Source organism: Ambystoma mexicanum, chromosome 3p, assembly GCF_040938575.1.
Source record: "Ambystoma mexicanum isolate Mex_15411 chromosome 3p, UKY_AmexF1_1, whole genome shotgun sequence".
Classification (NCBI taxonomy): domain Eukaryota; kingdom Metazoa; phylum Chordata; class Amphibia; order Caudata; family Ambystomatidae; genus Ambystoma; species Ambystoma mexicanum.
The window spans coordinates 180,555,829-180,627,917 of NC_090925.1; positions in this window are offsets into that span (position 1 = coordinate 180,555,829).

The following is a 72,089-nucleotide window of genomic DNA, read 5'->3' on the forward strand; positions in this document are numbered from 1 at the left end:
ACTCATGTCCCCCAGCACCCCCACCCCCCAGCAGTGCAGGGCACCTGCCTGCAGGCCCCCACTCATGTCCCCCAGCACCCCCACCCCCAGCAGTCAGGGGCACCTGCCAGCAGGCCCCCACTCATGTCCCACTCATGTCCCCTTGCACCCCCACCCCCCAGCACTGAGGGGCACCTGCCAGCAGGCCCCACTCTTGTCTCCTTGCACCCCCACCCCCCAGCAGTGCAGGGCACCTGCCAGCAGGCCCCCACTCATGTCCCACTCATGTCCCCTTGCACCCCCACCCCCTAGCAGTGCAGGGCACCTGCCAGCAGGCCCCCACTCATGTCCCCTTGCACACCCACCCCCCAAGCAGTGCAGGGCACCTGCCAGCAGGCCCCCACTCATGTCCCCCAGCACCCCCAGCACCCCCACCCCCCAGCAGTGCAGGGCACCTGCCAGCAGGCCCCCACTCATGTCCCCTTGCACACCCACACCCCAAGCAGTGCAGGGCACCTGCCAGAATGGCCCCCACTCATGTCCCCCAGCACCCCCACCCCCCCAGCAGTGCAGGGCACCTGCCTGCAGGCCCCCACTCATGTCCCCCAGCACCCCCACCCCCCAGCAGTGCAGGGCACCTGCCTGCAGGCCCCCACTCATGTCCCCCAGCACCCCCACCCCCAGCAGTCAGGGGCACCTGCCAGCAGGCCCCCACTCATGTCCCACTCATGTCCCCTTGCACCCCCACCCCCCAGCACTGAGGGGCACCTGCCAGCAGGCCCCACTCTTGTCCCCTTGCACCCCCACCCCCCAGCAGTGCAGGGCACCTGCCAGCAGGCCCCCACTCATGTCCCACTCATGTCCCCTTGCACCCCCACCCCCTAGCAGTGCAGGGCACCTGCCAGCAGGCCCCCACTCATGTCCCCTTGCACACCCACCCCCCAAGCAGTGCAGGGCACCTGCCAGCAGGCCCCCACTCATGTCCCCCAGCACCCCCAGCACCCCCACCCCCCAGCAGTGCAGGGCACCTGCCAGCAGGCCCCCACTCATGTCCCCTTGCACACCCACACCCCAAGCAGTGCAGGGCACCTGCCAGAATGGCCCCCACTCATGTCCCCCAGCACCCCCACCCCCCCAGCAGTGCAGGGCACCTGCCTGCAGGCCCCCACTCATGTCCCACTCATGTCCCCTTGCACACCCACCCCCCAGCAGTGCGGGGCACCTGGCAGCAGGCCCACACTCATGTCCCTCTCATGTCCCCTTGCACCCCCACCCCCCAGCAGTGCAGGGCACCTGCCAGCAGCCCCCACTCATGTCCCACTCATGTTCCCTTGCACACCCAACCCCCAGCAGTGTAGGGCACCTGCCAGCAGGCCCCCACTCATGTCCCCTTGCACACCCACCCCCTAGCAGTGCGGGGCACCTGCCAGCAGGCCCCACTCATGTCCCCTTGCACACCCACCCCCCAGCAGTGTGGGGCACCTGCCAGCAGGCCCACACTCATGTCCCACTCATGTCCCCTTGCACCCCCACCCCCAGCAGTGCGGGGCACCTGCCAGCAGGCCCCCACTCATGTCCCCCTGAACCCCCAGCAGTGCAGGGCACCTACCAGCAGGCCCCCACTCATGTCCCCCAGCCAACACGTCATCACAATCTAGATCCCTGGCCCTTATGGCCAGCCTCCACATGCCAAAGACCCATCCAAGTATTGCATCCACCCACATAGAAATGCCAATTACATGATACAACCCCAATGGCAAGAATGTAAAAGAACACATGTCCGTCACACACACACAATGGGTGCAAGTGAATGTCAAAACCCATATCATGACATACATGAAACTAATGAGATGATACCACAAATAGAGGTATAAAAAAATATATATTAAAGATAACATGAACGTAAATCAAATTAAACACACAACAATGGGAATAACAAAAAAAATGGTCCATGTCCGATAAATTATGAAAATCAAGAAAACATAAGCAAAAGAAATCCAAAAAGAAATGTTGTCCAAAGTCACAGTTCAAAAAATCAAATCCAAGGGAAAATAAAAAGTAAAAACCATTGCTCCATGGTGAACACAAAAAAAATATTGAAAAAGATGAATCCAATGTAGAACTATGTACAATTGAAGAATCCAGGGTCCATGAGCCCAACTTAAGAAATGAAACCTACCAAAAACTACTAACTTATAAAAAAACTATATACAAAAATGTGGTCCATTGTCCAAGCGGTCCAAAATAAAGAGAAAACAAAAGAAAACCTAATACTAACTAACTAACTATTTACAAGGGCAGCGGGCAAGTCCAACGGCTCACTTGTTGATGTCCCGGGCCAGGGCATCATCGAACTCCTGCTCAATGTCCCAGAGGCGGTCCTCTTCCATGGCCCCGAGGGTTCGCAGGGACGATGACATCTGGAACTCCAGGTCCCTGCAAATGGCCCCAAGGCACTCGGCCCGCCTTAGGGCTCTACGCATGGAATTCTCCACCCTGACCATCGTGAGCCGTGCCTCTTCCACCCGCTGCCGCTCCGCATCTATCGCATGGCCCAACCGCTGCCACACAGAAGACACTTCCCGTCCAGGGTCCTCCTGCCCTCCGGCCGATGCCTGCCCCTCCGATGATGAAGGCCCCGAGCCATCATGGCTCCCACCTTGTTGCTGCTGCTGCTGTGCCGCTGCCTGTGCCCTGGCTCCTGCTGCCTGCACATCCTCCTCCAGCTGGGGTGCAGTTGTTGAGGTGGCCACCCCTGCTGGACGTCCGACTCCCGACTGTGGCAGGGATGTGTGCTCCACCAGCCTGGCCGCAGGGTCAGAGGCAGCTCCACAGGGCACCCAGGTGACACATGGGTGGGAAGATGGCATGGAGGACGACTGGCGCATAGGGGGTTCAGTTGAGGAGGGGGTCGGAACAAGGTCCAGAAAACGGAGGAATTCGGCCCTGGTGAGCTGTCTCAGTGGGTCAACGCGGTCAACGAGCCATGCGAGAAGACGTGCAGTCTCCTCATGAAAAGACTGCAGGTCAGCTCGCATGGCACGTTGACGCAACGCCACCCCACCCAGGACAGGCTCAACCCGGTGCCGGATAGCCACATCCGCAGGGAGAGGAAGGCCAGTTGGTGTAAGCCAATCCCCTCTCTGAGAACGGGTCTGGACGTAGGTATCCCTGCTGGTGCAAGATGATGCAGTCACAGGATCGGGGACAGGATTACACAGAGGCATCTCCGCGGTGGCCTGTGCTGCCTCCTGTCCCTGCCCCTGCACTGCACCACTAGCACCAGTGGAATCCCCACCTCCAGACCCCGTCTTGGTCCCTTGCATGGCCTCCTCCTCCACCAAACCCCCCACCAACCTAGATGACTCCATGCCATCTTCCTCCGTCGGGCCCTGTGGGGTCTCAGCTGCCCCTTCGGCTGCCGAGGAGTCCAACTCCAACCTCCGCCTCTTGGACCTCCTCTCGGCAGCTGCGACCTGAGACGCGGCACCGGACTGCTCACTCCCCGACGAGATAACAACCTGGGAGGGGAGCCGGGCCGTGCGTCTCCGGCTGGCGGTGCGATCCCTGCCGCTGTGCTCCACAGCACCTTCTCCGCCCTCTTCATCAGTTGACGCTGCAGACAGGGAGAGATAGGAGACAGGCATCAGGGCACTGTACAATGGACTCATACACACATGACAGTTGTACATGAGTGGCATTGTCAAACTTCAGACATGGCATCACAATCCCCAACACACATGTCATTGCAACTCACACACATGAGCTATTCCACAGCCATATTGCAACAGCCAGCACCATCCATACACATACAACAGCGTGAGCAGCCAAAGGTGAGCCAGACATCACATGAAACACAGGGAGTGCACTAGACATGCACACACGCCACCACACTTACATGCATGTGTACACCTTCGCCAACTGTCGCAGTGATGAGATTGGCATCCATGTCACATCTGGCAATCAGTCTTCTACATATCAGTCTCACATGCATCCATGTTGCATCACTGTTGCACCCTTGTCAAATACACACACATGCACATGTACACGGTGCAGATACATGCAGCTGGAACCAATATCCATGTGTGACACCACAACCATGCCAACTTACATACACAGTAATCCAAACATGTGTGCTCACACATCTGCATTTAGCCTGCATGCTTACCCACACATACACCATCCATGTGTCTCACACATGAAAGGACTTGCATGTGTCAGCCTCACAGCCCTGTACATACACATCCATACATGGCCCTACAAAACCACATGTACAACCTGCACACTACTGGCACACCACCACACGCACAGCTTCCAATCAGTATGCATGTACACTTACCGCTCGACTCCAGACGGGTCTGCCTTTCAAGGACCTGGACGTGGAGCGTTGGGCATATGCGTTCCAGGACCCTCATCTGATGTTCCGACAGGTGGCCCCGGCGCCCCTTAGAATCCACTGCCTTCATGAGGCACCGGGTCTTGTTGAGGGTCCTGGACCTGAAGTCCTCCCAGCGCTTCTTGACATGTTGGAAGTCGCGGACTGCCACCCCCTCCGCGTTGATGGCAGTTACGATGTCTGTCCAGATCCGAGTCCGTCCTTCCTTGTCGGCGTGCGAACTTCCGAAGAGGGCATCATACTGCCCCAGGGCTTGCTCCACCAGGACACCAACTTCGGTGGCAGTGAAGCTGGTGCCCCTCTGCCTCTCTGGCTGGGGGTTGCCAGTGGTGCCAGATGGTGTTGTGCCCGACATGGCAACCCTAGAGGCAGGTGTGGGTGGGCAACTGGGTCCTGGGGCTGGGCTGTGGAGCAGTGGAATAGCAGTCGGGAGTCATCGGTTCCAGCAGGGGTGGTCACAGTAACAGCACCCCTGGCTGACGTGCAGGCAGCAAATGGCAGGACGCATGGGCAGCAGGCAATCAGGCAGCAGCAGATGGCAGGTGGGAGCATGCTCGGGGATCTGGGGGGCAGTAATTCAGCCTTCTGGGCAGGAGCGTGGTCTTCCGTGTGTGAACGCGTGGCCAGCTTGATACGGAGTGATTTGGCATGTGAAAATCTTGCACGTCAGCGTGTAATTCGAGGAAAGGCCCTTAGCGCGTAAGCATGGCAGCGCACATACGCGATTTCATTGGACCAAGGGCCCTTAGCGCGTAAGCGTGTCTGTGACGTGACACGCGCGGGTGTTTCCCTCATAGCACGTGATGACAGAGCACACGTGGAAAAGCTGCACGTCTGAGTGTCAGCGCGTGTAATTGGAGGAAAGGACACATACACGCGTAAGTGATGTGTACGTGTGGGCCAGTTTAAAAGGTACGTGTAGAACGCCATTTTCATGTGCGTGCTTTTCGTGGAGAGCGAGTGGGTGAATTCTGTATCTGTACTTCTTGTCGGTTCACATGCAATTACTTCACAGCGTTTCAAGTTCGTACTCCCTGTTACCTCTGACAGCTTTCATTTTTCTACTTTTATTGGGCCTGTTTCCTCAAACAGTGTTCACTTCTCCTTTTGTCCTGTCTCCTCAGACAGCGTACAATTCTTCTTTTGGCGGGGGTGTTGCCAACGCGCACACGCTCATATTTTTCACGTTCTTATTCCAGGCAGACGGTGAGTTCCGCACGTACTTAGCAATTGTGCTTGCCCCGTGTGTCGCACTCCCCTTCAGTGGTCATTGTAGGCTGCGTGTATTACGCGTACACTTATTTTTGTGCTTATGGGTGCCACAGCCTAATGCAGGTTCTTTTTTCCACGCACGTGGCCAACGAGGGGTTGCGTGCACTTTTACTTTTGTTTTTGGGCTGCCTGTGCATTGCCTGACCCATCATCTTCCCCCAGGGGTCACAAACAGCCTTGTTAGAGCACTAGGGTACGAATTCCATCTAGTACCCTACCCCTTTGACCCCCAATTGCCCAGGACAATAGTTTACTGCTCCTCCCATACGCACAACAACATCAGTGCCATGGTTGGGAGGCGACCAAGCGGTAAGGGAGGCAAAGGTGGCCGACCTTCAAAAGGTGGATGTGGTGGGCGCAGTAGGGGACGTGGCCAGGATTTGCAGGGTGCCCCTAGACCCCCATGTGTGGAGGACCAATCAGGGACACCCATGCTTCCCCCCCCCCATGGTTGAGGGAAACGTGGCTGAGACCATCCCAGCTCAGCCCCTGTTGGACCAGCCCATTGTGGCACCTGACCTGGCCCAGGATGACTCCCTGGCTGACTTCCAGGTCAGCAATTCTAGGCCACGTGTGGCGGTGCAAGTTGTCACCAAGGCACGTGGATCTGGGGCAGCTATGTCATCTGCTGCCCCAAGTATGCAGGGTGGTGAGGCTGCAGGGGCAGCTGCAGCTCCATCCGGCCCAGCTCTGACTCTCCCAGCCAGGACAGTGTCGGTCCTGGTCCATCATACTGATGTTCCCCCTGCCAACATCACACTTCAGACAATGCCTGCACCAAGTCCTATGGTCAATGTGCATTCGCACACTCCAACAACCCAGTCCACCAGTGATTCTGCCCCTACTGACCAGAGCGGCGTTAGCCACTCTGGCTCCGTTCCACCTTCTAAAAAGAGGAAGAAGGGTGCTCTGGCACGACAGGCTGAGACCCCAGGCACGGCTATACACTGCGGCACGTCAAGGAAGCCTTGCTTTAATGACTCAGAGCTTAATGCACTTGTGATCTATGTGTCGCAACATAGCCACGAAATGGTGGTGACTGCAGGGTCCAAGACCACACCTGGTCAACGTAAGGCACACTGGCAGACCATCGCCAACCACATAAGTGCCCTTGGATTTGTAAGGCGCTCAACTGATGATTGCTACAAGCGGAGGAACAACCTGAAACGCAGAGCAAAGGACAAGCTGGCCTCAAATCATGCCGCTACTCTGGTGACTGGCGGTGGGTCTCCACAAGAGGACAACAAACTCACTGAACATGAGTCTGTTGCCGGAACCTTCATTACAGAGGAACAGATCCGAGGTGTGGGAGAACTACCTGATTATGACACAGTGTCCGGTGAGTGCCCATGCGTGTGTGTGTAGTGCATGTGTATGTTGTTTGGGTGACAGGTTCTGATTGAGTGCCAGGTGAGGGTGTGTACTCCAGAGTGTTATAGATCACCCATTTCCTTCCTCACATGGGATCACCTGCCTTGTATTTGGCTATGACTGCATCCCTTCTGCCCACAGTATCTCATTAGGTCCACAATTGTGCAGTTGACCTTGTACTGCCATCTTGCAACTACATTGGTCAGAATTTGTAAGTGTGCCTTCAGGATAGTATTTTCCACTCTCCCCTTTTTTGCTAGACATTTATCATCCATATTGTGACATATGTGATATGCTTCGGTCATTGTTTACTGGCCACACTGGGGCAATGCTTTACCTGGTTATGTACACAATGAGACCTTTCAGGCTGATGGAGTATTGGCCAGCACAAATGTTTAGATGAGTGCCTGTTTGCATGTGGAAAATGACAGATGTTTCCTGTGATGTCAATGTGATGAAAAATAGATCAGCCAACTATTACTGTATTCTTGTACCTTGCATGTGTTGCAGTGAGTGGCACATATCTACTTAATCACAGTATGCAGCATTTTTCATGTCATCATGTCCATCTCACATGGATGGGTGACAGTACTCAATCACTGACATATGGCTGTACTTGTCAAATGTACCATGGCTATGCTAAATGCCATCTGTGTGCTGCCATGTGTCATGTATGTGTATTGGACATGCCACTCACAGGCCAATGTGTGATGGCAGTGTTACCCAGCATGCAGCAGATGTGTTGCTCTCCCATATTGGTGTCATCAGTGTCTGCCTTTTGCCTCCCCTTACTACTCAGTGACAGTGCAGGCATGGGAGGGTTATAGTCATGTGGGACAAGTGTGAATCATGTACTGGTTCTGTAGCTTGACAGACCTATTTGTGTGCTATGGGGCTAATGCCTGTTTCCATTTTTTCTCTTTCATGTTTTTGCAGGGGATGACGCAATTGATGCTGTTGAGGTTGAGGAGATGGTGCAGACCCAGGAGGAATCCCAGGCACGACGGGGCACCAGCGGGGGACGTGGTGTGGTGGTGGGTGAGAACCCAATCCTCCTGCAGACCATACTTTCCAGGAGTGTCTCTGGGTGCACCTCCCCAGACCTCTATTCAGGTGCTGATTCGGATGATGAGACCTATGTGCCGTCACAGGTAAGTGTTTCTGGCAGGGATTCTGTTCTGTCCAACCCACCTGCACCAGGGGTAGATCCCTCTATGGGGATGTCAGTGTTGGTAGAGGCGCCTTTGGTGGTTACGGATGCAGGGTCACACTCCACAGCATCTGATCCTGTTCCTGGGCCAGCAGAACAGAGGGGGAATGCAGTCCTGCAGCCTCAGGTGGTGCCAGCACAGCAAGGTGCACATCGCCTTGCCCCAAACAGGTGTGGTGTCCGTCGACGCGGTGGCCGTACGCCACCAGGCAATAGCGTATGGGAGAAATCCATGTACGCTATGGAAACCCAACAGGCAGCATCAGTTGAAATGATGGCTCAGGCAATGGAGAGGGTGGCCACTTCCATTATCCCCCTGAAAGGCAGATGGAGCAACTACAGCAGGCAACAGACTCCATTTGCCAATCACACAGGGAAGACATGTTGGCGTCCAACAGGGACCGACGGGAGGCACTGAAGACTCTGCGCCAATCCATCTCAATAGAGTCCCATGCCCACAGGGAAGCCCTGAGTGAAGAACTCCATAACCTCAGGCAGACTCTTCTTGAGCTTGAGACTTCCGCTAATTTTAGGGCAGAACAGCGGCTGGAGCACCTCACAAGTACGCTCTCAGCTGAGATGCGGGCAACTAGGGAGGAGATCCGGGCATCACGTCAGGTGTTGCATGGGGATCTCCGCACTATAATCCTCCAGAACGAGACCTTCCACACCCGCATGCTTGCTGCCATGGAGGACCATACCAGGGCTTTGCGTGGGCTGCCTCCCATAGCACCACCACCTCCTGATGCAGCAGCAGAGGGTCATGAGAGCGACAGCAGCAGTTCTCCCACATTGGCATAGCCGTGCAGGCCATGAGCCCATGGAGGTGTTTTTTTTTTCCCAACATCCTCCTGGGTGCCCCCCCCCCAGCCCCACATGGCCATTTTTGATTTTTGATTTTTGAATTTTGAATTTAGATTTTTTTTTTTTTTTAAATGTTGACAGTGTGTTGCCTTGTGTGGCTCCCGTGGGCATCCACTGTATTCCAGCTGGGCACATGCAGGCTTGTCCTGAGTTTGGGTTAGATGCTTGGGTTCATGAGACACACAGCCCTCCTGCTTCCCGTTTCCATGGGCTTGCAAAGGGTGTGACCAAGTGACAGTGATGTACATAGTGACATTGGGCTCCCATGAGCTGTGTGGGCAGTCTGTAGTCAATACTGTGTAGACATTCCTTGTGTATATTGTTGTTGTATTATACACTGCATGGTGTATTGATGTGTGCTTGTGCATCCATGTCTCCCTCTGAATTTGCAGGTTCATTCCTCATGTCTTCACAAGGCCGTCTACTTTGGAGATGGAGTTCATGTTGTATGCAGTACACAGACCAGTTTTGAAGGCTGCAAGACTACAGTTTGAAGGGGGCAATGTGGTGGCATATTCAGGTTGCATGACTACGACTACTTTAACTTAGTACTGTCATGTTTTAGAAATGTTTGAACTTGTCTAGATGCATTGTTTAGTTGGTAAGTATTTGGTCATGTGTGTTGTTAGTTCAACATTACTAGGAGCATATTGTGTGTGGCCAGTTTCCACTAGGGACACTGTACTTTGTGACACTTGTGTCAGGTTTTTGGGATTGCTTTGTTTGCTCTCACATAGCATGACATGCCATGGTGTGTTGGGTGGCGGTGCTGGGGAGGGGTTGGGTGACATGGCACTGTTCGTATGTTGTATTTTGCAAGGGGGTCATGCATTTAGCAGCATATGTGTCTTTTGATGACACAGCATTGGTGGTGTTTCTGTAGGTAGGGATGCACACATTGTGACACTTCCAGGTGACCAATCTCAGGATGGTATGGCTGTGACAGTTGGCTGTCCCTCATGTCATCATCATTGATTGTCAGCTGGTATGTGGCAGGGCTGTGTGCACTCCACAGGGGTGAGATTCTAAGTGAAGTAATTAGCCACCAGCTGTGTTCGGGCTGCCTCACCCCGTGCCCTTTCCCCTCCCATGCGCAGCGGGCGTGCATGTGGTTGCGGATGTGGGGGCATCACCATGTCCACCGGCAGGCCCTGGCGTGTTGCAACGTTGCGCAGGACACATGCTGCCACTATGATCCTGCACACTACTGGGGGAGCGTATAACAGCTGCCCACCAGAACGGTCAAGGGAGCGAAAGCGTGACTTGAGCACTCCGAATGTGCGCTCCACTACGCCCCGGGTTGCAATATGTGCTGTGTTGTATCTTACCTCGGGTGGCGTGGTGGGGTTACGAATTGGCATCATCATGTGGGTGCTCAGAGGGTAGGCACTGTCCCCTGGGGAGGTGGTGATGGGTACCATTAGTGGGGTTGTGACATTACTCAGTATCTGGCATGCATGCATGTGCTGTGGCATTTATACTCACCAAGCAGCCATGTATCGCCATGTCGCCCAGCTTCTAGGTCCCGGTTTAGGAGACATTCTGTAAATGAAACTGTCGTGGGTGGACCCTGGATAGTTGGCATATACTGAGGTGATGATTCCCTTGGCATCACATACTACCTGCACGTTGATGGAATGCCAGTGCTTGCGGTTTCTATAGATGTGCTCTGATGCCCTGGGGGGACGTAGGGCCACATGGGTGCATTCAATGGCACCTAGGATTTTGGGGAATTGTGCCACCCTGTAGAAATCCTGGACGACAGCCTGCCTTTCTGCAGGTGTTCTGGGCAGGTATATGTGCCTGCGCACTGATGGGTGTGCAGTCATGATGGCCAAGACCTGGTGTAGGCAGCGTGACTGTGTGGCCTGTGACACCCCCCCCCACTATGGCACTTGTCCGCTGAAATGATCCGGTGGCCAAAAAGTGCAGTACATTGAGGACCTTCTCCAGGGGGCTGAGTGCTTGGGAGCAGAGGGTGGGTGATGTGAGGTCATCCTCCCACTCACTGACCAGGTTGAGTATTATGTGAGGTGGAAACCTGTACCTCCCATACACCTGGTCATCAGGCATGCCAAAAAGGCTAGTTCTGGGTGTGAAAATTCTGGGCCTGACTATCCTCCTACTCCTGCGGTATCCCATGACCACTGCTGCTAGAAACGGTATGTTCATCCTGGAGTCTGAGCTTGCTTGTTGTTTGCGCGCACTTTTATGCTGCGCGGGTCCACGTACGCCTGCTTCCTGCTGACGTACGTGTTTCCGGATTAGCGCGTCATTTTTGGCGCGTGCGTGTGGGCGTTCCGCGCATTTGCCTCCTGTACTTCCCCGCCCACCCCAAATTTACACGTACCCCACTCGCACAGGCCCAATCACATGTAAAACTTCACGCGAGCCCAACTTCACGCGAGCCCCTGAAGTACACGTACCCCACTCGCCCAGGCACAATCGCGTGTGAAACTTCCCGTGCACCCACGAAATACATGCTATTGTTGACACAGCGGGTGTCCGTGTTTGTCGCGTACCCCTTTGCACGTCATTTGTCCTAGAGGGCCACAGTATGGGAATTTCATCAGAGCTGTATATACGTGCTTTTTGATAGCGCACATTTTTTTAATGCGCAGGGACGCTACCGCCTGCCTTCGTGTGGCGGACATGTGTTGATGTACATAGTTGACTTTTGGTTTGTGTCATGGAATCGCCATTTCACTGCTGGGGGTGGGGGTGCAGGGGGACATGAGTGGAACATGAGTTGGGGCCTGCTGGCAGGTGCCACTGACTGCTGGGGGGTGGGGGTGCAGGGGGACATGAGTGGGACATGAGTGGGGGCCTGCTGGCAGGTACCCCTGACTGCTGGGGGGTGGGGGTGCAGGGGGACATGAGTGGGGGCCTGCTGGCAGGTGCCCCTGACTGCTGGGGGGTGGGGGTGCAGGGAGACATGAGTGGGACATGAGTGGGGGCCTGCTGCCAGGTACCCCTGACTGCTGGGGGGTGGGGGTGCAGGGGGACATGAGTGGGGGCCTGCTGCCAGGTGCCCCTGACTGCTGGGGGGTGGGGGTACAGCGGGACATGAGTGGGACATGAGTGGTGGCCTGCTGCCAGGTGCCCTTGACTGCTGGGGGGTGGGGGTGCAGGGGGACATGAGTGGGGGCCTGCTGGCAGGTGCCCCTGACTGCTGAGGGGTGGGGGTGCAGGGGGACATGAGTGGGACATGAGTGGGGGCCTGCTGGCAGGTGCCACTGACTGCTGGGGGGTGGGGGTGCAGGGGGACATGAGTGGGACATGAGTGGGGGCCTGCTGGCAGGTGCCCCTGACTGCTGGGGGGTGGGGGTGCAAGGGGACATGAGTGGGGGCCTGCTGGCAGGTGCCCCTGACTGCTCGGGGGTGGGGGTGCAGGGGGACATGAGTGGGACATGAGTGGGGGCCTGCTGGCAGGTGCCCCTGACTGCTGGGGGGTGGGGGTACAGGGGGACATGAGTGGGACATGAGTGGGGGCCTGCTGCCAGGTGCCCCTGACTGCTGGGGGGTGGGGGTGCAGGGGGACATGAGTGGGACATGAGTGGGGGCCTGCTGCCAGGTGCCCCTGACTGCTGGGGGTGGGGGTGCAGGGGGACATGAGTGGGACATGAGTGGGGGCCTGCTGGCAGGGGCCCCTGACTGCTGGGGGGTGGGGGTGCAAGGAGACATGAGTGGGGGCCTGCTGGCAGGTGCCCCTGAATGCTGGGGGGTGGGGGTGCAGGGGGACATGAGTGGGACATGAGTGGGGGCCTGCTGGCAGGTGCCCCTGACTGCTGGGGGTGCAGGGGGACATGAGTGGGACATGAGTGGGGGCCTGCTGGCAGGTGCCCCTGACTGCTGGGGGGTGGGGGTGCAGGGGGACATGAGTGGGACATGAGTGGGGGCCTGCTGGCAGGTGCCCCTGACTGCTGGGGGTTGGGGGTGCAGGGGGACATGAGTGGGACATGAGTGGGGGCCTGCTGGCAGGAGCCCCTGACTGCTGGGGGGTGGGGTTCGAGGGGACATGAGTGGGGGCCTGCTGGCAGGGGCCCCTGACTGCTGGGGGATGGAGGTGCGAGGGGACATGAGTGGGACATGAGTGGGGGCCTGCTGGCAGGTGCCCCTGACTGCTGGGGGGTGGGGGTGCAGGGGGACATGAGTGGGACATGAGTGGGGGCCTGCTGGCAGGTACCCCTGACTGCTGGGGGGTGGGGGTGCAGGGGGACATGAGTGGGACATGAGTGGGGGCCTGCTGGCAGGTGCCCCTGACTGCTGGGGGGTGGGGGTGCAGGGGGACATGAGTGGGACATGAGTGGGGGCCTGCTGCCAGGTACCCCTGACTGCTGGGGGATGGGGATGCAGGGGGACATGAGTGGGACATGAGTGGGGGCCTGCTGGCAGGTGCCCCTGACTGCTGGGGGCTGGGGGTGCAGGGGGACATGAGTGGGACATGAGTGGGGGCCTGCTGGCAGGTGCCCCTGACTGCTGGGGGGTGGAGGTGCAGGGGGACATGAGTGGGACATGAGTGGGGGCCTGCTGCCAGGTACCCCTGACTGCTGGGGGATGGGGGTGCAGGGGGACATGAGTTGTTGATCATATTGCAAGGTGACATGTGCCTTGGCTGGGGGGCATGCCCATGGTGGCTGGGCTGCCTGCGGGACATGACCAGGGGTGCAGGGTAGTCCCTTGAGGTGTGGCCTGCCTGCAGGGGTCATGGAGGGAGTAGAGGGGACACCTGGGGGGACCCACACTGCCAATTCACGTGTAGGACTCCCCGTGCACCCCCGAAATACACGTTCCCCGCTCTGACAGCAAAATCGCGAGTGCAACTTCCCGCGCACCCCTGAAATACATGTACCCAGGCCAATCGCGTGTGAAACTTCCCGTGCACCCCAGATTTACATGTACCCCGCTCACCCAAGGCCAATCGCGTGTGAAACTTCACACGAACCCCTGAAATATATGTATCCCGCTCGCCCAAGGCCTATTGCGTGTGAAACTTCATGCGAACCCCTGAAATGCACGTACCGCGTTTGCCCAAGTCCTATCGCGTGTGAAACTTCCCGCGCACCCCCGAAATACACGCACACGCTATTTTTCACACAGCGGGTGTCAGTGTTTGTCACGTACCTCTTTTCATGTCATTTGTCCTAGAGGGCCACAGTATGGGACATTCATCATGGCTGTATATACGTCCTTTTTGTTAGCGCACATTTTGGAGCACATTTCTTTCATGCGCAGGGACGCTACCGCCTGCCTTCGTGTGGCGGATGTGTTTAGGCCTGTGCGCGTCTTTGCCCGTGCGCTGGTTTGCCCTATTCGATTCCATGAATACGTGTTGTAGGCGAGCGTGTGGGCGTTCCACGCACTTGCCTCCTGTACTTCCCCCGTGACGCCCACATTTTCATGCGTTGTTCCCCATTCCGCATGTCACGCCCCGTGTTACGCCTACTTTTGTTGTGTGCGCCGTGCTATGTGCGCTTTCGCTGTGCGCTTAGCACATGCGGTTTGAAGACGTGTGCGCCAGCGTGCGCCATGCAGTATTTTGGCGCACATCCTGGAATTTCCTCGCGCACGGACTTCCATTAATCGCTGTGCGCGGGTTTCGCTGCAGTTTTCGCACTGGCACTGCGATTCGCACGCTTGCGCCAAAAATTTCAGCGCACATTATTTCCATGAATCGACCCGAAAATCTGTTTGCTTAGTATGAGCTGAGAATTGAAAGACCGCTATGGCTACTGGGAGTTGTAGTGCCTTAATTAGCCTGTCCAATAAGGATGCATGCTGCACTGGAGTGCCGTCCACGCGGAGATAGCCCCTCCTTTTCCAACGTGTTAACCCTGCATGTACGATTGACATCAGGTAGGCGTAGTGACTGTACACCGTCACTTCCTGCACTTCGTGTTTCTCGAGCACGACAATAATCGCTACCAATTCTGCTGCTTGCGCTGAAATGTGAGACGGTAGCCTTGTACTTACTAGAACTTCAAATTCTCCTTTTAATCTATGCCTCACTACCGCTGCGCCTGCATCCCTTTCCCCACTCGTCTGATCAATGTTCGAAGAACCATCAATAAAGAGAATTTACCCTCTTGATAAAGCATTTTCCTTCACACGGGGTATTTCATTATAAAATTCAACATAATTAGGACAGTCATACACCTGATTGCCTTCTGCTTTTGGCTCAGCTATGAACATGGCAAGATTTACTATTTTTACATCTGACAATTTTAATTGTTGGGTTTGAAATCATCATCTCATAGGCTGAAGCTCTTTGGGATGTCAATGTAGCTTTGGGTTTCTCTAAAATGGCAAACAGAGTATGCTCCACAAAGAGAGTCATAGAGCAGCCCATGACAATACTCGTAGATTTCTCATTTGCGAACACGGCAGCTGCCAATGACTGTTCACAAGGAAAGTGTCCTCTCATAACTGGGTCTGAAATCACACTGCATTACGCTAGAGGCTTCTACCCCAACGTAGTTCTCTGTGTAAGCACTGCTGTCATGACTGTCCCATTTGTGTGTGAAAACAAATAAAATTGCTTTTTCAACTCCTCAAACCCTTCCTCCATTTCTTCAGTCCATTTTTTGTATTATTTTTTATTCTATTTGGTTAACATAACCTTTTACAAAACAAGAGAAAAATATAAAACATCATCAAAGTTATCTATATAGAACAGGAAAACAAATTACATATCTCAGTTTACCATTCACATTAGAAGTCCAGTTCAAATAAAATATAAAATACATCCCTAGCAGACTTTCTATTCCTCTTTCATCCTCACATACTTCATACTTAAAAACAGTCATCAATTTTCTGCCATTTCCATCTAGAAAATCATAGTCCTAACCATTCAAAATACGATATTACATCTTTCAAGCATCTGGATCACTGCTATTGTCATACCCTGTGAATGACCGGCAATCAACCTCTCCCAAAACATTTCTGGGATATAGTGTGATGATTCAAAACCAAATTTTCCAAAAAGGAGAGATCTTGTTTGTTATGTGCCTTCACATTCCATTAGTAAATGTCTGATAGATTGAGCTTCTAGATTTTTGCAGACCTGGCACAGTTGGATTGCAGAGTCATCAAGACCTCTTTTCGCAATAACCTCCCCTGTATGTATAACATTCAGCCACAGTCTCAGGAATTTCTTCTTGATCCTCCAGTCTGGAAATTTCCCCAGATATTTATTTAGGTTTCCTAGTTTTTTGTCCGCTTTCAGCAATGGATTTGGGTTGTCTGCAAAACGTACTTCCTCAATCGTTTTGATCCAATCCATCTCATCCCATCGTTTTTTTGCTTTCACCGGGTTCTCCATTAGGGTTTGTATATCAATATCAGCCTTGAGCAGCCAATCTTCCACTTGAGTACGTAACTTTGACAGCATTTTTTGATTTGTTGTTTTCCATGTGGGCCTTTCTATCTGCATACAATGTTCCTTCTTGGGCTGTTGTTATGAGACAGAGAAGTGAGGCTAATTTCCATCCTGCTTGTGCTTTTAATGATCTTACACCCAATTCAAACTTGATATTAGACATCGGGAGGCACATTGGCAACCCAAGACATTTTTTCCAGCGGAATCCCTCCCATTTAAGCCATGTTCCATTCCATACCTGTGGCTTTGCTTCCACCCCGTACAGTATAAATGGGATTACCTTAGCCGGTGAGGCATAGATTTTGTACCCCAGGTATAGCAATTCTTCTACCCTTGGGATCTGCTGGCCCCCCATTGACCATTGTTGATAGACCACTTTTTTTTCCTTCTCTCTGAAGACCATTATCTTCGATTTATTGGGGTTCAAGGCTAACCCATTTTCTTCTACATAGCAATGCAAACTGTTCAGAGGACTTTGCAACCCAATGGCTGTCCTATCTAGTAGGTTGCTTTGGACTCTTTGTTTCACCGTATCTGTTGTCCAGTTACACACTCAATTTGAATAGGACATTTACCATTTGCTCAGGGCTGCGCAATCATTTAGAGGTGACAATTTCAAGTGTTTCTATCTAGTAGGACAACATCGTCGGCATAGGCAAGCCAGTGAATCTTTACCCCATTCAAACTCTGGACTTGCCAATGCCGATGGAGCCAGGTACTCACCCATTTCGGCCACATATAAATTAAAGAAGAGCGGTGCCCCTAGGCAACCCTGATGGACTCCCCATTCCACTCCCACTGGCTCTGACAGGTGACCTTCTTCATCTAGATGCACTCTGTGTTGTTTTTATGAAAGTCTATGAGCATCCCCAGTATTCCTTCTGGTATCCCCTTTTCCCTAAGTTTTAGCCAGAGCCTCCCTCTGTCCACCTGGTCAAAGACTTTGGAGAAGTCTACCCACGCCCCAAATAGCTGCTTCCCCCTTCTACTACCTGAATTTTCACTCATTAGGTTCAGCACCACGCCATTTAGTGCTGTGGACAGGCCCCTCCTGTTTGACATTTCGAGAGAATCCTCATTTTCCTTTCCCAACAAACCAACTCACCCAATAAAATCATCATAAAGATTTTACTTTCTATGTCCAGGAGGGCGATCGGAGGTAGTTGGTAGCTGCCACCCTATCACCCCCCCTTAAACAGAGGTATAACAATTGCAGATTTCAATGATGAGGGTAATTTCCGTCTTACCAGACTCTCCCTGAAAAGCCAGTTCAACAATTTAGCCCATAGAGAAGAGTTATTTTTCAGAACCTGGTATGTCAGGCCATTTGGGCCTGCTGCTTTTGAGGATGAGCTTTTCCTGATTATTTCAGCAAAAGATTGTTCATCAAAGGATAAGCTCCAGACCACTGGCTTGTACTGTATAATGGTTTTATGTGGTTTCCCCAAATACCAACATTAGGTGCTTAATCCAGTCTTTTTCAGAGACCAATTTGCACTGCCTGTTTTCTGATGTGCCCTCCAATTGATGTAACACTGACCAAAACTCTCTTGTATCTCTTTTCCCAATTAATTGCAGCATGTGTTCACCGTCCTGCTGAAGCCTGCATATCTTCCTGGCAACTGACCAGGCTTCATAATTCTGCAGGAGAGATCTAGATTCCTTTTTACTAGCCTCACTGCTCCTATTGCCTTTTTAAATATGTCTTAACCTTTTATTCAGTTCTTTTTTCCTCCACATGCTTTCTTCTTTGAACGAATGACGATGGGTCTGTTTTGTCCCTCTCCACTTCCTGAAGGTGTCCAGGTGGACCACACAAACTTTAAGAAACCTTCTGGATGACAATTCTTGAACTGTATGTTTTCTGGAATCCCCATTAGACAATCATTAAGCTCTTTCCCTTCACATTTATATTTGAAGAGGTGTACTCTCCCTTTCCTGCATTCAATTACTTGCTTATATCTCTCTTCGGGCTCCATCATGAAGTCTGTGAACGATAGTTCCAGCCGTAGATGGTCACTACCTCCCCCTTCTCTGATATTTAAAGTGGCCTTTTGCTCAAACAGGTTCGCTGACAAAAATAGATAACACAGTGTGGACATGGCTGTTCCCTGGCATCTAGTTGGTTTAGCTGTGATATCCCCCGGTAGTTTGCCATTTGCCATTGTTAGTTCCCAGGCTTTTAAGAACTCCACCCACAATCGACCATTCTCAGATATTCTACGCAATGTTTGTTTTGTTTGTTCTTTTGAAAGTTGGGTGCATTGCGAGTTCAAATCACCTCCCAATATTATTAAGGCCCCATCAAACATAACTCTTGCTAATTCATTAAGAAACAACTGCAAAGCTAAACACGTGGGGTTTCAATAGATATTACAAAATATCACCTCCAAGACACATCTTTTTTGTCTCAGATTAGCTTCACAAATTTGAATTCCCATGGTATTATTTGCAATCGGGGACATGACTTTAAATTTGGAATTTTTGAATGTCATAAGCAGGCCTCCACTGGATCTGCCCTTTACCTTTTTGCAAGGTTGCCTGTGTAATCATTGAATGCCCTTCCACTACAATTGGGTTAACTAACCAGGTTTCTTGCAGCATCAAGACATCCCCCTTTCTGAATAGATGCTCTTTCATGTTCTTGGAGGTGAAGTTATTCGGAGCCCACGTGTTCCAACAGAAAATATTTAGACCCAAACAGTTAAAGAGGCTTTTGGCCAAGTCCCAATCTCTGAAACACCTCTCTCAATATGTTAGGTAACGGAGACAGCGGATTCTCTGGTGTAAATTTCCCCGGCAATTCTGCCCCTTTCATAGAGATTTTTGGTTGTGCAGTGGAGATCTCCTCAAATCCTGCTTTAGATATCCATTTTGGTGCAATCATGGAAGATATTTTCATGCCCTCTGGCTGTGAGGTGGATACTAGAAGGTCCTGTTTCCTTAGTTCAATAGAAGCCCCCTCTATTGCCGCAAAGGCTTCCCACGACACTAAACCTACTTCTGCTACAAATGGATAGTCATGAATAGCACAAACTCAATATCCTGTGTATTAAGAAGGTAAAGATTAGGCACTTTCTTCAGCATAGATAAGATCACCCCCCTGCATAGGGATTTTATCTTATTTCTATTTGAAACGAGAGTGAGCCAGATTATTGGCTTTGCAAATATTGAGTTTCCTTTACACTCTTTTTTCCCTTTCTGATCTTCACTTGGTTGATGTTCCTCGGTGGCAATCATCTGGTTAGATACCACTTCTATTCTTGTCGATTTCCCTTCTCCATTGAAGTCCATTCCAATCATTTCCCTTCACCCAATCTAATTTCCTCAATTGGCTCTAGGATTTTGATTTTTTCTGCACTGGTTTCAAAAATATCGGAGCAATCTTCTGGTTATTATTCAGCACTCCATTACCCTCACAATTAGATAACTGTTTTCCAGCTTCCAATTTCTGTTTCATCCTCAGGAATATAGGGGCTATCTGTATCACATCTCTAGGTGTTTGTTTGTTATTGAGGGATTTCACTTGAAGTATTGTTTCTGGGATATTTTCGATTTCTTTGGGCTCCACAGCATTTTTTGCTTTTTCTGTGCAGCCCATATTTCCTAATGCTTGCCCTTCTGTTTGTAGCCCACAGGCACATTTGTAGTGGCAGTTCTTTCTTTGGAAACGATCACTGCTACACACCCCTTGTTCTGCAGATTGCTTTTGCCATACTCTGCTTTAGATTTCTTGTTCAAATGCTCACTACAGGGTCTTAATGCCTTAGTAATTAGATCAACCACTTCCTCTTCCTCTGTCATTGTTGCTATTGATACATTGGAGATTTGTCCCAAAAAGGCATTTGTCTCTGAATTTTTGGTTTTCTGAGTGTTTTGTTTCTTTGGTTTTTTTGCATTCCTTTTTTGTGATGAGATCTCTTTAAGTCTTCGCTTCCTCCATGCTTCTCTCTTCCTTTCCCTTCTTCAACCTAGAGACTGGCGGGGATTAGGATCCTCCACCTATATAATCGACAAGTCCTTTTCCTGTTTTGAGGGACTGTCCAGTGGTGTCAGCTCCACTAGCTCTTCCTCTTGGACACCCTTCCCTACATTTGTCAATCTCCTGAATTCTTCCAACACTGATTCGGATAGTGGTGCATCATCCATCTGTGAGTTGTGTTCCTCCACATTCACTCTTTCATCTCTATCATTCCTCACTTGATTCATATTCGGTACTTGTGTCATAATATTCTGCATGAGGATAAGACCGGCCTCATCTTCTTTCCTTCTGGCTGCCAATGTTTGTTGTATTGCTGATAGATCTAGACCTTGTTTGGTTGTCTCAACTTTTAAGTCCTGCAGCCTATGCGTTATGATGGAGTTTATTGCATTGCTGCATTCCACCACTGAACCATCCAAGGTGGCCATGTCCTTTGTTAGTTCTAAGAGTGTACCTGTCTGTGATTGCACTTCTCCCCTCAGTAATTCGAAAACTGAGACTAGGGAGTTGAGAACATAGTTAAGTGCTGATAGGTTATTTTCATTTACTTGGTTTCCCGCTAAACAATTGCGCTCAGTCTGTGGGCTGTGGGAATCTGTATGCAGCATTCCTCCTTCGCTGTCCATTCCCTAATTCACTACTTCACAGCTGTTGTAGTCCTTGTCCATGTCTGACATATTCAAACTTTCTGGCACCACCAGGGTTTCATTCAAATAGGAGAATGAAAGAGATTCGATACTGTCCTTTCAGACTCTCTTCCTTAGCTGTGGTTCATTGTAGTTATTTAATGCCTCATGTGCACTTTTGCTTCTTTTTTTTTTACTAAAGTGGTCTTCTATTTTCCTTTGGATTTTTCTCGTTGTGACCGTAAATTCCAGATCTCTTTTCCCATTATGTGTAATGGGATTTAGGTCTTCTTCTAACTACTCTCCCAACTCCGGTGTAGGGGGTGCTGCTTCAGCATGAACTAGAGCTTCAATGTTTTGTGCCCCTGACAGGGGACACATATCTGCCACAGCCTGGGAGGCGGGGCCCTTCTGATGGTTATCTGCAATTGTAAACCCCATTGCTGGCTCTTCCCACTCCGGGGCCCTTCAGTGTTCCTGCAAGGGGTTATTGCATAGTTTAATTCTTTCCGATCTATTTCCTTTATAGCACTGCCCTTTAATGTGCACTGTGTTGCCTTGCTGATACCTCGTCCTTGGCAATTAAGGGGTTAATGAAACAGAAAACTTTAGAAGGCATTGAATGGCTAAATACCAAAATCACCAAAAAAGGCCTTGTCACTGGGGGGGGAAACCCCATGGCAGTTAAAAGGTTAAGGGGAGGGCTTAGTTGCCCCACCTGATGTTAAGACTCCAATCACTTTCGTCACTCTCTTAGATGAGTATAGAACATATACTTAGATATTACTTTAGACCTTACCACTTTCTCCAATAGGTTTTGTAGTTTGCCACAAAGGATGACGTTAGTAATGCATGGGTTACCGTCACCTATGATGCTTTTTGCTATAAAATAATGCTTTTTTCTAAGATACATTGAGAGAATTTGCGCTGAGATGTCTGTTGATGTCCATTGTACTCCCTGTTTTAGATAAATGATATTAAAACAGTTATCCTTTTTGCCAACTACCTGAGTCGTTTTGATTATTCATGTATGAATAAAGTCTGCATCCCCATCCATCTCATGGGTATTGCTACTCATTTTAAAGGGCTGGAAGTTACCCAGTTCACGTGGTAGCAGAGAGAGGAGGGTTAGATAACCATCGAGATAAGTAAACTTTGGTGTTCCCTGCAATATTGCACGACCTCTGCCATTCGGCTGAAAGAACGTGAAGCTCCCTGTAGATAGCTGCATTATTTAAAAAACTTTAAACTTGCAAACCTGGGTTTGACGTGTCCTCTGGTTTCTACGGAATCCCCTCCCGGCGTCTATAGGAAGCTGAACGAACGAGAAGTTGAAGAGGCGATAACGAGGTGGACGACCCAGAGAATCGGAAGTTGAACATATGAATGGTGAGTAAAACTGAGTGAGGTGGCAAAATTGTGTATGGGCAGTAAGTGGAGAAAGTGATAAGGGGAAAACGAGAAATGGAGGGAGGCTGGGGTAAAGCAATTTAGGAATGATAAGTGTTAAATATTGAGTAAATTGACTTGAAGAGAGGCCAAGCAATTAAGAGTTATCGTGAGGAGAAACCACGATAAAGAGTATGCCTAGTTTACCTGCATTTTAAAGAACGTAACAGAAGGAACAGCACCTAAAATCCCATAGCGGATGACGTAGGAGATTAACCCGGTTAAAGATGGGTTTAAAGAGGGCAGTTCAAACTCTGTAGTCGTATTTTTAGAGGCAGGATAAGTCTTGAGGAAAAAGGCTGAGATATATGTGGCTGGCTGAGTACGTTTGTCTGTCTGTCTGTTTTATGTGATTGTGTAATGATGACGAAATAATAGACGAGATTCATAAACGTAAAGAGGAGAAACACAAAAGTTAAAGAATTAAGCGTGTATTTAATGAACTTGAATTGATGATATTTTTAGCAGATTAAAGTAAAAAACGTGGTATAGAGGGTTTGGAGCCTGCGACAATTGGTGCACGCTCATATTGGTTTATTTTTCTTGAAAAGTATTATTGAAATTTGCAAAGAGTAAAGGTGAGTATTGACGGTCAAAGAGTGACGCGTCAAAATGGAAGATATTACTCTGCTTATACACCTTTGCAAGCAATTACCAAAGCACGCACCCAAGCGTAGACAGTATAGTGCGGAATAGGTTAAAGGAACCACAGATAAAAATTTTATGCCATGGCCACAGGGCGGATCACTACCGAAGGTAGTTCTGCAGCATATGATGACATATTCTCATGCTGCATATATGGGAAAGAAGTTAGACAAGCGACTAGCGAGCTTAGAGCTCTGGAAGATCTACCAGGAGGAGAGAGATGAGCCGCCTGCTGTAGATTGGATACTTAATGTATGCAAAGAGGGAGGTGAAGAGCCTTCTGCTCCACCCGCCGCACCTGAAGCAGACGGTGATAGTATGAAAGATTATGGGCTGTACCAATTGAGGGAGCTTGAGGTAGCAATGGGGTATAGCAACCCAGCATATGAGTCGCCTGTGCAAAGCAGTGACGGGGGCCCAGAGCAAAATACTGAGAGAGATGTAATCTCTAAGGTCCTGAGAGACAAGGAGAGACGAGATAAAGAAAGAAGTGAATGACCAAGCACATCCTTAGATATAGGATGAGAAATAAAGAGATGGAAAGGAGAAAAAGATAAAACTGATGAGTCAGTGCTTATAAAGAACAAATGGATGGGTGGTCAGATTTTGCTCAAACTTGATGGTAAGAGCATTGAGGACGTGAGGCAAAAGGAAGATCGAGACGAGCAAGACAAAAATGATAAAGAAAGGGAATGTCAGGTTTCCACATTATGTTCTTCACATTTTCAAGGGTCTTAGGAAATGTGGACGTTTCAAGCATTCATTCTGGAGGAATAGAAGGGGAGTTTAGTTTAAGTACTAGATTGAGTATGTATTTAGTGTAGCAGTGGAGGATTAAAGTTTGTTTCCCTTAACTGTTCATCATTCAGAAAGACTTAACTCTCCCAGGCCAAGATGGTGGAACTACCTTTTAACAGTGATTGGTTCAGACTTGTGAAATCATCATTGTGTTGTCACTTGGAATCTTCAGTATAATTCTAAACTCCCTTTCATTAAAGTTATGACTGAGTTGGTCAGATATTTGTTAGCTCCAGTTAAATAAAGTTATAGTTTCCCATTTAAAAGGTGTAGAATACTTTACAGTTAAGTTCTAGCCCAATCTTATTAAAGTAGTCAAGAATGAAGTAGAAGAAGTCTGCAGCAGAAGATATCCTGAGTGAACCAGTTTGCTGAGTAGCAGATCTGTGATGTCCAATGAATACAGTACAGACTAAGCTAAGTGATCTACAGTAAAACTCTTTATCATCTGAATAGAGTATATAATCTAAAAGCTTGGATCTGTTAATATTGTATAAAGAGTTGAAAAAGGATCTGTTAATATTCTTAGGAAGAAAACAATGTACATTTAAAGAAAATAGAGAAAGAAAGTTGAGTTCATTTTTGCAATTAATTTTTGCGTGTTATTTGTTTCATCGTTACTAACAGGGCGTGCGCAACTGATTCGCCGTGTTATTAACATTTAATTTCTTTTTGTAATCTTACTAACTTTAGTTTCGTTTTCATAGCGGTTGCAAGATTACGGGGCGTATTGTACAGTGGATCGTATGTGCGCATGTTAGAAAAAAGGACCTTACGATGTCGCCCGTGCGTCGCTGCCATTTTGGATCTGTATGCATTTTTCCTTTCTTCGTTGCGCTCCGTAACGAAAATACTTTTGATGAGAGACTATTTTCTTGGAGAAGACGCAGCGTTTCTGAATTTTAAAATAAAAGCTGAAAAAATTATAAAGAGAATTCAAGAATAGAACAGAGGTAATCTAAGAAAAAATATTGAAAAGAATTACACAGAAGTTTTAGAGAAAAGTAAGAGTAACAGTAATTTATTTTGGGCTAATCATTTTAAAGGACATGTTGCAGATAAGAGCGAGAGAGAGAGAGAGAGAGAGAGAGAGAGAGAGAGAGCGAGAGAGAGAGAGAGAGAGAGAGAACGTATTGAAGAGGAAGTTTGTTAAGAGAATTTCAGCATAAAACAAAGACAAGATGAGAAAATCAATTTCAACAGTAATCTACAGTCAGCACTAGAATTCATTCAAAAAGCAGCCTATAGGCAATCAAGCTTAGGCAACAGGTAATAAGAAAAATATTTAATGAAGAGAGATTCTAGTCAGAAGGTGACATTGATAATAATTTATTAAAAATTTGACTTTCCTTTTAGGAACATTACTGAACAGACCATTCCAGTGAAGACAGACTGAAGTACAAGCAGTAGAAGTTTCCTGAGTTTGTTATTTTCTCCATTCCCCTTTCCCCTTGGGTTTGCCTGTCCAATAGTTTTACAGTAACAGGATTGTTGGGTTGGCAGGCTTAGGGGGTCTGGAGGGCCAGCTTCTCTCCTGCAGGATTCTACAGTATCAGTTTTCTGACAGGGAAGAAAGAATGAAAAAGATGGGGCGAAAAGGAAGGATAAACAAAGAAGGGAACAATTGTTTCAAGATGAGCAATTGAAGAAACAGGAAAGAACAGAGGAGCAAAAAAAATATGACAACAGACAGCAGGCAATTGAAGAGCGGGAAAGACTAGAAAGTAAAAGAATTGAAGAGGAAGAACAGAAATTAAGGGACAAAAGAATGCAAAGATGTAGAGATGAAGAAATACAAAAGGCAAATGAGAGAAGAGATATTAAAAGAAGAGAGGAAGACAGGGTACGAGAGAAATCTAGAGAATGAGTTTGACTCTAGAAGCATTGGGGATGCTATCTATAAAGTCTATCATGATATGAAGACTAACAAAGTTTTGCAGGGGATGGGTAAAAATAATCAACTTGAGAGTACGCAGCTGTATGATAAACAGGAGCCTCATGTAGTTTTGAGCAAAGGGAGCTGTCTTTAGAAAGACTGACTCTGGATAGAGACGAAGAGAAGAGAACTCACACGAGTTGGGCGCAGGAGATGTCAGACGAAGACAGAGCAACCTTCCATGAGGAAGAGGAAGGTGACGCGTGTGGCCCTGAAGGGTATTTTTTGATGAAGAAGGAAGTAAGGTGGTCGGAGTTAGACCCACCTATATCTTGGGTGTCAGAATCATTGACGTGGCCAAATCAATCTAAAGGGCGATCCCATGGTCAGAGGGGTGACTCTCCACCTTATGTGAGCAGCTTAAGGACACTGCCAGGAAGAAGGCGGTGCAGAACCATTGTCCCTGCTCTGAATAAACAGACGCATCCGGAAGTGCTTGGAAGTGCGGCTGTTGGGCTGTTCGGCTGGCGGAGGGATGAGGGGGTAAGAGCCTTTAGGGTGTTGCAGTTTTCTATACTGGAGGCTGGTGTGTCTTGCTGCATAGGGTGTGATTGAAAAAAAAGGGAAAAGAAAAAGAAAAAAAAAACGTGAATTGTGTACTTCTGTAGCGATAATGAACTCACTTGTGATAAATGGGGAAGGTCAAGCTTCCGCCTCGCAACGATGCGAGGGCTGACTTTTTCATTGCGGTAAGCATTAGAAGGGCGAGTTTGGCCAGGGCAGCAGCTTTACCGCTGCCGGAGGCAAATGAGGAAGAGGCTGATTTACTACAGTGTGTGCAACAATGTTCTCAGTTAGAAAAACAGGCTGAGGACCATATTGATCCATCGCAAGAGGCTGAATTCTTAAAATATGCTCAAGAACGGTCTCTTCTTGAGAAACAGAGTGAAGATATCATGGATCCTTCTCAGCCGCTCTTTGGGGAGGAAGAGACAGGGAACATTGCTCATCCTAAAGAGATGGCAAATAACATAAATTTAGCGCAAGAGAACACGCCCAAGTTGAATGACAAGGAGGTACAGGATAATGGAATTATGATAAACTGCTGGATTTTTCAAATGGTACTTCATTTGATAAAGAAAATAATATTGTGAGCAGTTTGAATTCCCCACCGTCAGAATTCACGGTAATGATGACAATCTTTAACCATTTAATTCTGTCGGAACTCCGTAAGCAAACAGAGTGCTTGACAAATTTAGCCTCCGACATCAAAGTACTACCAGATAGTTTACTGGATAAATTGCCAAAATCTCTTATGAAAATAAAGGAGTGGGAAGGGGTTGAAGGGCCAGTAGTTCTCACGAAGGAGCCCTGCCCGGAAGAGATCATTTTGGTTGACGCATCACAGGAACTGGCCCGAGATTCTAGTGGGTTGGGGGTTACATCCCGTTGGAGGACTCTGTCCTAAGTTGTCAGGACGACACAAAGAGGACAAAAGGGTCAAATGGGTCTGAGGAGCAGTTGACAGAATTTATTTTGTCTAAAAGACAAATTAAAAAAATGGCAAAACAAAAAAAGAAAAACATAAATAAAAATGGAGCAATTACAAAAACATCTAGAAAATGTATGAGAAATGTTATTCAGGATGAGCTCGATGAATCATCAACTAGAGGTATCAATCAACAGCAGAATAAAAACAGTAGTAAGATGAAGGATCAAGCCACTCAAAGTGCATACGTACAAAGTGAGCTACCACTTTGTGAAGTTCTGAAAAATAAAAACAAAAAAGATGAGGTATATGAAATCTTTAATGTGGTTCCTCCACAGGAAATAACAGCTAATATTGGGTGGCTTGCAAAAACCAAAGAGACTAACATCCCCATTTATAAGGAGAGTCCCATGACCATAAATATCACGAAGATGAATGACATACCCGTTGATAAGGCCCTGGGAAGGAACATGATTCCCATTGTTGATAAGGGGGGCTTGGGGAACAGGGATTGGAAGATCCCCCAAGGTAACAAACTCAAAATGTATTCGTGCTCGACCAAGGGCGATTCCAATCCGGGCAATCTAGAACCGAGTTCGGATAGTGGAGCAGATAATCATGGTGTTCTGAACTCCGAAGATACGGGGGGGGTACAGAAGGGAAACATTCATCACCAGGACAATCAGAAAATAGATGGTAATACTCAGGAGAATGCCAATGATGAGACCCTTTATCAAAATATACTGAGAGTGTTAAGAGATAAACAACAGCAGGAGGTACCCAATAATGGGAGGGAATTGAGACAGATTAACATGAGGGAGGAGACCTACGAAGAATATTGTTCTGGAAGGAGGGGAGAGAGCAACGGAAGGGAAAATGGGATGAAGGAGAAGGATCAGCTCCATCATTTTCATTTATGGGACCTGAAGGACCCGGTGAGACCGGATCTCCCAGCCCTGGTTCTGACCACAGTATTACAGGAACAAAATAACATCTCCCTAAATTGACCGTATATTCTGTCTCTATTGGGTCAGATTCCTAACCTAAGTTTAATTGAATCTACGGACATACACCTGGTCGATTATATACATAGACAGAGGCTGGATTATGTCCATATAGTTATACCATCCCCTTTGGTCAGAAACCTTGTGATGAAAGAAGCAGAAGAGCTGTATCGTAGGGGTTTTGATATTTTTGAATATGTAAGGTCCCAGTCGCATCCAATAGTGACACCTCGAAATATAGGCAGAGAGCAGAGGGATAATCCTCTAAATAAGGAGGAAGGAGAAAGGAACGAGGAGAGGGCAAAGGAGGAGACACAGGATTGGAGATGGCTAGCTTTGTCCCTGAGAGAGTCCATTGAAAATCTTAAAAAACTAGGAAAGCCACTCTAGTAACAACAAATGGTACTTTGAAAGTGTTAACTTGGAACTCAAGAGGTTCGGCAAATCTCCTAAACAATGTGACTTTTATGAGGGACTTGGCACAATATGATATACTCTTTATCCAAGAAACATGGTCAAAGGTCACACTATGTTGGGAGGGATTTACGGTGTGTTCGTTATGTGCCCGAGGGGGAGTTAGGGGTCGTCCTAAGGGAGGCCTCTTCATTGCAGCAAAGAACCACTTGAACCCCAAAATTATAGGAGAATGGGCCTTTGCACATCATTTTCTGGCCGTGGGTTTCCTACTGACATACAATAATAGGATTACACCTTTTTTGTTGGTTAATATTTACTGGAACCCAGCGGAATTACCGGATAGGCAATTATGGCTGGAACTATGTAATCTAGGGTCTTTATTGCAGAACTGGTTGTTAATTAAGATAGGTGGCCAGATAGTGATTGCAGGTGATCTCAATGCTGACATTCATGGGGACTCTTTTAGTGGGGATGTGCTGTAAATTGGGGGAACAGAATCCAAGGGCTGACAACCTAAGGTGCAGGGGGGGATGTGGTCCCACTTCGTAGAGATGTGGGGCTTGGAAATTTTGGTAATCTTCAGCCAACTTGGAAAGCCAGAGGCTGCCAATCGATAATCGACTATATCATATGCTCAGGGGATTTGTTCACCTGTTCTGGTAATTTTGTGTACATTGAGACCACCTTGAGTGATCATTGTATCTTGTCTACGGAAATAGGTTTCACTGTGCCAATTGTGTCTAAAATGGGGTTTGAGTACAAAATTATTGTCAACCAATCTGGGAACAGAATTTCATGGACGGGAACAAAAAGTAGACAATTCACCGCCTCCATGATTGCTGACATTGAGAATTTTTCAGAACAACAGAGGGAAAAGACTTATGCAGCGAGTAACTTTACAGAATATTTTCGCAGTACTTTGGGAAAATTGGATAAAACTGATAATAGGGTCACTCAGCTTAGGAAAGACAGAGCCCATAATTTTGATCTGGAAATTAGAGATGAAAAGCGGGTCATGAGGAAAGAGATAAGAAAAATTAAGAAAGCGGGATTGTCATTTATTAATATGGTGAATAGGATCAAAAAAATCAAACAAAGTTATAAAAACTGGTCCTTACAACATAGAATAAATAAAGCGCAGACTGATGGGGAAAACCTGTTGATGTCATTAAGGAGTACCAATTCAAGAAACTTCTGGTATCTAATGAATAACTGGGACAAACCCCAGAAGGAGCTATTAGTGAATCCCATTAATGAAGATATGTGGAAGGGTCACTTTGATAATATGTACTGTCCCAAGAAGGACGTGACAGGGGTCCCTGTGAAACAAGATATAAACTGGCAACTGAATTTTACCACCTGGGAGATAAAAAATCTATTAGTAAAATCTAAAAATTCTGCGGCACCAGGACCGAACAATCTGTCGAATAAAATCCTTAAGTCAGATCCGAATTATGGTCTAGAATACTTTCCACTCTATTCACTAATATACTTGAGACCAAAACTTTCCCACTGTCCTGGAGGGTTTCGATTATCATACCCATATTTAAAAAGGGTTCCAGACTATGCCCTAAGAGCTATAGACCTATTGCCTTGGCTGACCCAGAATCAAAACTGTTCACGTCACTTGTTCTGAGAGATATCCAGAAATGGATTGATGATCAGCAGGTCTTAGATATGAGACATTTTGGCTTTAGAAGAAATATGGGGACGGAATGTGGGGGGCTCATCTTGCACTGTTTGAGGGCCGAAGCAATGAAAAAGGCGGAGACCTCAGTCTTTATTGCATCAATGGACCTGAGTTCCGCGTTTGATTTAGTGGACAGGAATATGTTGTGGGTTAAATTAAGAACTTTAAATATGCCGGCAATCCTGTTGGATATCGTAAGGACAATTTATTCTCAGTTGGATGTGAGAGTCAGACTGGATTCAGCGGTACCCCCTCGGATCTTTTTACCATCCATAATGGACTGCGTCAAGGTTGTAGACTGGGACCCACAATCTTCAATCTATATGTCAGTGGCGCTTTTATGGCCTTACTAATTAAGGGGTTAGTTCCACCTAGAATATCAAGTATACCCATAGCCTGGTTAGCTTACGCTGACGATTTCCTCCTAATGGACACCACTAAAGTGGGACTCCAGCGCATGCTCAGAGCCTTTGAGGGTTTTATTGACTCAATATTGAAGAAATTAAACACGATGTCATGGGTTTCAGGGAACATAAGTATTAAAACTAAAGAGGAATTTAAATACCTGGGCTTTTCGATAGCAGGTACACTATCTAGACCCCTATTACGAACTCAATTGAAATTTAAGGCCGATATTGCTATATCTAAAATGCGGGCCTTAGATGCAAAATTTGGGAAATTTTCAATGATCCCTCTCAGAGAATATTACACCAAAAAAGTGATTCCTAGATTGACATATGGGGCTGAATTTCATCCCTTAGCATGCGAAAGTGAATGGGCCTCGACAGAAAGCTACATCTGGAAATCGGTACTGTATCACCTTCCGAAATGTATACCGTTCAATTTAATTAAGTATGAATTGGGTCTTAACTCGCTTCAAGCTTTGGTGACATGTAAAAGAATGATGTTATGGAGGAAATGTAATTCCTTGGACATCAACATGTTGTACTATTATGCTGGACAAGACACTTCCAATCCTTTTGTAGTGGAATTGAATGAGGAAATCTCAAATAGTCTAAGGATAATGGGAATTTCAGCCTCCTCCCTGATGAATAACCCGGCTAGGGTGAAAGAAAGTGTGTTGGGTTTTGACTGGATCCATACTAAAAACGCAATACTGAATACAAAAATATACCAACAAGTGTGTGATTTTAACAAATGGTTACCATGGATGGAATGCTATTTAAACAAGTACCCTAATATAACAATCCGAAACGACTTCATGCGTTTTAGATTCAATGTTTTGCCTACTAACCAAATATTATCAATTAGATCCATAGTTCAAATATTATGGCCATGGTGCAGGTTCTGTAAGGTAGAAGGTATGGTCGAGGATCTGAAACACATACTATTGGTTTGTCCGGCATTAAAGGAAAAGAGACTGTTGTATTTTGCCCAATATGTTAACAATACGGCAGAAGTGGACAGAGAGTTTATTTGGTATAAAATGTTACACAATTGTAAAGGCAACTTGAATATCAGGGTGGCAACATTTCTGCGAAACATTTGCGCCCTGTTTTAAATATGTAGTGAATTTTTAGAATGTTAAATTTACCTTTAGATTTTATGTGGTTTTCTTACTATGTAAGAGTTTAGAGAACAGATTGGTTTGCTTACTAGGTATTAGGTTACTCTACGAAGCCATGGTAGGAAAAGTAATGACTAGACGTGGCAGAAGTATTAATATGTGTTGCACAAGGTATAAGTATTATTATGTTTTGCACAAGAGAATATTAGATAGTCGGTTGAAGCTATTCTGTTACGGTCTGTAATGTTTCTTTTTGTAATGCGATTCAGTTTGTGTCTGAAATTTCTGTAATATAAAGGAACTTTTGTAAAGGTTTATCTAAACCAAAACAAATAAATAAAAAAATAAAAAAAAATAAACAGACAATGGGAGGTGAGAGCGAATTTGGGGTTTCAAAGTTCCCCTTGTTGGAGAAAGGAGGGGCCAGACCACAGTATATACCTTGGCCGTGGATGGAAAATGATTATTTAAGGTGCAAACTCCCGAGTTTAACTTCTGGCACTGAAAAGTGGATACATGAATTAGAGAAAATGACAAGCGGTAACACGTTAGCTATAGGGGACATTAAGGGTCTTCTGGTTGCCATCCTTGGGGAGAGGGCTGATGACGTTTGGTCAAGAGCAGGATATTCTGGTGTTACCACAGTGAACACTGCTCATGATGGAGCACCGTTCAACAACTGCAGAGCGACAATTTGGAAAGCGCTTATAGTGCTGTATCCGGACATGTCAGATATGGGAGCTATAATGATGAAAAAGATGCAGGAAGGGGATGATCTGCTTGTTTATATTCAGAATTTTCAAGAGCAATAGGCTTTGGAGACACGTGAGGCTTGGGGGAAATCTATACCTCTGTTTTATCATATACTATGTCAGGCGTTGCCAGATCCAGTACAGAAGCAGTTTAAGAAGTTAGTGGGTATGGATGCCAAACCGTGGTCAGAGATACAGCTGACCATTGTGCATTATTGCAGACTCTTGCAAGTAAAGTTAGTACAGAAGAAATTATCCAAGTACGCCATTGAAGGGGCAATGTTGACTAGTGGAGAGGGATCAGGCTCCCAGCAAGCAGTGAACATGCCACAAATGAATAACCCAAGGCAGTTCAACCAAGGTAATAATGGGTTTATACCGTGGGGACAGGGAGGTTTTTGAGGAAGATATTTTCAGAATATTCAGGGTAACTTTCAGAACAATCAAGATGGGTTTCAGAACATGCAGAATGATAATCAAGGCATGCAGGGAGGACAGATGGGGAGACCTCCTCCTATATGCTGGATATGTGGTATGTCAGGGCACTTTTCTTGTATGTGTAGAAGTCAAGGATTTGTGAAGAATGGGCAGTTTTCAAGAGGGGGGGAATTTAAATCCACCTACATAGTCGCAGCAGAATGGAGATGGGTTTGTCCAGAATCAAACAATGCAGCAGACACAAGTGCCGAGAGGGCAGCAAGATTTACAGACACAACAGGCAACAATGAATCTGCCACAAGGGCAGTCACAGCTTTTGTCTATCCAGATACAGCAAACCACGAGCACAGGACAGTTAATGACTACTAGGGTAGGGGGTGTCACTGTTGATGGAGGGAATCCATTCACAGGTACAGTGATGAGGCTGTATCTACAATAGGACAGCTCACTGGGAGACTTGATGTGTTCAATGTTATCGATAACGAAATCCTCAAGAGGAACCAAGGGTTGACGTTAACATAGGAGGCAAATCTTTTTCATTTTTAGTAGGCACGGGTGCAACACGCTCATGTATACGAGAGGGGAAATTGTCAATGGCCTCATTACACGGATGGCGGTAAGGATTTACTATACTCAAGGCAGACACCTGTTAATATATTGGGTCGAGATTTATTGAACAAGTTAAATATGACAATTTTGTTCACTGATAAAGGCATAGGGGGTCATTACGAGTACGGCGGTAGGGGGTTAACGGCACCAGTAAGGATGCCGGGGCCGTTAACCCCCTACCGCTGCATGCCCAGGTCCCTTAGCGGGTCCCAATAAAACCGGCTGGTTTTACCAGCCGCCCTTAGCGGGACCTGTTAAGGGACCAGTGAGCTAATAACAGGCCCATTTCAGAATGGGGACTTACCGGGTCCTCCAAGGTTGGAATGACCCGGTAAGTCCCCATTCTGACTACCCGGACCTGGACCCGGACCCATTTGCAGGACAAGTGGCCATACAAGGAATGCCGTTAGAATCAGAAGTATTTCACTATGGGGTACTCATTTTGCTGACATGGCTGCCAGGCTTAGTGGGCAGAGCTATGAGGATACCTGATGCATTTCTATTCAGACCAAAGATACCTATGGATGAAGAGGAAGTGCAAATCTTTCCTTTAGAATTCCAAGCCGCCATAGAGCAAGGAGAAATGGCTTTTCTTGATGGAAATGATTACGAAGGAAGATGATGGAGCACAGTGATCACCATTAGGGAAGGTTACAGATTGACTGACGTCACTGATGAGGATATGTTTGGAGATCATCCATCAGATGACGAAGTGATATTCGAGATGAGTATCACTTATTGGCTGAGGGCAATTAAACAAGAGGTTCCTCAGAAAATGATAAATGATAGCACAAAAACGTCCCGAGTATTTTGAGGAAGCTATGGCGCAAGTGCCAGCTTCACTATGGACGACAGGCCCATATGGCGTAGGCCGATTGAAGGGGGTTGGAGAAGTGAACATTAAATTGAAACCAGGAGCATTTTTACCTTAAGCACGACAGTATCCTATGTCTCGAGAGGCAGATGAAGGTATTTTTAAAATGATATCAGCTAAAATGGAACAAGGCATCTTAGTGACGTCACAGTCACCATGTAATACGTCAGTGTACCCTATTAAGAAATCTAAGGGGGGGTTGTGATGTTTAATTCAAGATTTAAGACCGATTAATCAGATTGTAGGGGCTGCATTCCCTCTAGTTCCTAATCCTGTGACAATCTTATGTAATATTGCTGTTGAGGCACAATATTTTACTGTGATTGACTTGAAAAATGCATTTTTCTCAATCCCATTGCATAAGGATTCACAAGATCTGACATCATTTATGTTTCATCAGACTAAGTTGAAAAGTACTCGTTTACCCCACGGGTACTGTGAGTCTCCATTGATTTTCAATAGGGTCCTACAGATGGGCTTAAGCAATATCGATTTTCAAATTGTTGTGTTGCAATACGTGGATGACATATTGGTCTGTAGCACCTTAGAGGAACAGTGCAGACATGACTCTGTTCAGCTAATGATTATTCTTGCAGAGAAAGAATACAAAGTTGACAGAGAGAAATTGCAGTATTGTCAAGAGGTACTGTATATAGGTTAGTTAATCTCGCATGAAGGAAAGAAGGTTACTCCTGAGAGAGCTGAGGCTATTTTGAAAACAATAAAGCCACAGACGATAAAGCACATGCAGAGATTTTTAGGACTATGTAATTACATGAGAGTATGCGTCTTTGATTATAGCTCTTAAATAAGGCCCTTGTTGCAAGATCTGAAGAAAGCACGGGCAACCCAAGAGAAAATTGCTTGGATTCAGGAAATGGAAGAAGGGTTTGATGAATTAAAAATGGCAATTTGCACAGCTCCAGTTTTGGGGATTCACAATTATGCTGAGGAATTCTTTTTGTTTTCGTACACGGATGGCACTGTTATGACAGCAGTCCTCATGCAGAGAACCATGGTGAGGTACAAGGCCCTTGCATATTACAGTGGGATTCTAGACCCAGTGATGATGGGTAATTTTCCTTGCAAACAATCTTTGGCCGCCGCCGTGTTTGCCATTAAGAAGGCTGCTAGCATAGTAATGGGATGTTCCATGATGTTGTTTGTTGAACATGCATTATTTGCCAGCTTGGAAAAACCTAAAGGCACGTTGACATCTCAAAGGGCTTCTTACTATGAAGTAGTAATATCAAATCTGGCGATTAAAATAGTCTGATGCAAAATAGTGAATCCTGCCATGTTTATAGCTGAACCACTGGCAGAGGATGAGCATGCTCATGATTGCTCGAACTATGAAGAGTTTTATGATGAACTCCCGAGAATAAAAGAGAATGTGTAGGCAGCTGGGGAGATTCTTTTTATTGACGGTTTTTCAAGAATCGATGAAAATGATGGACAAAGATATACAGGTGCTGCTGTTGTGAAGCCCATGGCCAATGGGGAGCTTCAAGTATTCTTAAGTGTACGGCTACCATCTCACTTTTCAGCACAGGCTGCAGAATTAGTAGCGCTGATTGTCACGCTCGAGAAACATGCAGACCAGGAAGTAATGGCGTATAGTGACTCCGCCTATGTGACGTCAAGAGTGCACAGAGGGCTGGCCAGTTGGGAAAGGAGGGGCTACCTCCAATAGGACGGCACTCCAGTGCAACACGCAGCCCTATTGGACCGGATTTTATTTCACGTGCAAATCAAAAAAGCAGATGAGGAAGCCAAACGTGTTGTATGTTCAGATGACATTATGTTGTTTGAAACACTGAATGTGAATGATATGTTATGTTATGTTATTTTGCATTTATATAGCGCCTTATATACCATTGGTATGGTCTGAAGGCGCTGGTAGGTTGAACGCCCTTGAGAACCGAAATTCAGATCAGTAGAGAGAGTCAAAGGTGCGTGTGAGCACCGGCTATATGTGCAGCTGGTGCGGTATTCATGTAATAGCTGCTTCTTAGCGGTAGGTGTGGGGGTTGAGAGATCAGGAGTATGTGTTCATTCTGGCAGGATTTATCCAGACCGAGTGTGGCTGTGTTAGGCCTGAGGAGAACGCCTGGCTGGGGGGTGTGTAACCAGCAGTGTTTTACTTAGAATGCTGTGCAGTATGCGGCGGATGTTAGTATGGGAACATTTATACCGAATGGCGTCATAGTATCTCTGTGTTCTAGTTGAGTGGTGGTGTAGAGGGCAGAGTAAGCGTGGTGGTGTGATATGATGTGTTATATGCTCTTTCAAAACGTTCTCTGCATTCCAGGCCATACTATATACGTCACTCAGTTCTATGCGCTCCAGTCCATTCCATGCACTCCTATCTACTCCATGCATCCCAATCTCCTCCACACACTCCGGTTCGCTCGACGCACTCATGCGTTCCAGTCCGCTCCGCGTGCTCCAGTCCGCCCCGCACGCTCCATTCCCCCCTGCGCGTTCTAGTCTGCCACACGAATGCACTCTTGTCTACTCCATGCATGCACTCTTGTCAGCCTCACGCACTCCACTTCACTCGATCCATCCACTCTACGCATTCAATATCTCTACGCAACTCGTCCGCTCTAGTAACAGGTCGTTTCCACTCTGGGCACTTGTTCGCTCTACGCACTCGTTAGCTCTAAGAACTCGTCCATTTTATGCCTTCACACGCACTATGAATGCATGGTGGGGATGATGAGTGTGTCTAACTGTTATAATAACCGGTCTAGCACCCATTTGATAGAGATCCAGGGAAAGCACCCCAAGATGAGAAGGACTTGTGGATGCAGACAGGGTGTTCTTTAAACCCCTCTGGAGTGATGTGGCGACAAGACAGTACTGGTAAACCAGTGATGCCTGTAGCCTTATTAAGGGTGGCATTGGAACAGCTACACTACCCTGCACACACAACTAAAGAGAACCTCACTGCAACTATTGCAAAGGATTGTTTTGTTCCAAATTTAGTAGAACACATTGCATTTTATGTAGTAAATTGTATCGTATGTCAAAAGTTTATTGCTGCACACACATTGCGCACAATTAGGGGAGTTATTTCTAGACATAATGGACCCTTTCAGCATTTGCACATTGACTATGTTGACCTGCTGCAAGTATGTAATGGATATAGGTACATGATCGTAGTGGTATGTCCTTTCTCGAGGTGGATTGAGGCTGGACCGTGTACACACCCAGGCTCCACCTGTGCAGTTACATTTCTAGCATGAGAAGTGTTTCCCAGATGGGGAATATGTGAAACATTGAGATCAGATAATGGCACTCATTTTGTTAACACAGTCTTTGAGCAAATACGTTTGTTGCTTGGCATGAAGCACAGGTTTTCATTGGCTTATCACCACACAAGCGAACGGTATCTGTGAGACACTCAACGGCTTGCTTAAGGAAAGAATATCCAAATTGAAGCTTACTTTTAAGAAAGGATGGTTACATTACCTACCACTGGCATTGTATGCGTTGAGAAATCAGCCAGTTCAGACCACCATCTTAGCCCGCACGAAATAGTGACAGGGAGATGAATGAGGACACCTCTCACACCTCCGGCTAGGGTTAGAAGTGATGCTCAGTAAACTGCAGAATTGTTAGAAAAGAAGCTATGTGATTACATTATTTGTATGACTTCAAGTATCTCTGTTATTTTATATCAGCTCAAGCGAAAAGGGTGTGGGGCCACACAGAAGGAAATGCTTCAACAAGTGGAATTAAAGAGTTTCGTCTTCCCAAACATTTCCCTGGAGATGCAGTCCTAATAAGGAACTTCACTAGAAAGTGGCACGAACCACGCTTCGAAGGCCCTTTCATAGTGGAGGACGTCACACCGTCTGCATTCAAAGTGCAAGGCAGACGTGCTTGGATTTTTCTCGGTAATGTGAAAGTCTATGCTGGAGAACACCCTACACCCCCACACCCATCGGAAGCAAGCATCGGGGAAGAACCACAGCATGTGCCGACTAGATATATGATGAGAAAGAAGGACGCAGAAGCTCTTGAATAAAGATAAAGTGTTCAGTGGACTGTGGTTTATTTTCGGGACACTCTTTTCAGTCATTTTAAAAGGAGTTCAGGGAAGCTATTTGTTCTTGAGCTGCAGGGGGTTTATTGACATTGGACTGAGGCATGCTTAAGCCTTGATTGAAAACCAAAGATATGCCAAATCTGGAGTTTCTTTTCGACGACTGGAAGAGTGAGCAGTACCCAGATTAGTTTCTCACTGAGTTCCTGTTCGGAGGCACACATAGTTGTGCCTAATGACAACGTTTCCCTTGTCATTCCTGCAGTTTTCGTGTTCATATTGCGCACATACCCTGCGCATGTGGGGAGAACTAGTAGTGTTCATGTTTTCTAGATCCTAAGAATGGTCAAATCATGAGGAGATTGCTTATAGCCATTGTTGAGCAGATTCTCCAGCTTCCTGAGTTCAGTGGGAAAACGCAAATACCCCTGTCACTGGAAAATGCACACAGACTGGTCAGCCTAGTATTCTACTAGCTGATTGAGGAGTTCCTGCATCTTGTTGGAAGGCAAACTGACGTCCGAACGTTCCTGAGGGACCCAAGAAACAATGCAGCACTCAATAGAATATTGAGAGACGTCAAAAAACAAGTGAATGGGTACTCTGTGAGAACATTAAGAACTGAATTATACTTTCTTTCGAGGGACAGATCCGAGGTCTACTGGTTAAAGAACTTTTAATTCATGCTGAGAAAGAATCACCATGTCGTCTGGTGAAAGGCCAAATCGTGGCATTTGTTAGGAAAGATTTGCATTTCATGTGTAATTTTCCCTCCAGTTGTGTACCCCCAACTTTTTGCTGATGTTAAACACCATAGTCTGACTTTACCAGAGGAGCCCATCCTTCGGCTGCACTCCTCTGGGCTTTTTGCTCACTTTTTATGGGGAAACTGACATGCCCTTAAGACAGTCATTACTGGGAGACTTTGTTTCCCTTAGTCCTTTACAATGTTGTAACTTTTCTGCAACATGTAACATGTGTACAATGTACCTTCCAGTACAGTGCACTTCGGTCTATTAGTCATTTCCAAAGGCCCTATATACTCTCAAAGTATTTTTTAGGAGAAGTGCAGATATACCTTGGGCAGGGCTGGTGGCAGATTATCATTTCACATATTTTTAACCCTTTCCTGCCAGGTAAACCGCGATCACTGTGTTCGGCACAAACAGGTGGCCTGGCTCCAAAATGGCCATGCCACGAGGTTCTTTGTCCTGTCCTTTGGCCATCTTGCCCCTTCACCTTCCCCAGGTTGAGCCAACCCGGGTCAGTCCTTATTTGGGCATGCATTTTCCCAAGAAGCGCCAAGCTTTAGCAGGCTTCTGCATGCCTTGTGTGTGTGCCTCCAGGATGTGGGTTGGAAGGTTTGGTCCAATACACATCCTGCATGCCAGAGAGTCTGGAGTACTGTGAATGTCTCAGACCACCGTGGTCGGTGATTGGTCCACGTATGGTATGCCTGTATGTGAGCAGATCTCCCATTGGGTCCTCTTTGTTTTGGGGCAAAGCAGATTCTGGATAAGTGAAGGCCCCAAACACCCATACATGTCAATCTCTGGAGTTTTCACTGAACAAAGGATAGGATCCAAGTATCCTGAAACTAAGAAGCTGAGTTGAGGAACCATTGATGAACCTCTGGAATGTTTGGCACCCTGAGCCTTCTGTCGTCCCTTGGGACCCCTCTGCATCTGGTTGTCCTAGAAGGTCTGCAAAGACGCTTTGACCCATTGGAATAGTGGAACCAACTATTCTCGGGACCTTCATCAAACCGTGCAAGTAAGCTCTCTTGGAAGTGTTGCTGGGCCAACCAGTGGGCTGGCCAGCTTATGCAGACTCTTTGCCCTGATAGTGCCGCCGTTTTGAGGAGGCCCTCGAAACTTGGTACATCACTAGCTCTGTGTTCACTGCACCCTCACACTGAATTTCGTATACTTGGCCTTCCCAGGTCTGAAGTGAAGCGAGTGCACCAGAACCGGAGTAAACGCGGTTACTGTGTCACCCAGCACGTGGGGAGGAACATTGCAGGTGTGCCGCAATTGTGTCCCTCTTACCCCTGAAGCCTGCTGCAGTGAAACTGGCCTGATCCATCCACCAGGAGCGGAGAAATCGCCACTGTCCTATTTGGGAATCATCACTGTATCTTCACTGCTGAAAGCCGTAGAGTCGTCAAATTGCCGTACTTGAACCTGCAACCGAAGTGGTCTCGACTGCTGAAGTTTGGTCCGGAGTGCGCCGGGGGTCGGTGAGTAATCACAACCCTAACCGGTGGCCCCTAATGCCTCCATCTAATTTTACGCACGAGAGGCACCTGGGGGGCCCTCTCCTTTCCACTGCTAGTGCAAACTAGCTAACTATTCCCAATTCTTGGAATCGACTCTGCCCTCAAGTGGAGACCCTCCTCGAATAGTGGGAACCTAATCTTTATAGCCTCACCCACATTCCTGAGCTGCTACAGCCCCCTGAAGAGACCCCGTTTTGCCCATTTGAACTACCACATGCACCAGCAGTGCAAGTACATTTGACCAATAGTCTCCACTCTTCTTAGGGATTGGACTGCCTCTTAGTTAGGAGTGCGTTGGATGTAGAAGGGACTAAAGAATATTTGCACTGCCTGTTTCCTCCCCCTTTTAGGTTGTGGACCCATTTCCTGCATTAACCCTTTAGGCCCCATTGGTCTTGTATATATGTATTTAGATAGGATTGTGTTGTCTTGATAGTATTACTGTGATTTGATTTGTGTGTTGAAACTCAAAGGCCTTGAAATAAATGTATTTGTATTTTTAATATACCTACACCTGATTGGGAGTAATTTGTAAGTGTCCTTTACTCTGTGTGCTCATTGAGGTCTTTCAGTCACCCTCACCCCTCCTGAGACCTAGTCTTGACCACCGCCAAGCTAACTTGATTGGTCTGGCTTGTCCAGAAGGTTACCCTGTTCCAAGAAACTAGGCTGGCCTCCTGAACCTCTGCCCACCAGGTCAGAGTTTAGAAATCCATCTTAACAAATTGGTGTACAGCGGTGGTATAGGACTGAAGGTATCCAGTGCTGCACACTAGTGAAGGCATTTGAAGTTATTCCTACCCAGGAAACATAGTGACTTTGTAGTGATAACTGTAAAGGCCATGGACCTATCTAATATAATGGAAACTGATAATTGTATAACTTTAAATGCTTCTAGATCAGAAACATTGAGAAAGAGGTGTACTGAGAGGTGTTTACCTGCTCAAGGTACAAAGTTGGAAATGATCCACAGAATCATGCAATGGCAAGAATTGCAACTCAGTGCCATAGCTTCTGATTAAGGTGCAGACGGAGGTGGGGCTGTTCCCACTGACAGAACTGACAGTTCTGTCACTGCCCTCATTCATGGTGCCCATGAGGATGTGAATGATGTAGTGTCTAATGTTTACTATGCAAGCTCTGATGCTGAGCCATGCTGGAATTCAACAAGCAAGAGCTGCTGTTTATGAGCTTTAATTTTACATGGCTATGTTAAAAGTAAAGCTGGCAGAAAAACAGAAAGACAGGGGTCACCAGTTGGAGCTGGCCAAGCTTCAAGTTTCAAAGGCATACAGGGGATTGGGACATGGGTCTGGATCCTCCTCTCAGCCAAGATTCCCTAAAGATCTGCTCAGTGTGTATGATGAGAAGAATTACATTATGGGCTGGTTGAATGCATTTGAGTATACATGTGACGTTCAAGAGGTTGTAAATGCTGAAACGATTGCATGGTTGCTCAGCAGACTACCCCATTCTGGCTGCAGTGCTATTATGGAAGTGTCAAAAGCTAAAAGAGTAGATTTTGTAATGCTGAAGCAAACTCTCATCTTAAGTTTGGGAAGACTCCTGCCCAATACTTGAAGAGGTTTAGAGAGTACTAAAAGAAAGGAGGAAGTACTTGGGTGTCGTATGTGACTGATTCTTGAAAAGACTTGACTGGCTGGCTTGAAGGATATAAGGTCTCTCTTGTCATGCTTGAACATATTTTTGCATCTTGTTCCCCTGAGCTTAAGCAGAATTTGGCAGATTCAAAGGAGTTAGATCCTAAGAAGCTGGCCATTGCAGCAGATGTGTGGGTGTCACTTAGAGTGTCCCATAAGGACAAGATTCATCTTGATAAGCAGGAGGATGGGAAAAAGTCCAAAGATAAAGAGGGTGGAGGAATCCGATAAAACTTCCTCCCAAAAGGGCCACAAAAAGAAAAATAAAGGTAAGTCACAAGAGAACACGCAGGGTAGTGGAGGTTATCATCCAAAACTGAACTCTGGTTACAGTAAGCCTCCCTATGTCAACAGACCCAGTGGATCTTGTGTGGCTTGTTGAGCAAGTGACCATGTGAAGGGGGACCCCAGATCTAAGGTCAAAACCTTGGGGGTTCACTCTGCTAATGTGGCCTTCTCCTCCTATGAGGAAGATGAGAGTACAGGAGCATCCTTCTCCTCAGATTCCTTCCCCACTGGGATATATTCTGAGGTAGTCTTAGTTTCCCTGGGTTCCTGGGAGCCTAATGTTTCAGAGGCTTATGCTAGGATTCAAGTCAATAACAAGCACTACTTTAAGGACAGTGTGCTGATCAATGGAGAAGATACTCCTGCTCTTAAGGATAGTGGGTGCAGCAGTACTGTAGTGGATTCTACCTTAGGAGACCCAGAGGAAGTTGCCAGAGCTCCTCTGATGCCCACTAAGTTGGCTGATGGCCCACCTCTCAAGTTCCTAGTTATACCTGTAAATCTTACTATAAATGGTACAGTAGTCAGGATTCTAGTGAGCATTCAGAGAGATGTCCCAGGAAAGGACTTGCTGGCACATGATCTCGGAGCTTTAGGGCTTGTGGGAGATACAGCAGAAAGACCCTGCACAAGGTCACAAACAAGGGCAGCACTAGCCAGGACCACTGCAATGCCCAAGCCAAAGGGGAAGCCCAAGGCTAAATGAGTCAAGAAAGACAAAAGAGGGAAAGAAAACATTCCCCCTAACTCACCTACTACTGAGGTGGAGGTAGTTGGTCAAACACCTGGACATGACGAGGTAGAGGTGTTACTGGAAGTATTTGATTCAAATGACCTTCCTGAACTAAAAGACTTGTTAGTAGAAGGTGGTCCTGACAGGGACAAATTCAGTAAGGACCAACATGAGTGCCCATCTCTGGAAGGCCTAAGGAGACAGGGCTGCTCCCAGCTTGAGGGTGAACCTCCTGGGAAGCATAGGATTTATTGGAAAGGTGGGCTCCTCTACAGTGAGCCTACAGAGTCTACAGAAGGCGAACATAGGAGGTTGGTGGTTCCACTTGCTGTAAGACCCTTCCTTCTGCAGCTGGCACATGAAGTGCCCCTTGCTGGTCACATTGGTATCAAGAGAACCAAGCAAAGGTTATCCATGCATTTCTACTGGCCCAGGATAGGGGTGCAAGTAGAAAGTCACTACAGGAGTTGTGCCACCAGCCAGTTATCTGGTAAGAGTGGCACAACAATCCACGCTCTGCTGGTACCACTCCCAGTTGTGAGGGTAGCATTTGAGAGGGTAGGGATTGACACTGTTGGTCCCCTTGATTCCCAAACATCCTCAGGAAATAGATTTATCCTAGAACTTGTTGACCATGCTACTAGGTATCCTGAGGCCATTCCATTGAAGACTGTGACTGCTCAGTTGCAAAAGTTTTACTTGGCACATTTACTAGGGTTGGCTTCCCTAAATAAGTTGTGTCTGATAGGGGCAGCAACGTTATGTCAACGTATACGCAGGCCATGTGGAAAGAATGTGGTGTCAGCTATAATTTTTCATCCCCATACCACCAGCAAACCAATGATCTAGTTGAAAGGTTTAACAGGACCTTAAAAAGCATGATTGGGGCTCTGGAAGAACCCCACAGAAGAAAATGGGATCTTCTGGAAGAACCCCACAGAAGAAAATGGGATCTTCTGTTGCCATGCTTACTGTTTGCCTACAGAGAGGTTTCACAGGAGGGTATTTGCTTCAGCCCCTTCAAGCTTCTGTTTGGTCACGCTGTGAGGGGATCCTTAGCCATAGTCAAGGAGGGATGCGAGTTGCCCATTCCCCCCATCACTACCAACATAGTAGACTATGTGCTAGGGCTCAGAAAAAGGATGGTACTCCTAATGGGTCTGGCTAGTGAGAAACTGAAGGCAGGTGAAGCACTGGTGAAACATTGGTATGACCAGAAGTCTTCCCTGATCAATTTCACACCTGGTCAGCAAGTCCTTATCATGAATCCTATAAGGCCTATAGCTTTACAGGACAAATGGTCAGGCTCTTACACAGTGGTGGAGTCACTGGGTGAGGTCCAAAAGTATTCCCTGTAAATAGGCTGAAGGCTTTCATCCCAAAAGTTGAAATCGCTGCACTGCTGCTGGCTTCAGATGCTGAGGAAGAGGAGTCAGAACCTCTCCCTGACATGTTCCAGAGCAGTCCTTCAGATAGCTCCATTCAGGGTGTCCAAGTGGCACCTCACCTGACTGCTGTTCAACAAGCAGAGGTGAAAAGTTTGCTGAGGCAGTTTTCCCCCTTGTTCTCACGGTCTCCTGGTTTAACACCTTGGTGCAAACATGACAATGACACAGGAGACAGTGTACCTACCAAAAGTATAGGATACAGGATGTCAGACAAAGTAAGGTGTTACATTAAGACTGAGGTCAACAAAATTTTGGATCTTGGGGTGATTGAACCGTCAAGTAGTCCTTGGTCCAGCCCCGTGGTTTTGGCTCCAAAGGTAGGTACCTATGAGTTGAGGTTCTGTGTGGATTACAGGGCTCTGAATGCTGTCACCAAGACAGATGCCCACCCCTTCGCCTAGAGCAGATGAGCTGGTGGATACTTTGGGTGCTTCCAAATACCTCAACACATTTGACCTCACTGCAGCCTATTGGCAAATAGCTCTTGCAGAACATGCCAGGGAGAAGACAGCTTTCTCAACACCAGCGGGTCTTTACCAGTTCAGGGTAATGCCTTTTGGGTTGATGAATGCCCCTGCCACTTTCCAGAGGCTTGTGAATCATGTCCTTAATGGGTTGGATGAATTCTGTCTAGCATATCTGGATGATATAGCAGTTTTCAGTGCCAACTGGGAGGATCATGTGAAGCACCTCAAGATTGGGTTGCAGGCTCTCTTCAGAAGGCCCACTTGACCTGAAAGGCCAGTAAGTGCCAGATTGGACAAGGATCAGTGGTCTACCTTGGACATGAAGTAGGTGGAGGGAGGATACAGCCTCTACCCAGTAAAGTAAAAGCAGTACAAGACTGACCTACCCTCACCACTCAGGCCCAAGTAAAAGCCTTCTAAGGACTCACTGGGTACTACAGGAATTTCATGGCAGACTATGGCACCATAGCTGCCCCTCTAACTGCTCTCACCCAAGAAACCCTGAGAAGGCAACTTGGTCTGAAGAGTTTGGGAAGGCCTTCAATGGCTTAAAAGACTCCTTGTGCCAGGCCCCTGTTCTCAGGGCCCCTGATTACCAAAGACCTTTTATTGTGCAGACAGATGCCTCTAACACTGGGATAGGAGCTGTACTATCACAAGTTGATGAGAAGGGTAAGGAACACCCTATTGGCTTCATTAGTCACATGCTTAAGGACAGAGAGCTCAGATGATTCACAGTAGAGAAAGAATGTTTCTCTGTTGTGTGGGCCCTAAGGAAGTTGAGGCCCTAACTCTATGGGACCCACCTCACTGTGCAAACTGACCATAAGCCCTTAAAGTGGCTAATGAACATGAAGGGAGAGAATCCAAAGTTGCTCAGGTGGTCCATAAGTCTGCAAGGCTTTGACTTCACTATTGAGCATAGGCCATAGGCCAGGTGTCCAACATAGCAATACTGATGGGTTGTCCAGAATGTTTAACCAACCTGAACATGAGACTCATCCACGGATAGATTATTTCTCCTTGTCCTTGATTTGGGAGGGGCGGGTGTTAGGAAATATTTCCATTTCATGTGTAATGTTCCCTCCAGTTGTGTACCCCCCACCTTTTTGCTAATGTTAAACACCATAGTCTGACTTTACCAGAGGAGCCCAGCCTTCGGCTGCACTCCTCTAGGCTTTTTGCTCACTTTTTATGGGGAAACTGACATGCCCTTAAGACAGTCAGTACTGGGAGACTTTGTTTCCCTTATTCCTTTCCAAAGTTGCAACTTTTCTGCAACATGTAACAAGTGTACAATGTACCATCCAGTACAGTGCACGTGGGTCTATTAGTCATTTCCAAAGGCCCTAGATACTTTCAAAGGATTTTTTAGGAGAAGTGACTTGGACAGGGCTGGTGGCAGCTTATCATTTTGCATATTTATAACCCTTTGCTGCCAGGTAAACAGCGTTTGGCATGAACAGGTGGCCTGGCTTCAAAATGGCCATGCCACGAGATTCTTTGTCCTGTCCTTTGGCCATCTTGCCCCTTCACCTTCACCAGGTCAAGTGGAACCGGCTCAGTCCTTGTTTGGGCATGCATTTTCACGTGAAGTGCCAAGCTTTCGAGGGCTTCTGCAGGCCTAGTGTGTGTGCCTCCAGGATGTGGGCTGGACCATCTGTTTCCAACACACATCCTGGGTGTCAGAGAGTCTGGATTGCTGTGAATGCCTGGGACCACCATGGTCAGTGATTGGTCCATATATTGTATGCCTGTATCTGAGCAGATCTCCCATTGGGTCCTCTTCGTTTTGGCGCGAAGAAGATTCTGGATAAGAGAAGGCCCCAAACACCCATACCATGTCAATCTCTGGAGTTCTCACTGAGCGAAGGATAGGATCCAAGTATCCTGAAACTAAGAAGCCGAGTCGAGGAACTGCTGGTGACCCGCTGGAAGGTGTGGCACGCTGAGCTCGCTGTCATCATGTGGGACCCCTCTGCATCTGGTCATCCAGAAGGTCTGCAAAGACACTTCGACCCATTGGAATAGTGAGACCAACTATTCTCAGCACCTTCATCAAACCCTGCAAGTAAGCTCTCTAGGAAGTCTCCCTGGGTCAACCAGTGGGCTGGCCAGCTTATGCAGACTCTTTTCCCTGATACTGCCGCCATTTTGAGGAGACCCTCTAAACTTAGTGCATCACTAGCTCTGTGTTCACGGCACCCTCACACCGAATTTCGTACACTTGCCGTTCCTAGTTCTGAAGTGAAACAAGTGCACCAGAACCGGAGTAAACGCAGTTACTGTGTCGCCCAGCCGTGGGGACGAACTTTGCAGGTGCACTGCAATTGTGCCCCCCTTGCCCCTGAAGCCTGCTGCAGTGAAACTGGCCTAATCCATCCACCAGGAGCGGAGAAATCACCACTGTTCCAATTGGGAATCATCATTGTATATACGCCGCTGAAAGCCGCAGAGCTGTCAAATTGCCGCACTTGAACCTGCAACCGAAGTGGACTTGACTGCCAAAGTTTGGTCCAGAGGGCGCCGGGGGTCGATGAGTAATTGCAACTCCTACCGGTGGCCCCTACCGCCTTCATCCATTTTTACGCATGAGTGGCCCCTTCCACTGCTAGTGCGAGCTAGCGAACTATTCCCAACTCTTTGAATCAACTCTGCCCTCAAGTGGAGGCCCTCCTCGAATAGTGGGAACCTAATGTTCATTGCCTCACCCAACTTCCTGAGCTGCTACAGCCCCCTGAAGAGAGCCCGTTTTGCCCATTTGAACTACTGTGTGCACCAGCAGTACAAGTACATTTGAGGAATAGGTTCCACTCTTCTGATGGATTGGACTGCCTCTTAGTTAGGAGTGTGTTGGATGTAGAAGGGGCTAAAGACTATTTGCACTCCCTGCTTCCTCACCCTTTTAGGTTGTGGACCCACTTTGTGCATTAACCCTTTAGACCCCATTGGTCTTGTATATATGTATTTAGATAGGATTGTAATGGCTTAATAGTATTACTGTGATTTGATTTGTGTGTTGAAACTCAAAGGCCTTGAAATAAATATACTTGTATTTTTAATATATCTACACCTGACTGGAAGTGATTTGTAAGTGTCCTTTACTCTGTGTGCTCATTGAGGTCTTTCAGTCACCCGCACCCCTCCTGAGACCTTGGGCTTCATTACGAGTATGGAGGTTGCCATGGTGCTATTAGCACCATGGCCGCCTTCATACCGGGCTCCAATACCGGGTCACTGTAATGAGGAATTACCAGGTCATTACGACATTGGAGGACCCGGTAATTCCTCCTTGCAGGAACCCATCCCCATTCCCATTTGAGCCCCCATAGGGCTCAAATGGGAATGGGGAGGGAGGTAATAACGGGCACATTACAAATGGCCGGTATTTGCTCCCTCATCCCCTCGCGGGACCCGGAAAGGATGTCTGGTTTCACCAGATGTCTGTTCCGGTTCCCGCAAAGGGAATCTCTTAATAGGCGCTCCCGTAATGAAGGTTGACGGTCCCGAACGTGCACCCTTCATTACGGGAGCGCCACCCTTGTAATGAGGCCCCTAGTCTTGAAAAGCTACCTTGATTGGTCTAGCTTGTCCTGAAGGTTACCCTGTTCCAAGAAACTATGTGGGCCTTCTGAACCTCTGCCCACCAGGTCAGAGTTCAGAAATCCATCTTAACAGCATTCATTCTGAATTTGTGTTCATCATCCAGTAAAGCAGTCTGCTGATCGAGGTGATTTACAGAGCCGATTCAGCAGCTTCCAGAAGTAGTGCATAATGTTGCCCCATTAAGAAATTGTTTTTTTCCTTCCTTAAAAAGGAAAAATGTGCAGCATTAGTAGCAATATCATCATGCCAGATCCTGAGAGACGTCCACAATGTATAAAAAGCCATTGCTACAAGTGGACACACCTTTGAATGATTTATTTTTGCATTTTGTTCATAGTAATATTGCTCTCACTTACAGTAAACACATCTTACTATATATAGGCATAAATGGAGGAAGGACTCCTGCGAATCTTCCTGATCAAAAGGAAGGCATAGACATGGCAACTACTAGGCAGTCAAGACCCTATGTAATCATCCTGGTCCCAGTGGATGATGAGAAATGACCTGAATCTGTGAAAAATGTCACTAGTCATCGTTCTTTGAGGAAAAGTGTTGTGGAGATTGTTCTTGAGCACCAGAAACAAGCTCAAAAGGAGAGTTTGTCTAGGATTGAACCTACCCAGGTAGTACATGCAAACACACCCAGTCCGCTGACGAATATGCCTAGATTGCTCCAGTGAGAAGGAATTATTCTGATATGCTTTACAATATGATCATAGCAGATCACAAGAAAAGAACAAGGCCCAAGAGAAATGCTAGGGAGGATGATAATGAGCTACATGATTACCTGGATAGTACAGCACACTTGGAGAATGACATATGGTATCAGCATATGAAGGAAGTGGGAAGGAGTACATCGAAGGAGGAATGATTTGTATGTGCAGTCCTGCCTTATAGCATGGGAAGTCTAAAATCTTCATAGCTATTGAAATAGACGTCCAGACAGCACATTGTCTATCACACATAGCACTCTGCCGTACAAGAGGCCAGTTCATGGGTCGAGATGCCTCACTCAAATGGGCAACTGAATGGACAGATCCAGATAAAGATGTCTATGTCCAGGACACAAAGACAAGAAACAGAGCTCACACTAAGAATCATGTGATTGGATATGAAAAGCCTGAAATAAAAGGAGCTGGAATCAGATGGGAAGTAAATAGAAGACTTAAGAATCCAGGAAAATCGGAAGAAGAAGTTCGTTGATGGAAAAACAGAGGCCAAATGCAGATTTATGGATCAGTACTTTCACCTGATGGATGGGAAAAAGGAGTGGTTATTTGCAGAGATTGGGTGGTCATTGGTTGTTATAAACCAGCCATTGACATAGTGCAAAATGGATGCAAGCCACTATGGCCGAGACTTGCTAAACTATTGACCTGGGTCAAAGATAGCGGAGGACTCTTGAAGATAATACCTTTGGAAAGTACAAAGCTGTGCTTCAGAAACAATGGCACAAGAAGAGTCAGAGAGAATCAGAACCGTGGTGAAATCTTTGACATACCAGGAATGAAACTTGGAACAGTCGTAATTATGGGTCATTATTGGGCATGTGGATCCAGAGCATATATGAAGCTGCCTGAAGATTGGGGTGGACGATGTTCACTGGTGAATGTTCATGTTCCAGCATTAGTGATTCCTAAAAGTAACCTGAACCTTAACAGTTTCCCAAAAGCAGATGCTCACCTGAGGAAGAAGAGATCTCTGGAGCTGATAGGAAGAATGAAGAGTGAGAACTACTTCTCAGCGAAATCAATAGAAGCTTTTGACTCTATCCCATATGAACACAGACTGTTCAGTCAGACTTTGTCAGTCTTTACATTAATCTTTATGCCAAGCATCCAGGTTGGAGGAAATAACAAATGGCTGCAGATTACCAGATGGGAATTGCTGCAAACGATCAATACAACCATAAAGGGTTTCAATGCTATTAGAGAGGAGATGAGAGCCATACGACTGATGACTCTCCAGAACAGATAGGTCTTGGACATGATCATAGCTATGGATGGAGGTGTTTGTGCAGAAATTGGAGAATCATGTTGCACATTCATATCTGCTCATGATGACGAGAATGGAACCTTGAATGAGGCCATAGAAATGTTGACAAAACTACACGTCCAGATGATATACAAAGTAGAAGATATTGCTGATGACAGCTGGCTTGTATCACTCTTTTCTTGGGTTCCACAATGGATGGCAGACATGTTAAAGTTCCTTGGCGCCCTGATTGTGTTGGTGCTGCTTGGATTCTGTGTGATCAAGATAATAATCACACAATGCAAGAAGACAGCAAAGAAAGCCATAGGGATGAAAATCATGATTGATGTTGAATCAGGATGGAAGACCAGAGACTTGACAGATGAAGAAATAAGAGACTTCGTGAAGGCCAGTATCCATGCACCTAAAGGAACAAAGTTCCTTTATCCAAAGAACCATAACAAGTATGTGGGAATATGGATCTATCGTAGCCCAAGTGGACAGTGCATGCTCATGACTTGGAACAAGGATGAGCATATGAACTCACCTGAATTCCTGAATGGAGTCATAAAGATATGGATCCCTAAGAAGCATTTCTTCAGACAAACATGTCTAGATGTGAAGGATGATGGGAGATTGGTCGATAAATCACCCAGAGGGGGGAGTGTAGAGAAGGAGCCAAGTCCCCCCACCTCAACTCAACCACTTCACCCATATTACCTATATTTTGGGAACGAGAGGGTGAGACACGTATGGTACCAGTAAGAATACCGATACCAAAGAGAATCCTGAAAGCAAGGTTGCTATTGAGAAAACCATACTTGCATATGAGAAAGTATGATGGCCATTTGAATGAAATCCCGGAAGAAGTAGAGCAAGTGAATGGCCAAGACGAATGGTGACACCATACAGAGTCGAGCTGATGTACATAGAAGAGATGAAGGGACAAGAGAATGCAGATATTCTATAAGGCATCAAGAAAGTATCAAGTATAAGTGACATCTTGGGACCAAGGTGAAGATTATGCCACAGAACTGATGAAGATATCAAGCCAGATTGCACATGTACAGATGCAGAGAAACACAAGCAGACAAAGTATTCTTGAGGCTAGCTTTATAGTGAATAGATTGTGGCAGGTGCCAACATATACATATATTCATAAGTGAGTACAGATTGGATGTTTCCGCTACGAACTATAACAGAGCTGGGCTAGAAAAGGAAGCCCTCTTTTCCAGTGTGTCGCAGTAAGAAAACAAATGAATTACCCAGTGAATCTCAGAAGGGCGAGGCTGGATAAGCCATGAAGCCAAGCCAAGAAGCCAAGGTCTTTTCAGGCTGGAGTGTGCAGACATTGGATACAAATCGTGTGAAAGAACAAAACTCCTGTTCAGAAGGCAGGAACCAAACAAGGAAGATGTCAAAGGTCTACTACAAAATAATATTTTTAATACACAAGAGGCTCAACTTTGTGGTCTTCAGTCACTTGGAAGATGAAGTTGGACGGACAAGATGGTCACACCTACGCATGAGGGCAGAGTGTGCCTTCACTCCCTGAATTCTCCACAGCTAAGAACACTCCCAAGGACAAGTTCAAAGTCCTAATTGGCAGCAGACCACTGAGGTGATGATAGGTGTATATGCTAATTGGTGGGAAGCTATGGTCAAGACGAGCTCACCAGCCCTTGGGAGCACAGCCTGTGTGCTGCTAACGTGGGAGCAAAAGTACTGACGAAGGTTAGAGTGCCAACCAATTGTAGGGGACCTCGTAATCAAGGGTCCTATAGTTTGTGTAGCCAATAGGATGTTGAGTATTTAGTGACATTCATAGTGACCTGTTTAAGGGGATGGTTTAGTTGTCCCACCTGATGTTAAGACTCCAATCACTTTCTTCACTCTCTTAGATGAGTATAGAACATATACTTAGATATTCCTCTAGACTCTATCACTTTCTTCAATAGGTTTTGTAGTTTGCCACATAGGATGATGTTATTAATACATGGGTTAACATTACCTATGATGATTTTTTGCTATAAAGGAATGCTTTCTTCTAAAATGCATTAAGAGAATTTGCACTGAGACGTCCGTTGATGTCCGTTGTAGTCCCTCTTTTAGATAATTGATATTAAAACAGTTATCCTTTTTGCCAACTACCTGAGTCATTTCGATTATTGATGTATGAATAAAGTCTGCATTCCCATCCATCTCAAGGGTATTGCTACTCATTTTAAAGGGCTGGAAGTTACCCAGTTCAGTATCGTCACCGGGTTAGGAACTAGAGGAAAGTCTGCATCTACAATCTGGTTAATCAGTCTCATATCTTGTATAAATCTCCACGACCCTCCTTTAGATTTTTTGATTGGCTACACCGCAGTATTACATGATGATTCTGATGGCACCAGAATCCCTTGTTTCATCAGTGGTGAAATGGTCTGAAATATACCTTCATCAGCCTCTCGAGACATGGGGTACTGTTTTGCTTGAGGTATAATCGCCCCTGCCTTCAGCTTTATTTTAAGTTCCCCATTCCCTTTAATAAACCTAGGTCATAAGGGCCTGTAGTGAAAAGGACACTTGACACCTTCTCCAAGTCTTCCTGAAAGAATGCTGGACGCTGCCAAATTATTTGCATTCACTGTGGGACTTCCCACTTCTCTATTCTTATCCACTATGTGATGCTGATAAAGAACACCACTTCATCATCTATTTGGTCTTCCCTAGGTCGTCATGAGTTATGTCAGTCAATCTGTACCCTTCCTTGAGAGCTATTGCTGTCCTCCATGGTCTACCCTCATCGTCCATTCCTTCGAGCATTGGCATTTCCCTTCGTACTATGGCTGCTTCTAATTCTATAGGGATAGTGTGTCCCCCTCTTCGTCCATAGGTATTTGCAGTCTAAACAAAATCTCATCAGGTGTCCTCGCAATCTTTCCCACTAATCCAGGTAGCCATGTCAGTAGAACGCCCACTCCATACAAAAGGATCTCTGGCTCTACTGGTACGCTTTGCAGAGCCACTTGCCCTGTGAACGCCAGTATAAATTCGCCCACGTTCAAATAGTGTATTCCTGCAGCAGAGCACACTATCCCTTGATCGCTAAATGAAGGTTTGTCATTAAATCTCTTCCCAACATGTTAAATGTTGTATGTCGTGAATATAACAAAGGAACAGACATGTCACAATCTCCTATAGAGATTGGTAATTCATCAGTAAAAGGAACTCGACTTGTAGCTAGAGAGAACCCTTGAGCATTCATGGCAATTCCAGACATTGGATATTTTCCCTCTTGTATACATGAATGAGTACCTCCACTGTCTACTAGAAAAGAAGAAGATTTGCCTCCTATTGTCACATCGATCGTTGGTTCCTCTTGGGGGTCCGGTGTCACAGATAGTACTGAACATATCATGTCACCTTATGAGCTGTCCCTTTGTGGGTACAGGCTCATCCCCATCCCTGTGAAAGGATTTCCTCCTACCACAGTGACTCCTCCTACTCTGGGTGTCAGCACTTGTCCTGTGTCTGCATACTGCTGTGTCTGCATGGGGGCTTGTTGCGACTGCCCTTGTAGTTGATTCACTTGCATCTGCTCTGGTTGCTGTAAATGCTGTACTCGCAGTGTCTGATAAAAGTTCTGATCTTGGGCGAACCCTTCACTCATCTGTGTACTATGTTCGCGCAATGTGTCCTGTCATCCCACAAGTCCAACATTCTGGGGGTGCCCGCCTGACAAGTCCCCCTTGGTTATAGCCTCCCTGGGTACTCTGATTCTCATTCTGTGCATTCCGACACCAACCTTGATTATTTTGGAATCCACCTCTTCCTCCTCTATAGCCCATACCTCTGCCTTGTGGAATTAACCCATATCCACCTTGGTCCATCGGGTGCTGATAACTCACCTGCGATGCACCCACTGCTTCGTGCATTCCCAGTCCTTCTCTGCTTGTCAATACCGCCCCTTCTATGGCAAACTTTGACAATTTCTTCTGAACTAACTTGGCTTCCTCGATTTTCCTCAATTTTCCTAGTCTCATCTTTCTTCCTATTTTTCTCCTATAACAACCGACAGTGATGCACTATTGTCAGCTGTATCTCAGCCCATGGTTTTGCTTCCATTCCCACTTGTTTTTTCATCTTCCTCTGTACTGGTGTACAGGAGGGCGGGGAATCCGCTGACGGGCCCATAGATCAGGGCTCACCCTCCATTCCTTATAGCGAATTTTCATCATCAATTGACGTGTAACACTCAAAGTTTGTCATGCATTTCTATTGGTTGGGAAAGGTAACTTAAGTTTAGGGGTTATATCTGTATATGGAAATAGAGCATGCGGATTGGATAACTCTTATCGGGTGGGCGTCTAAGCTCATCCCTCTACATCACTCGTAATAGACGTCACTATAACTACGACGTCTGATTGGCTCTACAAACTATAGGACCCTAGATTATTTGGTCCATTGTGATTGGGTGGGTTACACCCCTAGACATAAATCTCCACTTTAATTAGCAGCATGCAGAATGGACACCCAGATGCGGCGTGCCCCACGATTCACCCTGCCTCCCTTCCATCAATCAGTACCTTTAGGGCTATGTGTCAATTAGTGTGCTGGGGTAGCCTCGAAACTGTAGCTCTTATCAGGAAAAATGATGGCATCCTCGGGTTCTGGGTGACATCAGACGTTGGTACCTCTTTGCCCTCGGCTGGTCACTTGTCTGTTCACTGTGAATCTGCTTCATTTTCCCTCTTATTCGTGCATTTTATTCTTCCATAGCCTCACCACCTGCCTGGGGCCTCCTTATCATGACCTTCACTGGCTGGCTGGTATGCTCTGAAGTTTCATTTCTCCAGCGTTGCCGCTCTCCTCCCTTCCTGGAGTTGACCTCGAATTCCCAGGCATTGAGCTGCTTCTTACTGAGTTTCGATTCCACTCTTTTTCCTGGCTTTGGCTGGGATATGAAACTTTAGCCTGTTAGGCCTCTGACCGCCTGGGCATACTTCTGTATTACAAAATGGAGTCGCACTTGTATAGAGTGCCTTATTGAGGTAGATATATGGTTGGCGCTTGCCGCTCTATTCTTCTACTAAGCACTGCAAGCAGTATCGTTTTCTTAGCTTCTTGCTTTCCAAGCCTATTTACATGCGTTAACTGGTTGGCTACTTCCATCATGCCTCATAAGAACGTTTCCTTACATTTCAACATTGTCTCTTCTCCCGTATCCATCACATCTATCTTCATAGCTGCTTGCACCGGTGTGCTATCCTTGGTAGTCATTTTCATTCATCCGCGAGTCTGTTCAGGCCCTTGTGTCGTTTCCAATGGCCTTCCATTAAGGCTCTTTGGGTCTCTTCGTGGACCGCCTGCAGGTACTCTTCATTTCGTCTCAGCTGCTGGTATGGTTGTCTAAGAGGGTATCGCGCAGCCCATGGCTGTCTTTTTATGGGCGCTTCAACAGGTGTGGCTCTTCTTATGTACACTGGGAAGAGTCCCAGCGCAGTTCTCTGTTGGTTCATTTGCTCCTCATACGTCACATACCTTGGCGAGTATGCTTCTGGCATTTCGACATGGGTGGCTGGAGTGCACGCCAATTTTGGGACCTCCTCTACACACCCCCCTCTGGTCGGTTTATCGACCACTTTTTCTTCTTCCTTTAGATTATTCTTGCTTGGTTCTTCCATATCCAATTCTTCGTCATCTGGGTTTGTACATGATGGTGTTAATGTGGGCATCTTTGGAGTCCATATTTTTATCACTCCTTTCAAACTTCCTGTTGCTTTCACGTGCCCATCTTTGTTCCAGATCATTAGCTGGCATTGCCCATTTGGGCTGCAGTAAATCCATTTCCCTTCATACCTTCTTCGTTTTCTGGGTTATGCAAACTTTGTTCCTTCTGGCGCAAACTCACTGGCTTCCACAAAGTCTCTTATTTCTTCATCAGTCAGGTCTCTGGGCTTCCATCCTGGTTTGACATTGACCATAATTTTCATTCCAATGGCTCTCTTTGCAGTTTTCTGGCATTGTTTTATGATTATCTTGATAACACAGACTCCTAGTAGTATCATTATAGTAGGGCTCCCAGAATTTTTAATATGTCTGCCATCCACTGTGGGACCCATAGAAACAGTGTTCCAAACCAGCTGTCATCATCGACTTGGTAAGTTTCCTTGATCATCTGATTCTGCAGATCTGCCAGCATACTTATGGCTTCTGTCAGGTTCTGTTTTCTTCATCATGTGAAGGTACAAATGTGCAACACGATTCTCCGATTTTTGTGCAAATACCTCCATCCATTGCTGTGATCATGTCAAGTACATATCTGTTCTGGAGGGTCATCAATCGGATTGCTCTCAGTTCTTCTTTGATTGCGTTGAATCCTTTAATGGTAGTGTTGATGGTCTGCAATAACTCCCATCTGGTTATCTGCAACCATTTAGCATTCACTCCTATTTGGATGTGTGGCAAGAGTATTGTTGTGAATACTATTGAGGTGAGGATAAACTGCCTGTGCTCGTATGGGATTGCATGAAATGCTTCTTCTGATTTGGCAGAAAAGTAGTTCTCTCTCTTCATTCGGGATACCAGTTTCACAGATCTCCTCTTTCTCGCGTGAGCATCTGCTTTCGGTAAACTGTCAATGTTCAGGTCACTTTTCGGGATCACTAGTGCAGGAACATGGACGTTCACTATTGTACATATGCCTCCCCAGTTTTTCAGCAGTCTTATGTATGCTCTGGATTAGCTCGCCCAGCAATGATCCATAATTACTGTGGTTCCGTGAGTCATGCCTGGAGCTTCAAAGATCCGTCCACAGTTCTGATTCTCTCCCATCTTTCTCATGCCATTATTCCTAAAGCATAATTTCGGGCTTTGCAGTGGCACTATCTGCAGGGGTCCCCCTCTATCTTCGACCCATGTTAGTAACTTCACCAATTTTGGCCATAGAGGTTTGCACAATTTTTGTGTTTTATATTGCTTCCTTGCAGGCTCTGAGGACCATCCATGCTCGGCATATCACTATTCCTGCTTCACATCCGTCTGGGGATAGCATTGTTCCCCAGATCTGCAATTGGCCTCTGTTCTTCCATATTTCCGCTTCTTTTGGGGGTTTTCCTTTGACGTTCAGTCTTGGGTTTATCTCCATCTTTTTCCTGCTCCTTGTGCTTCTGGCTTTGCATAGCTAATCACGTGATTCCTGGTGTGAGCTCTGTTTCTTGTCTTGATGTCTTGAACATAGTCATCTTCATCAGGGTATGCTGTTTCTGTTGCCCATATGAGGCATCTCTTTCCATGAATTGTCCTCTGGTGTTGCATATTGCTACGTGCGACAGACAGTGTGCTGTCGGGACATCAATTTCTACAGCCACAAAGATCTTGGATATTCCCATGCTGTACGGTAGGAGTGCACAGATGTAGCATTCTCCTTCGGTTTTCTTCTTCCGACCTCTTTCATGTGTTGGTACCAAATGTTATTTCCTAGATGTGCTGTGCTGTCTAGGTAATCGTTTAGTTCATTGTTGTCTTCATGTGGGTTTCTCTTGATTCTCAACGTCTTTTTGTAGTTAGCTATAACTATGTCTCTAAATGCGTCTATGTGACTTTTTCTTGCTGGAGGACTTTCAAGCATGCTCGTTGGAGGAGCAGGCTTCATTACCTGCATCGCTGTGGTAGGAGAAGGTTTTGCGTTTCTTTTCCTTTCCTTTTGTAATCTTTTGTAGATGTTCTCTAACCACCACTGACTCTCCAACTTCCCAACGCGTGGCTGTGTCATGGACCTGGTGCTTGTTCCTATCGCTGGAGCTGGCGTCCTTGTTGTTATAGTCTCTATTGTTCTATTTTTCAGCTCCTCGTGCAGTTTCTTTGCTCTATCTATGAACAGAACAAATAATCTATCAGCATTTGTGTTTTCTCTGTGAGTTCCTTTGTGGTACTTCTGTTCTTTTGAGGGATTTTGCTATGTCCTCTCTCTTTGGTTTCTCACTTGGCTCTTCTTGGTTGCTTCCACTATTTTCTGGGACTGGTTGTTCGGTGTTACACTTCAGGCTTCCCCACGGGCAACCTTGCCGAATACAACTTCTTTACAGGCTCCTCTATGGTCCAGATACAAGCTACCATGGCATCTGTACAAACGTCGACGCATTCCAGGTCACCTGACACGTCTTGTACATGGAAGACGTACAACAAGCCAAGCCACGCCCCTCTTACGACTATAAAACCACAGTCTTCCAAGGGGCTCGTTGCTGCTAATTAGCATTACCGGCTACTCGTGGTTTCGTCCGTTTCCTCTTCGTGTCTTCCTACACAAATCCTTATCTGAACTCCTGGTTTTGACACTTTGCCTGAATTTTGGATTGCCTCGTCTCCTCCTTCATTCCTGTCGTGCTCGTCTGGTTATTGGACTTGGAACGCTACTGGATACGCCTCTCTTCTGTGTCTTGCGGTTCTTTCCTGGTTACCGCTCTGCACTTCAATTTTTGCTGACTACTATCCGGATCATCTCAACAGCTATTCAACTATACTCGTGTACTCAGCTACATACCTATTGTCTTCCATGGATATTGTCTTCTGTTGGATTCTGGGACAGTGAGTGACTTTTCTGTGAGATTGCTCTTAAGTGCATATGAACGCCCTCCTGAACTGCACCAACCCGGCACTAGTGCGTCCCTCGTGCCGTTCGGGGTTACTTACCTATACTAACTGCCCTGTTTGTTATTTTCTCCTGTTGTTGTCTTTAGAATCCTGGACTCCTCTTACTCCATTTATCTTTACTCAGGTCAGTTGCTTATCAATTATATAGCTACAGTGGGAACCGATACTGATTTAGTTCAATTCCACTCATTTGTGTCATTCTTTGTAGATCATCCCGGGGAAACTCAACTCCACTCCAATATCTATCTTGGTAGTTGTCCAATTATTTCAACTGTTCTAATCACTTGTATAAATCAACACTGTCTAATATCTTGGTATCCTTTTTGCAGCATTGGTATTGGCGGTGTGTGTTCTCCCCGCTCTTTTACTCAATTGACACCTCTGTCTGTTCTTACTGAAACAGCAGAGAGGTACATTGTGGAAAAGAGCCCCTCTTTGAGGAAGCCTGAGTATTGTACTCAGGGGAGCTGGGATGGAAGGCTGAATTCAGAATCTTATACCACCAACATCTCCAAGGTCATTTTCTCTGCATCTTCAACCATTTCGGAGTGGTGAGTAACAGAATTAGCAGCCTTAAAAAATGTCCACAGAGGCCAGTGATGCTTTGAATCAAATCGTGCAAATGGTCACGGATCTACGTACCGACTTGACCAATGCACAAGAAGCACTGCGCCAACGCATGGACGCCATTCAATCTTTGGTTACCACACCAGCGTCACAGATGGCTGGTGCTGGAGCTACAGCATCAGGTTCTGGGTTTCCACCACCACAGCAAGAACCAAACCCGATCATGCTTACAACCCAGTTCCCACGAGCTCCTCCTGAACGCTTCCTAGGTGACCCTAAACAATATCGAACCTTCATTAATCAATGCAAATTGCATTTTCTGTGTCGTCCCGCCTCATTTCCCACATCTACAACCAAAGCGGCTTTTGTTTTGTCTCATTTGGGAGGCACTGCAGCCGCATGGGCTAACCCGTTGTTGGAATCTAATAGTCATGTTCTCTACAATTGTGATGCCCTTCTTGCTATGATGAGTAAAGTATTTGATACACGTTATACTACTCAAGCTACTGATCTGGAACTCTTAAAACATCGACAAGGAAACAATTCTTTGTTAGTTTATTTGGCACGATTCCATCAGTTGGCAGCAGAAACTGACTAGCCTGAAGAAAAGAAGACAGCTGTCTTCTATCAAGGCCTCTCAGATGAACTAAAGGACATCCTCTCCACTGTTCCTGTAGTCCCCGCGGCATTCGGGGAACTGTTAGACTTAGTCCTTAAGATTGATGCTCGTAAGTCCGAAAGACGCGGCGAGAAGAAAACTGCATTGTTCAGCACGGTTTCAGCAGAGGCCTCGTCTTCATCGTCTCCTGCGCCTGAACCTATACAGATTGGGGTGGTTAGGGGACCGCTTACCCCTGCTCAACGGGAATATCGTCGAGTACACAATCTCTGCATGTATTGTGGGGCCTCTGATCACTTATTACCTGAGTGTACCAAAAAACCTAAAAGAAAGGCGGGAAACGCCAAATCCCGACAGTAGACAGAGTCCCTATGTCGGGAAACTCACCCTTGGAATCTACATTACAGAATCCGAGTCATTTAGTCCGTCTATCTGTTGCATTTTCCTTAGATCATGGTGTTTCATTCCAGACAACAGCCGAGATTGATTCATGTGCAACAGGTAATTATGTTGATCAATGTTTTGCCGCCATGTCAAAAATACCACTGGTTCGCAAAACTATACCTGAAACAGTGAATGCAGTGGATGGCTCACTTCTTGTCTCAGGAATGCTAACTCACCAAACAGTTCCACTACATATGAGTACTGATGAAAGCCATACTGAAGACATATCATTTGATATCATTAAAGCACCAGCTTACAAAGTCATTCTGGGCATTCCATGGTTGAAACTTCATAATCCTGCCATCGACTGGTCGACATCTCAGATTCAGTTCCTTTCCAATATGTGCAATACTCAATGTACTACATTACTCGGTATTACCCATGATAGTCCAGTCAGGGCGCTAGTTTCACCTACGATGCATATCGGAGCTGTCTCTAAAAATGTTACCCCTGTGATACCTTGTCAATATGCAGATTACACAGATGTTTTTGACAAAGGGATGGCAGAAACTCTACCCCCAAATAGAGCTTATGATTGCCCAATAGAATTAATTCCGGGTGTAAAAATACCATCCGGCAGAGTGTACTCCCTCACTCTCAAAGAAGACAAAGTTCTTAAAGATTACATAGACAAGGCTTTGACCATGGGATTCATTCGTCCTTCCAAATCACCAATTTCATCACCACTTTTCTTTGTCCCTAAGAAGGAAGGGGATCTACGTCCTTGTATTGATTATCGTGCTTTGAATGCAGCAACCATAAAAAACCAGTATCCTCTTCCTCTGATCTCTGTCCTTCTTGATCAATTGGGGTCTTCCAAAATATTCACTAAGCTTGATCTCAGAGGAGCTTACAATCTCGTCCGCATGAGAGAGGGGGACGAATGGAAGACCGCATTTAAAACATGTTACGGTCTGTTTGAGTATCTTGTCATGCTTTTTGGGTTATGTAATGCCCCGGCCACCTTTCAGGCTTTCATGAATGATCTGTTTTACGACATTCTTGATCAATTTGTTGTTTTCTATCTGGACGACATCTTGATTTACTCTCAAAACCAGGAAGACCACGAAAAACATGTCAAGATAGTACTCCAACGTCTGAGGGAACATAGATTGTTTGTTAAAGCCGAAAAGTGCATATTTCATGCCTCAGAGGTGGAATTTTTGGGATATGACCTTACTAACAATAGAGTGCGCATGAGTCAATCCAAAATTAGTGCGATTCTGGAATGGGCTGTGCCCAATTCAGTCAAATGTTTACAACCATTCCTGGGATTTGCAAACTTTTATAGACGCTTCATCAATGGGTTTTCTGAAATATCTGCACCACTTACCTCTCTGACAAGTGCCAAAGTACCATTTGTGTGGTCTTCAGAAGCTCAGAGAGCCTTTGATCAATAAAAATCAGCCTTCACTTCCGCTCCTGTCCTCAAACATCCTGATCCCGAACTTACTTTTTTTGTTTAAGCTGATGCTTCAGGTTATGCCCTTGGGGTGTTATTGTCTCAAACCTGTCCGCATTTGGGAGAGATTCATCCTGTTGCCTATTTCTCTCGTAAATTGACAGCTTACGAAAAAAAATATTCCATCACAGAACGCAAACTTTTAGCCATCAGAGATGCATTCTTGGAATGGAGACATCATCTTTTGGGGGCCAAACACCTTGTAACTGTATATTCGGATCACCGCAGTCTGTTAGCCTTCAAATCTATGAAATGTCTTAGACAGTCTTAGACAGGCGCAGTTGCATTTATTCTTTTCACAATACCAATTTGTTATCAAATACCGTCCTGCTAAAGCTCAAGTCCCGGCTGATACTCTCTCGCGCTTACATGCGGGTGGTCAGTCTCAACAGGTCAAAGCTCTTCCTCTTCTACCAAACAAGGTTGTTTGTGGTTGTTCTGTTCAGCCCTCTTTGCATTCAATCATCCTTGATTGGGTTTCAAAACATCCAATAGAGATCACTGACCTCAATCTGGAAATCATTCAGGGTATGCCATTCATCCAAGGGCGCGTCTATATACCCTCAGGTCAAGCTAGAGATTTAGCACTTCAGTGGTCTCACGATTCTTTGATTGCTGCACATCCAGGAAGTCAAAAAACTCTTGAAGCCTTACGGCGTTGGGCTTGGTGGCCTTCCATGGTTCGTGATGTAAAGGATTACATTTTGACTTGTTCCATATGCACTCAGTGTAAAACTTCTAGAGCCAAACCAGTTGGATTGTTGCAACCTCTTCCTGTGCCGTACAAACCTTGGCAGATGCTGTCAATGGATTTCATTGTGGAACTTCCTGACGTTCAGGGTTATGACACTATTTGGGTAATCGTTGATTACTTCACTAAATATGCATTGTTCATACCTTGTTCTGGTTTGTCTGCAGCTCCGGAATTGGTGAAAGTGTTCTTGACAAATGTGTTTCGTTTCTTTGGTTTACCCTCGGTTATTGTTTCCGATCGTGGCTCACAATTTACGTCACGGTTTTGGAAGGCTCTTACAGCTTCTCTGGGTATTGAGGACAGGTATTCCTCGGCTTACCATCCTCAAACGGATGGGCAGACTGAGAGAACTAATGCTACCATCGAACAGTATCTACGCTGTTTATGCCTTCAGGACCAACAGTCTTGGTTTACTTCTTTGCCTTATGCAGAATTTGCATACAGCAACTCTATGCATACATCCACTGGAGTTTCTCCCTTTTTTGCCCTGTATGGTGGTCATCCTAGGGCACTTCCACTTGATCCAGTATTACCGGCCATTAATCCTGCAGCAAAAGATTGCATCAGAGATCTCGATAAGGTTCATCGGGATGTACGCTGTCATTTACTCCGAGCTCAAGATTGTGCAAAGAAGTATGCTGATGTGCATCGATCACCTGCTCCAGTCTATCGCAGTGGCATGAAGGTGTGGTTATCGTCCCGCAATTTGCGAATTGCAGGCAAACGCTTGCTTCTGCCCAAATTTGTGGGTCCCTATGTCATTACTGATGTCATCAATCCTGTGGCAGTTAAGCTTTCTCTGCCGCGATCATGGCGCATACATCCAGTCTTTCATGTCTCCTTGATCAAGCTTTTCATCCATGGGACCCGTCTACCTACTCGTCCTTCGCCGATCTTGGTGGATGGTGAGGAGGAATATGAGGTCTCGCGTATCCTGGACTGCAGGGTGTCTAGGGGTACGTTGTTCTACCTCTTGGATTGGAAGGGGTATGGGCCTGAGGACCGTATTTGGGAGCCACTCTCCAATTTGCATTGTCCGGTTCTTCTGAGGAGCTTCCATTCCGCCAGGGGGTTACAGGAGTCTTTGGGGGAGGATGCTGTTACACTTCAGGCTTCCCCGCAGGCAACCTTGCCGAATACAACTTCTTTACAGGCTCCTCTATGGTCCAAATACAAGCTACCATGGCGTCTGTACAAACGTCGACGCATTCCAGGTCACCTGACACGTCTTGTACGTGGAAGACGTACAACAAGCCAAGCCACGCCCCTCTTATGACTATAAAACCACTGTCTTCCAAGGTGCTCGTTGCTGCTAATTAGCGTTACCAGCTACTCGCGGTTTCGTCCGTTTCCTCTTCGTGTCTTCCTACACGAATCCTTATCTGAACTCCTGGTTTTGACCCTTTGCCTGTATTTTGGATTGCCTCGTCTCCTCCTTCATTCCTGTCGTGCTCGTCTGGTTATTGGACTCGGAACGCTACTGGATACGCCTCTCTTCTGTGTCTTGCGGTTCTTTCCTGGTTACCGCTCTGCACTTCAATTTTTGCTGACTACTATCCGGATCATCTCAACAGCTATTCAACTATACTCGGGTACTCATGTACATACCTATTGTCTTCCATGGATTTTGTCTTCTGTTGGATTCTGGGACATTGAGTGACTTTTCTGTGAGATTGCTCTTAAGTGCATATGAACGCCCTCCTGAACTGCACCAACCCGGCACTAGTGCGTCCCTCGTGCCGTTCGGGGTTACTTACCTATACTAACTTCCCTGTTTGTTATTTTCTCCTGTCGTTGTCTTTAGAATCCTGGACTCCTCTTACTCCATTTATCTTTACTCAGGTCAGTTGCTTATCAATTCTATAGCTATAGTGGGAACCGATACTGATTTAGTTCATTTCCACTCATTTGTGTCATTCTTTGTAGATCATCCCGGGGAAACTCAACTCCACTCCAATAACTATCTAGGTAGTTGTACAATTATTTCAACTTTTCTAATCACTTGTATAAATCAACACTGTCTAATATCTTGGTATTCTTTTTGCAGCATTGGTATTGGCGGTGAGTGTTCTCCCCGCTCTTTTACTCAATTGACACCTCTGTCTGTTTTTACTGAAACAGTAGAGAGGTACATTGTGGAAAAGAGCCCCTCAGGGGAGCTGGGATGGAAGGCTGAATTCGGAATCTTATGCCACCAACATCTCCAAGGTCATTTTCTCTGCATCTTCGACCATTTCGGAGTGGTGAGTAACATTCGGCAGGCAGTCTTGCTTTCTCTGTTGCCCTTGTTTGAGGTTCTGTAGCCATTGACACTTGCCCTGGTTCGTGTGCATTCAGTGTGTGTGTGCATGTAGTGGTCAGTGCTACACATTTTCATTCATTCCGCGCTGACCCTGTCTCCAGCTTTTCTCTTCATTCGTTACCTCTAGTGTGTATGAATCAATGTTAAAATACATTTATTTTTAGTTTGTTAACTTTACTATCAGGTTTTCTTGGAACTGGAATAACTATATAGGGTCTGGATGCTTTCGTGGGACCCAGGCGTTCGTTGTCCGGTGGATGCACTGAAATTGGGGTGCTTCTTGCACCAATAAAGAATGCAGTTTTGATGGTCAATGACGGAAATACAATGATAATTACTATGCATATACACATAATAGACCTATAAAATAGCTGGCAGCATTTCCTTCCCGGGAAGCGGGGATGCCCCTCTGTTGGCTGTAAAACCAGGTTACTGTTCTGGGCCCCCATCTCAAACATAAGTCTATTGTCAGCGTTTTAATTATTTTTCTTACTCCGATTTCGCTGCTCATGAGTTCGTGAATTACTAAAGTAATGAGTGCTTCTCAAGTGTCCCCCCTCTTGCGGGTGCTGACGGTAGTCTCTGGGTTTGAAGTACAGTTCTTTCGCTAGACTATGGAAAAAAGGTTAGGCTAGCATCTTTGGCACGTCACATTCATTATGCATATCTACAATAAGTAAAATCCCAGTGCACTCCTCAAATTTGTTTTGGTCCTGAGGACATGCTGGAACCTGTTCAATACGAAGGAATGAAAAGATGGAACTGCTAAAAATCACACAAAAATAAAATGTTGTAAAAATAAAAATAAAAATAAAATTAAACATGGAAAATAAAAAATAAAAATAAGCAAAAATTAGAAGAAAAATAAAAGTAAAAAGAAAACAAGATGGTGGAGTTCTCATTTCTGCTGTTCTAGATCTGTCCCACGGCGGAAAGATAAAGCACTGTGGCCCTCATTACGACCCTGGCGGAAAGTAACTGACATGACCGCCATAGCGTAAATAGCGTTTCCGCCATTGCACGATGGAGCAAAGTGCGGCAAATTCTGACCCATCGGGCACGAGCATTACGCCATGGCGGGAGTGCAAAGTCCGCGATGGCGGAAAGGACCCCAAAACGCCCCTTACCGCCGTCGTACGCCGCCCTAGGTGCAATTCCGCCACCCATCTTAGCGCTCACCGTAATGAGCGGTCACCGCAAATTACGGTCACCGTAAATATACGGAAACGGAAGTAAAAACATGGGGCCGGAACGGGAAACAGCACGCCGTACACCTATAAAATCAGAATCCCAACACAACCATTAAAAATCCGACCCTGAGACACATCCCAACCCGTTAGCCACCCCAGTTAAAAAAATAAATATGGGAAAAGTTGCTAAAAAAGCGTGCGATCGCAAGCGGCAGGTCCACTTCTCCCATGAGGAACTCACCGTGCTCACAGAGACCCTCCAGGAGAATGCTGCCGTCGTCTTCTCGACGCAAATGACCAGGACGGCACTTGCGAACAAGAAGGCCATATGGGCCCTGGTGGCACAGCGGGTAAGTGCGGTGGGGACCGCACCCCGCAACCCACAGCAATGCAGAAAGCGATGGGACGACTTGCGGATACGCGTCCGGAGCATACTTTCTGCCAACCGAAACCTTGCCACAGCTACCGGTGGAGGATCGGAATCACCCATCAAGTTGACCCCCTGGGAAGAAATCTGTGCCTCCACCATTGGAATGGAGAGCATAGAGGGAGTCGGAGGGATGGAGAAAGGAGTGCAGACATCCGAAGAATCAGGTAGGTGGCCCAAATAAAACAATGCTAAATCCACAATGTCCAATCATGTGAAGTACCATGTGTCCCCATAGTGCAATAGAAACACATGTCCAGGAGAACGTCCACATACATTGCCATGATAGTGCCCTTTAAAAGTCAGATTAAATACATAAATAAGTAAAATTCCTAAAAACACCCTCTACATGTGCAGCATGCACACCCTAACTGCAGGCTGCAAAATAACTGCATCCTCAATCCACACAAAAATGAGACCACCCCCAAGGCCCTGACCCAAATCACCCTCAGGTACCACCCCAATGCATGTGATACATTGCCATTACAATTTCCACAGACCCATGAATAACGCTCGCCCTCCTTTACTCCACCACAGGGTCCGATTCAAACGATGAGCTACAGGACACCCCTACCAGCACACCTGCAAAGAGGGCCAAGACCAACGGCCAAAGACCCTCCACCTCAGCTGCACGGAACAAGACACGGCAGCAGCACAAATCAAGTGGCAGCACACTGGAGGGGACTTCAACAGGCACCCCAGCAGCCAGCATGTCCACAACAGCAGCACCACAGGTCCCCCCAATGGATGCCACAGAAGGCACTGCTTCTGGTGACAGCAGCACCATAGGTGACACTGCTTTCATGCCAGCATGCTCCGACACAGAAAACGGTGCTGTAGATGTAGGATCCATCCATGACCTGTCTCAATCCCCCTGTTTGTTTCATCCCGTACACCATGAGGAAACCACGCAGGGGCACCCACAAGACGACGACTGGCCAACCCCCACAAGGCCTGTGGCAAGGCAACATGAGGTGATCAGCCCCTCTGTGACACCACCGCAAATGGGCATGGCCCAGCAGAGGCAACAGTCCCTCGAGCAGATGATTGTGCAACAGCAGCAACTGGCCACGCTCCTCAAGGAGCATGCTGCTGAATGTGGGGGTTCTAAGGCAGCCATTGAAACATCTACTGAGACACTTAGGGCAGAAATGGAGCGAAGTACAGAGACACTAAGGGCACAAATGGAGGGAAGCACCGAGAGTCTGAGGGGACAAATGGAGAGAAGCACCGAGAGCCTGAGGGGACAAATGGAGAGAAGCACCGAGAGCCTGAGGGGGGAACTGCATGTGATGTCCAAAGACGTATGTGGTGAACTTGCCGCTGTGCGCCGTGTGCTCACTGAGCTCTCACAAACCCTTAGGGACATGCATGGACGTGAGCAGGCAGAGACATCATCCGTTGCAAGTTCCGTCCAGGGCAGCCCCCAACGTAGATCTGGGAGGAACCTGTGCTCCACAGCCAGGGGTGCCCCTGATACCCGGAGAGGGGGCTTGCAATAGCGTCTGCCCAATGACACTGAGCATCTTTGGACACTGGTGTTCGGGGGGGAGGTAGGAGGGTGGAGGGGGTGTGTTGTGCTTCTTTGGGTGGCGGGTCGATTGGGTGTGTAATATCATTTCACATTTGCTATACATTTCTTCATATTCATCCAATGAGATGTGTGGACATTGATCTTTGTGTACGAGGCCTTTCTTGGCGTACAGTCCACATTGTGCATGTTCCAGACACACACAGTGCCACAAGTCCCGTGTCCATGTAACAGCCACCAGGCGTGAGTGCTAGAAGCATGCATCTATGAGATTCTGATGAATTTCACGGGCCTCCTGTGCCTCGCGGACTCCTTGAGGTGCTGCCACATCCCCACCCTCATCATGACCATCTTCAGGTGCTTGCAGTTCTGCGTCAGGGGGCATGGCCACATTTCTACGTACGCACATGTTGTGTAGCATGACACATGCCATGACCATCTTTGCAACCTTCTCATGGCGGTACAGGAGTGCCCCGCCAGACCTGCTGAGGCAGCGGAAACGAGCCTTCAGTAGGCCGAATGCCTGTTCTATGACTACACGGGTACGTGAGTGGGCATGGTTGTAGTCCTCCTCATGCTGGTTCTGTGGGTTCCAGATTGGTGTAAGGAGCCATCTCTTCAGTGGATACCCGGCATCACCTGTATGTGGACAAAGAAGGATGTTTGTGGAATGACATTGCTACGTACGCACCCCCCCCTTCCTGCCAGGTCATTGACGCATCACCTACCCCACATTCACATGCATTAAATGAGACTCACCGAGTAGCCAGGATCGGTGCCCTGCGTGTCGCTCCATGTAGCGTGGTATTGTAGAGTTCCTCAAGACCATAGAATCATGGGTTGATCCTGGAAATCGGGCACAACAATGTGTAAAGATCCTGTTGGAGTCACACACCATTTGTACATTGATAGAATGATATTGTTTCCGGTTGCGGTTCTGGACCTCCATGGCATGTGGGACAACCAATTCCACATGGGTGCAGTCGATGGCACCAATGCAACCCGGTATGCCGCCAAGTGCATGGAATCCCACTTTTGTGTTTGTAAGCTCCTGCTCCGAGCGTGGTAAAGAGATGTAGTCGTCTGTGTGCTTCAGGAGGGCATCAAGCACTTGGAATAGTGTCCGTGACAATAGTGGCTGTGAAATGCCATGCAACTGTCCGACTGTGTGCTGGTAGGTGCCTGTGGCCAGGAAGTGGAGTACAGACACCACCTTCAGTAGGGGTGGGATGGCGGTTGGGCTATCTATCATGCTGACAAGGTCAGCGTGTGTCATGTTGACAATGGCGGTTATGGTTTCCCGGTCCAAACGGTAGAGGGTGTGGATCTGCTCAGCAGTGAGGTTGAACGGATTAGCTCGGAGGCGTGGGATTGCGGGCTGCCTGCGTGGTGGTAGTGACTGTGCTGGTGGGCCTTGCTGCCCCTGCCTTGCCCTCCTCCTCCTCCTCCTTCGTCTCCTCTGTGCGGCCGGTTGTAGTAGTAGTTGGTGTTCGTCTTCTTCTTGAAGTTGGAGTACTTGCAGTGCTATCAGGTCCCCCAGGCCCAACATCGCTAGTCCTGCCGGTAGCATTTTGGAGTGGGTGTGGTTGTGGGAGGGGTTTTGGTGTGCAATTTATGTGTTTTCAGGCTGTATAGCCTCCACCTGTGGTGATTCATTCCACCTGTGCCAGCTGCAGTAACTATTGGGCGAGCACGTCCCGCACACAACGCTGCAATTTGACGCATGGCATCTTGTAATTACAATCATGTATTTAATCCCGATGGCAGTGAAATATTGGTTTATATGTTAATTCTGCTATGGTCCCATTGTTTCACATACTATATTTGCAGTCGCGAACAAACTTGTGAAGGGTCAGTGGAATGTAGTACTCGATCAACGGTGGACCCTCATGCAGCACTGTATGATATGATATGATATGATATGATATTTGTAACGCGCCTATACACAAGTGTTTCAAGGCGCGACGAGGCAGGGAGGGAGGGAAACAAGGGGAAGACAGACAAACGATCCTACTAGGCCAGGTGTCATTCAGATCGCGCAAGTGCAGAGGTAAGGGGAAAAGGAGAAAGTGCAGGGGGAGGAGGTGGGGGGGAAGTGCGGTACAAGGTAAGTAGCGTAAAAAATAAATAAATAATAAGTAATAAATAAAAGGGCCAGCTGGTGGCAAGTGCGAGGTAAGTGCAGAGCAAGTGCTGGGAAGGGGGCTGTAGGGATGCAGTGACAGTCCCACAGTGCAGGGGGAGCCAGGGAGGCAGTGCAAGTGGAGAGTGGCTGGGACCTGGACCGAGGTCGCTGAGAGTGGCTCAGATGCAGGTTTAGTGCAGAATTCAGTGGGGAGTTAAGCAGGTTTAGCAGGGGAGAGGGAGAGAGAAGGCAGAAGCGAAGAGGAAGGTTTTGAGGTGCTTCCGGAACCGGAGATGGTTCTCCTCAAGTTTCAGGGAGGCAGGAAGGCTGTTCCAGAGGGAGGCCCCTGCTGCGGAGAGAGATCTACCCCCAGCTCGTTGCTTCGAGAAGCGGCTGACCATGAGGGAGTTGGAGAAGGATGAGCGAAGGGCTCGTGAAGGAAGATATTTAGGAAGAGAGAGTTGAAGGTATTTAGGCCCCAGGCCCCAGAAGGCCTTGTGGACAATGCAGAGGGTTTTGAACTTAATCCTCGCAGCCACTGGGAGCCAGTGAAGAGATTTCAGTCCTGGAGAGATACGGTCCCTGGGCTTGAGGCCAAGGACAAGTCTCGCAGTTCTGTTCTGGATAAGTTGCAGAGGGCGGAGAGTGGAGGCAGGCAGATTAAGATAGAGGCTGTTACAGTAGTCCAGCCTTGAGAGAACCAGGGCTCGGGAGACAGTGAGCTTCTGGGGGAAGGAGAGGAAGGGAAGAATACCTCTGAGGAGGTGCAGCTGGTAGTGTGACTTCTTAGAGACGTCAGATATATGAGGAGAGAAGGAGAGTGTGGAGTCGAAGATGACCCCAAGGTTTTTAGCCTTGCAGGTAGGGGCAGG